Source organism: Salmo salar, chromosome 09 (assembly GCF_965601325.2).
Source record: "Salmo salar chromosome 09, fSalSal1, whole genome shotgun sequence".
Taxonomy (NCBI): domain Eukaryota; kingdom Metazoa; phylum Chordata; class Actinopteri; order Salmoniformes; family Salmonidae; genus Salmo; species Salmo salar.
Window position 1 is genome coordinate 65,612,583 of NC_138299.1, and position 72,089 is coordinate 65,684,671.

The 72,089-nt window shown below is 40.8% G+C and overlaps 1 protein-coding gene across 1 annotated transcript; it reads right to left on the minus strand.

Annotated features, from left to right (window-relative positions):
* Window positions 1-5,111: 5,111 nt before the first annotated feature.
* Window positions 5,112-37,560, minus strand: rxfp1 (relaxin family peptide receptor 1). The gene is made up of 13 exons (XM_082955504.1): window positions 37,527-37,560; window positions 37,104-37,209; window positions 23,340-23,408; window positions 23,180-23,251; window positions 22,866-22,937; window positions 22,571-22,583; window positions 21,421-21,506; window positions 21,165-21,236; window positions 17,132-17,203; window positions 11,990-12,219; window positions 7,986-8,396; window positions 6,330-6,548; window positions 5,112-5,727 (listed from the first exon to the last, which is right to left on the minus strand). The coding sequence occupies exons 1-13, from the start codon at window positions 37,558-37,560 to the stop codon at window positions 5,423-5,425; spliced, it is 1,761 nt and encodes a 586-aa protein (XP_082811630.1). The 3' UTR covers window positions 5,112-5,422.
* Between the last annotated feature and the right edge of the window lie 34,529 nt (window positions 37,561-72,089).

The window sequence follows — 72,089 nt, forward strand, 5'->3', positions numbered from 1 at the left end:
AGTGAAAAAAACATCATGCTATTGTTTGAGGAGAGAGCTCAACACATTTTTTAATCACGGCAACTGGTTTGGTACATTCACCTCTGAAGGTAAATCATGTACTTACATTCAGTAATCTTGCTCTGATTTGTCATCCTGAGGGTCCCAGAGATAAAATGTAGCATAGTTTTGTTTGATAAAATACATGTTTATATTCAAATATAGGTACTGGGTTCTACAGTTTGAACCCCTGCTGTCTCTGTCTCCACACCCACCCCGCCTGGCCATCTAGATCTGTGAAAATTAGTGTATAAGCTAATGATCCATCATGTATGACATTTCTGGGAGTGTGTAAACTAAAATGTTGTATTACCATATACATGTTGTATGTTCTCTATAGTTATATACTTGAAAATGTATCAACTGACCAATTCGTGCACATTTGGGCAGACTTGATAATAAATATTGTCCTGTATTGCAATGCTTCACTGGATCAATCTGAAACTTTGTACACACTGATGCCATCTAGTGGCCAAAATCTAAGTTGCGCCTAAACTGCAATATTATCTTATGGCCTTTCTCTTGCATTTCAAAGATTTTTTTTTTTGTTCATTATCCTATATCAGATCTAATGTGTTATGTTGTCCTACATTAATTTCACATTTCCACAAACTTTAAAGTCTTTCCTTTCAAATGGTATCAAGAATATGCATATCTTTGCTTCAGGTCCTGAGCTACAGGCAGTTAGATTTGGGTATGTCATTTTAGGCGAAAATTGGGGAAAAAATGGTCAGATCCTTATTAAGACATGAAGGTCAGTCAATCCGGAAAATGCCAAGAACTTTCTTCAAGTGCAGTTGCAAAAACCATCAAGCGCTATGATGAAACTGGCTCTCATGAAGACCACCACAGGAAAAGAAGACCCAGAGTTACCTATGCTGCAGAGGATAAGTTCACAGTTACCAGTCTCAGAAATTGCAGCCCAAATAAATGCTTCAAAGTTCAAGTAACGGACACATCTCAACATCAAGGAGACAGCGTGAAATCAGGCCTTCATGGTTGAATTGCTGCAAAGAAACCACTACTAAAGGATACCAATAAGAATATGAGACTTGCTTGGGCCAAGAAACACGAGCAATGGACATTAGACCATTGTAAATCTGTCCTTTGGTCTGATGAGTCCAGATTTTAGATTTTTGGTTTCAAATGCTGTAACGGCTTTCGTCGGAAGGAGTGGACCAAAGCGCAGCGTGGTAAGTGTTCATGATTTTATTGTCAAAAAACACTCAAACAAAATAACATACGGGAAAAACGAAAGCGTACAGTTCTGTCAGGTACAGATAACAAAACAGAAAACAACTACCCACAAAACACAGGTGGGAAAATGCTGCCTAAGTATGATTCCCAATCAGAGACAACGATAGACAGCTGCCTCTGATTGGGAACCCTACTCGGCCAACACAAAGAAATAGATAACATAGAATGCCCACCCCACATCACACCATGACCTAACCAAAAGAGAAATAAAACGGCTCTCTAAGGTCAGGGCGTGACAAATGCCATGTCTTTGTGAGACGCAGAGTAGATGAATGGATGATCGCTGCATGTGTGGTTCCCAACATGAAGCATGGAGGATGAGTTGTGGAGGAGGAGTTGTGATGGTGCTTTGCTGGTGATACTGTCTGTTATTTATTTAGAATTCAAGACACTTAACCAACATGGCTACCACAGCATTCTGCAGCGATACGCCATCCAATCTGGTTTGCGCTTATTGGGACTATCATTTGTTTTTCAACAGAACAATGACCCAACACACCTCCAGGCTGTGTTTAGGCTATTTGACCAAGGAGAGTGATGGAGTGCTGCATCAGATGACCTGGCATTCACAATCACCTGACCTCAACCCAATTGAGATGGTTTGGGATTTGTTGGACCGCAGAGTGAAGGAAAAGCAGCCAACTAGTGCTCCGCATATGTGGGAACTCGTTCAGAACTGTTGGAAAAGCATTCCAGGTGAAGCTGGTTGAGAGAATGCCAAGAGTGTACAAAGCTGTCATCAAGGCAAAAGGTGGCTACTTTGAAGAATCTCAAATATAAAATATTTATTTGTTTAACACTTTCTTGCTTACTACATGATTCCATGTGTTATTTAGTTTTTATGACTTCACTATTATTCTACAATGTAGAAAATATTAAAAAAAATGTAAAAACCTTGAATGAGTATGTTTCCAAACTTTTGACTGGTACTATACTTGTGAAAATAGCACCAAAGAGTAACAAAAAAAAAGTTAGTTTTGCTATCATGTCATTTAGTTCATGAAAATACATCCTCAGCAAGAATCAAACAATATGTCTGCAAAAGAATAGCCACAAAATCAATACATCAGAAATATTTTAAGACCACTCAACTCTGGCATCAGTTGATTTTATTACATATAATTACTACAAATAAAATATCGAATGATAACACAAATATTGTAAAGTGTGGGAGAGACAGTGAAAATATTACGATAGCTCATCCTTCCTTACAAAGAATGAATGACACAATAGCACTGTTATCAGCAACTGTAAATTGAGACCTTTGAACATCCTGTCATTTCTTGCCTCCTGTGGTCATCAAAGATGGTCAGAAACCCAAGATCAACCGTCCTTGGAACAAGAGATATCTTTTGTGTTGCAATGGCAAATACAACTCACCTCTGCAGTCTGCATAGCCTGTACCTTAAAATGAGAAACATAAATTCTTCAGCAGTTCACTGCTCCTCTCATAGATGATTTCATCATTACAGTGCATTCGGAAAGTATTCAGACCCCTTGACTTTTCCCCAATTTTTTTTTACATTACAGCCTTATTCTAAAATGGATTAAATAGTTGGAAGGTGAACCTAGGGCTGTTGCGGTGACCGTATTACCGCCACACCGGCGGTCACGAGTCATGAAGGCAGTCAAATTCCACATGACCGTTTTAGTCACGGTCATTAGGCTTCTCCAAGCTCTGATGCTGCTGCTGGTCACTAGTAGCCTACCAAACTTGCTAACTGCCTAGTACTCCACATTCTATTGTCTCTCTAATCACTCTGACATCAATGCAAATGTATTCTAAAAAAATAGAATCAAACACTACATGAAAGCCCATGAGCTCATGTTGCGCAATATTTCTATAGGCTATGCAATTGTAGGAGAAAACCGAGTGATGGCCGCTAATTAAAAGAGGATCCCTTCAGCTTTCTATAGGCTTACTATATTTATTTGTCAACTTTCCTAATACTAAGCACATTGCTTATCTTTACAACAGGAGTATAGTCTACCTGGCTGGCATGAAAATTAACCACGGGGAAAAGTGTCCTCCATTCGCTATTTAAGTGCATAGATGACATGTATTCTTTCCCGCTGCCCGTTTTGATACAGATGCATGATGATGGTCCATTCTAAATCAAAGCAAATGTTTCACATATTATTTAGTATATGTAAAGACAATACTAAATCAAGTATAGTCTGATGGGTGACAATATTAGCCTATCACATGTGAATTATATGTGATGCCCAGCAAAAGAAACTGCCTTTTTTTGCGACTTTTTCTAATCATAGTCGCACACCTTATGTAGCCTAGCCGTTAGGCCTATATGTTTTGATAAGATTTGTATCCCAACTATAGTGGCCAAATAACTTCTTAAAATTAAGCACATTAATCCGATTACAAGCAGTGGGTGAGTTTCAAGTTTAGGGAAGAACATTTTCACCATAGAAATTCACCTTTTATAATAAAAGCATTACATGCATAATTGCATTTGCAGTCACTTTTGATAATGGTGTTTCCCGCTAGTGGAACATTCACGCTTATAGCTTACAATGTGTGTGCATTGCTGCGCTTATAATGTGAAGAAATCGCCTAATAGTTTATCAACATTTTGAGCTAAACGTTCTGATCTGTTGTGTCAGCCACATTGCATAAAAAAGGTTTTTTGATGCTAGTGGTTGTATTAATTTGGGATCTATCGCATCCCACAACTGTCCCAGACTGTTTGGAATATTTATTTCTCGCACAGAATGGATTAGGTCAACTTTTGTACTATGGGGGATAGTAGATTGACATATGCTAGTGCTTTTGCTGTTCGTTAGGCCTAGTCATCTTGTTGGCTGACAAAGTAAATGTGGACATCCAATATCTTCAATATGCGCCTTGGAATTGGATAAGTTGTTGCGTCCTCGATGTGTTTCTTACTTGTAGCCTGTGAGAAAGACCCGATCACGTGACGGAGAGCTGTGTACACGCAGGGAGAAGGGCATAAAACAGCACTCCGGGCCGCAAAGGGCATAGATTTTTTTTAGGGTGCATACGGCCACAAAGGGGATGCCGCTGTGAAATTCGAGGCATTATCAAGTGCTTGTCAAATTGTGAATGAGAGACCATTGGCTTGTGTACAGCCTGCGTAAAAACAAAGCAGAGCTCATGCCTTTCAAGTGACTTTCATCATGCGGCCTTACAATGTATTAAAAATCCAAACATATAGCCCAACGTTTGTAGAACAACTAAAGTTACATTAATAACTCTAAATGAAGCATATAGGAGTACTTATTTCTTTGTTAACCGCTCAACACAGAATAGCCGCATGTGCTCACTCCCTCAAATAATTTGGAGAAAATATTTATATTTTATTCAGTTGTATTCTTCATACTATAGTCTGCTAAATTAACTAGTGTAGCCCACAGCCATTTGGCATAGCCACATCAGGACAACTCAAAGTATGCTATTTTCTTCTGAAAAAGACTAGATTTTCTTCATATCATGTTTCTTTAGACCTGTCTAAAATAAATACATAAATAGATTTTTTGTGAAGTGTAGGCTATATTACATGGATTTATTACTCATTTTAAAATGGCTTGTAGGCTATGTGTGGAAGCCAGAGTGTGCAAAGCTGTCATCAAGACTACTTTGAAGAATCTAAAATATATTTTGATTTAACACTTTTTTTTTTAGACTACATGATTCCATATGTGTTATTTCATAGTTTTGATGTCTTCACTATTATTCCACAATGTAGGAAATTGTAAAAATAAAAACCCTTGAATGAGTAGGTGTCCAAACTTTTGACTGGTACTGTACATGACCAATCCCAGTCCAGAACAGAGAATGACAGTGATTGCTTTATTCTATAACAATACTGTTCACAGTCTGTAGGCTCCAGTACATCAGGAGCAATCTACTATACAGAAATGAATGTTTTTAGGAACAAGTATGTTAATAATCACATCAAACTGAAGGCATTCACAAAGCCAAAGTCTAAGCGTCAGCAGAGTAGAATTGCACATAGTCCAACGTGTACAATGAGATCCTTTGTCTGTACAAATCACAGTGCAAAATGTTAATCGACTCTACAACTGTCAACATGCTGTAAACGTACCATTCACATGAACCCACATGAATTGTTGAAACCGAAGGGCATTATACACCATTTGTTCTTTCCACGGGCAGTAGCTGAGACGTGCAGGATATTTTTGAGGGATTTGCCAGGTAGTCGCCAGGCAAAGTCAGGGTCTGGCTGTTTTCTTGGAGAGGCCACATCTCCTGCAATGTGAATGAGGGTTGGTGGGCTGTGTGGTTGCTCATCAGAGGTCTCCTCTGCCTGTAGTTGGCCCAGACCTGGAGGATGGTCTCTTTGAATGGCCGTGTGGTCAGGGTGTACAGGATGGGGTTGAGGGCGCTGTTGATGGGCAGAATGAAGATCACCACCCAGGAGCTGATGGTTCCTATTCGGGAAGAAGATTACATTATTGTCAATTTACTACATGAGCAACGCAAATGTGTTTTTTGTAATACCATTCTCCCTGTAGACAATATGCATAACATACAGGCAGGGATGGAAATTAAGCTAGAACTAGCCCATCAGGCCAGTGAAATGGTGTCTTTTCAGATATTACATGGCAACAAATGTGTACCCTAATGTTACTCAGGCTAGTTGAAATCATTTTCTACTAGCCCTCAAAAGTTCCATTACTGTATACAGTACATACATAGGAAGTAGGGGTGAGGTGGGTTGGTGGGCTGAAAGAGAAGATGATGGATGTTCTGTGATGCTGGTCCATTTGTAAACATGCAAACACCCATCCGCCTGGAAGTTTGCTATTCAATTTACAACCAGAAAATAGGATTGATTATGGAACTAATCTGAATGATGCAAATATAATATCTGTAAAAGAGACTAATTGAAATTATTATATGTTGATGTAAGATGGCACTGCATAGTAGCTTACATAAGTTTAATAGGCAACAAATTGAGCCTGTCTAGTTTTCCCAAAAAATGTATGAAATTATAAAAATTGTCAGATTGTGACAGTACTGAAACTCCTACCTGGAATTTCCACCTGCAACAGTGATAGAATCTTGAGGACAAATATGGGTATCCAGCAAAGAGAGTCGGTGATGACGATGGAAAAGAACCTCTTGGCTATGGTCACCTCCTTTTTGATGTGGTTACTATATTTTGTTGTCTGTGTCCCTGTCCTCTGGATGTTGTAGAACATACTCCCGTAGGACAGTACGATTATAAGGAACGCAACCAGGTTCAGGCCTGTTGAGGAAAATAAATGAATCAGCTCCATGGAATTTATTCAATTGTAGATGATGGTAGGTCCATTATCATACAAAGTAAAACATGAAATTGCTTTTACAACACAATTAAAATAATTACTGCAGTTTTACACACATGGAATAAAAGCCAGTGTGGCATCTTTAATGAGACCAAAGCGATGCGTCTGTTTTAGGGGCCTAACGTGGTACTTCCTTTGTAACAGATAACAAGATAGATAATTGAAACATTTTCGATAATGGAAAATTGTCTTCTCCACCAACCCCTTATTGAAAGGCTGATAGTGGAACACTACCACCTACAGTGTAGTAACCCTGAAGCAAATTGCTCAATGGTACAATGGAAGTATACACTGAATGTACAAACATTAGGAACACCTGCTCCTTCATGACAGACTGATCAAGTGAATCCAGGTGAAAGCTATGCTCCCTTATTTATGTCACCTGTTAAATCCACTTCAATCCGTGTAGAAGAAGGGGAAGAGACAGGTTAAAGAAAGATTTTTAAGCCTTGAGACAATTGAGACATGGATTGTGTATGTGTGCCATTTAGAGGTTGAACGGGCAAGACAAAAGAGCCTTTGAACGGGGTATAGTACATTTACATTTTAGTCATTTAGCAGACGCTAGTACATTTCATACATTTTTTCTCTGTACTGGTCCCCCGTGGGAATCGAACACACAACCCTGGCGTTGCAAACACCATGCTCTACCAACTGAGCCACACGAGCCACACGAGAGTAGTAGCAGAGGAGGCTGATGGGAGGAGCTATAGGAGGACAGGCTCATTGTAAAGGCTGGAATGGAATTAATGGAACGGTATCAAACGTATGGAAACCATGTTTGACTCAGTTCCATTGATTTCATTCCAGCCATTAGAATGAGCCAGTCCTCTATAGCTCCTCCCACCAGCTTCCTCGGGGTAGTAGGTGCCAGGCGCATGGGTTTGAGTGTGTGAAGAACTACAAAGCTGCTGAGTTTTTCACGCTCAACAGTTTCCTGTGTGTTTCAAGAATTGTCTACCACCCAAAGGACATCCAGCCAACTTGACACAACTGTGGGACGCATTGGAGTCAACATGGGCCACCATCCCTGTGAAATGCTTTTGACACCTTGTAGTCCATGCTCTGACAAATTGAGGCTGTTCTGAGGGCAAAAGGCAGTGCAACTCAATATTAGGAAGGTGTTCCTAATGTTTTGTACACTCAGTTTATACGGTAGTTCAGATTCTGACAACAGCTTTCTTGTTGTCAGTTCAGTTGCAAGGCTTTGGAGTTGAACCAGGCAGCAACCCTCCGGCTACTGGCATAAAATGTAGGCTACATCTAATAAAAGCAGCAGAGAGCCATTGGAACAATTGTCATTTCAGAATGACATTGGAAATAGACTCATTTGACCTTGAATTAGATAAGACACCCACCCAGGAAGATGACGATGGAGTACACCTGCGCCCCCGTTGTCTCAGGCTGCTCTGAGTGTAACGGAAAACACACTCCATTGGTACCATAGAAGTTCCTGAACAATCCTTTGAATACCAGGGGAAGGAAGGCGATGATGAAGCCAATAAACCAGATGCTCAGAAGGATCGAGACAGTGCGCCGGCAGCCAGGGGTTAAATACCGGAAGGGGTAGACGATACAGATGTACTTCTCCAGGGTGAGGTAGGTGAGAAGGAGGACAGAGACCTCGGTGGAGAGCATGGCGAGGGAGCCGATCACCTGACACTGGACGCTGTCCATCCAGGCCTGGGCGTGGCGGTTGTACTCACCGCGGAACTTGAGGTCGTAGGCACCAATCATGAAGAGGTAAACGCCCATCAGTCCGTCGGCACCTGGGTGGTGGAAGTGAGTTGCTAGAGTAATTACTATTACCAAATTGAACTCAGTATATGCATTAATACTATCTGCTCAACTATTTACAATGAAACGTCATACATCGGTTAACGTTCATTTCTCTTCAATCTAACTCCTTGGTTACTATGGACTTACTCCATAGTCAATTAATTCTACATTCATTTGAGAGTCATAAAGTGCAGAAAAGAGAAACTGTAGACTTGGAGCAATGCAAACTTCAGTAATGTAATGGGCCAAGCTTTTAGTTTCAGTAGTAGGCCTTCAGAGCATCTACAAGTGGAATAAGTACAGCTCAACTTCGACACTTCTGAGGTGTAAATTTGAAGGACAAATTGATTTCAGAGTGAACAATCCATTCAGGGTTAATTGTCATGTACAAACTTTGTAATATAACCAGTGCTTAATTTGAGCCGCATCCTGCCAGGACAGGATCTGGCACCTCTCCATTTTGAACTGTTTTGTTCTGGAACCTATTTGACCAGATCCGGTACCTCTCGTGCCTTGAACAATTATTTTCACCTTTTGCAATGTAAAAATTCTAACAAAACCATCAAAGTTCATTCGAGTTGCCTCTTCATTAATTATCCTGCCCCACAAAAAAAACAATGTGAAAAAGTTGATTTTCAGCCCAGGTCTAATATTCTAAGAGTTGATTCGGTTTGGGCTGGCCCAGGTTTGCGCAACATTGTAACCTACGTTTGAGACCAACGCGTGGCCATGGCTGTGTGAGAAGCGCGCCAGTATCTCTTACATAACTAGAATGAGATTCACTTCATATGATCTATCTGCTCTGATAGACATGAACCTGCAACTCATCTCTCCAGCGTTGCACTATATAATTTATTTCCTTATAGAATCGCGCAAAGGATTCTGAAGGAACTGCAGCACCACTGATGGATTTAAATACATTTGCGAAAGTTCTGCTGTCTGTTCAGAAATAAATTAAATCATTCAGAATTGACTACTTCACCATGAGAATGCCTATAATTTAGCCACAGAGGATCAATAGCTTCTTTTTTAAAATAGCTCAGCTGTGGATTGTAGCCAAATGACAATGAATAGCCTACAGTCGAGAATGCGTGGCATATGTCAGTGAAAAAACAAAATTGGAAAACACAGGTTGGATAGCAAATGGCTCCTGTTGTAGGCTACCAAAATATTTAATCAACTTCGAAATATTGTTTTACTAAAAACAAGAGAGAGAGAGAGGCTTTTGGCACAAGCGCATCAGCCATCACCAGCGAGTGAGCTGCACATTATTGGGTTTTTTAGGACCATAATTTCCTCCTCATATTGTAGCCTACAATATTTGTCTCCACACACCTAGGCCTGGGCTATTGATGGATTCAAGACAATGTCGTTTTTATTGATCTCATATTCTCAGTTTGTCAGTGTCAAAGTAACCTGCCCATTTCGATCATTTGTGCGGTATTAAAAAAGGTTTTGCCAAAGTCTCCAGTTATGTAAAATGATGTGGAATTGCATGAATGGTGTTTATAAAAGGCCCAATTTTTCCTGGACCCTAGGATACTAAAAATATTCCCCTTGTGTGTAACTTCTGTAAGTGCCTCTACTCTTCTACTGCTCTATGCCACTTTTTTGTCATGCGTTCCTGTTACCTCCCTCTCACGCTCACTTTTTGTATCCCAAGTTACAAATTATGCACTGAATATAACTGATGTTATGAGCAGCAATGACAAACTTTTCTGGTAATATATTAACTTTATCTTAAACCTCCATATTTGCAAGTAAGCTTTAGCCAAACTTTGAAGTCTGTTTGACTCCGCTGAGATGTCCCCTTTTTCAGTAAGCCATCAATCAACTTAGAGATGATATATTTGCACAAGGAAATCAAACAGAAATGTCACGTAAATTGAATACATATGACATTTTGGTAGAACACATTCATCTGGCTGGTGTTTGACTGCAGTCATGGTGATGCCAAAACAGACAACATATTTACCGCTCACATGTCCTCTGTATGGCACTAGGCTCTCTGTCTCTCACATGACTCAGTGACTCATTCTATAACATAGCTCTAGACCGTGTCATTGTACTTCCTTTGATGTAGAAAGGTACCAAATGTGCAAATCAAAAAAGCATTTTTCATCTGACACATGCCAACATTACATTGTAAAGGATGGTGGGGGGTATGCCAAACACATTCTGATCTTCACAAGATAAGTCCTAAACACATCAAGAGCTTGGGACTATAGGGTTCTATCTGCATTTTTCCCACAGTTTAATTATTGACAGCCTTGTTCTGTTCAATGTTCTCTACCTATATAGTACTCTTAATACTCCAATTAATGTTGTTAAGTTCAAAAGAGTACAAGATAAAAATTGCTGACATCATTCAAACCAATGAGAGTTCGGAACTTTAAAGCCAATTCATCTTTTTGCAGATAGATCCTTATAGTCCCAAGCTCTCGATATACTGTATACCTAAAGGCTTTTTTTGGGGGGGGGGCAGGGGTGGGGGCTTGGGGGGTAGATCAGCTTTAATATTACCTCAAGCCTTGCATACTGTATATCAAAGCTTAGTTAAATTGAACAGAAAGGTGTGTCTTACATTGCAGGGTACAGATACAGGGAAAATTCGAGAAATATCGCTATCCTGCTGACTTCCAAGGAAGTAAGCCATTAACATGTCTATCTCATTCCCTGCATCACCGTATCTGTGACATAGCTAGTTTAATAGAGCAGTAAGGTGGGCCTGGCTTGTAGCAAAGGCACACAGACATGTTATGTAGCCAGATAATGTAGCTCTCTCTTCGACTCCCACGGTAGTAAGAAATAAATATACTATGTATCAATGGTTTAGTGGTGGCCACTGTGAATGTCGACAGTTCATAAGCTAAGCCTGCACATCAAAGCTAAAGACCCCAATTCATTTGTTTGCTGATAGAAGAAACCTGCAGTGAGGGTTCACTAAGAATGTTCACTCTGAGGTGTTCACCACTTCTTAATCAACACACCCAGAACATTGCCCCTCTCACAGACATCGTCACTGGATATTGACACAAATCCTCACCTTCCCTTACAATAATGTGTTGAAGCTTCAGTGTGGTTTTTCTTTATTTGAAATCAATAAGGGCTGTCCCCGATGAAAAAAATGATTGGTTGACCGAAAGTTGTCGATTCTTTCAACCAATCCTTCAAGACTGTTGGAAAAGCATTTCTCATGAAGCTGGTTGAGAGAATGTCAAAAGTGTGCAAAGCTGTTGTTAAGGCAATGGGTGGCTACCTTGAAAAATCTCAAATATATTTTGATTTGTTAACACTTTTTTGGTTACTACATGATTCCATATGTGTTATTTCTTAGTTTTGAGGTCTTCACTATTATTCTACAATGTATAAAATAATCAAAAATAAAGAAAAAACCTGGAACGAGTAAGTGAGTCCAATCTTTTGACTGGTACTATATTTGTTTATTTATTTATTTGCTACTGCTTGACAAAAAAACATTTGGTCGACCAACAGCCTTTCGACCAAACAGTCAACCAGTCAAATAATTGGGGCAAGCCCTAATTGGGACCTGAGTTGAATTGATATGAAAGGTGTCTCTTACAACATAGGGAGATGATACACATGGCATGGAGCTTGTTCTCAGATCGGATGTAGGAGCGCATGCAGATGACGAAGATGTTGCCGAAGCACGTGGTGGCCGACACCACCCAGACGAAAACCCTCAGGACGATGTTGGCCAGGAGGTCCTCGAAGGATGAGATGCCGTCCGTGTTGGGCTTGCAGCTGCGCACGTGAGGGGCGTAGCCGCAGTACTGGAACTTCTTAAAGTAACTAAACACAAAGAGGAGGGAAATCAATTACCAGGATGAAAGCAGGAGACTCCAGATACCATCCCTAGCCTCTAGGCCAGTGGTCACCAACCTTTTCTGAGTCAAGTTCACTTTGAGTCAAAATGCAAGCCGAGATCTACTGTTAAGAAAACGTAAGCCTATGCAACATTAACCAGTTCAAAACAGTTCTCTAACAATGAGGTTTGTCCAGTAGGTTATAGGCCCAATACATTAGCACTGCATATTGGCTAAGCTTGAATTGCCCTGCCAATGTTGTTCTCAGACCATTTTGAAATTATATTTCAAAATTGTAAATATCCTATTTGATCACACAGGTAATTTATCATTTGTTGTACTACTTGTGAGGCACAGCTGAATGAGCGTAATCATTTGCTTTTTTTTACTGGACTGATGGCCTGCATCTGATGGTCAATCTGAGGGGATGGAGCAGCAGTGAGGCTCCTGCTCACCCAACTCACCGTCCCTGCACTGTGAAAAGGGGACACAGTCTTCCAGCTGACGGTGAATCTTAAGTCGCAGTGCATTATTTTTGCCTCATACATCAATTCATGGTGTTACTCCTATGACCAGAAAAAGTGAAATATTCCTCTATTAAAAAAGACACAAGTCTCAAATAATAATGTAAGTTTATCGAAATAGTTTGCTAAAGGCTACTCATTCATTACAGCTGCAGTGCTGGTAACACACATTTTATGGCTTATAAAACTGTTGACAGTTCTGAATAACAACTTAAACATGAACTTACTCATATAAACAGCAGCTCTTTGCTGTATTCATTGAGTCTCTCTAGTCATGTTTAAAAAATAAAAAAAGGAAATCTCACATTATCAACTGCTGTGCGTTTGAGGCTTCTTTTTACAGACTGGCGCAAGGAAACTGTGCAGACACTGTGATCTGAACTATCTTATTGGTTAGCGGTAGGTCTATAGACAATGTTCTCTCAAATTTGGGGGCACTGAGCAAAATGTAGGTCTTGTGAGTGGAAATTTTGTGCAACTTCCGGTGTGCGTTTACAGTGAACACTGAGGCTGTGCCCTTACAGTTTTAGACAGTAGCCAATTATTATCTTTTTATTTAACTAGGCAAATCAGTTAAGAACAAATTCTTATTTACAATGACGGCCTACACCGGCCAAACCCGGACGACACTGGGCCAATTGTGCACCGCCCTATGGGACTCCCAATTACGGCCAGTTGTGATACAGCCTATATTCAAACCAGCGTGTCTAATGACGCCTCAAGCACTGAGATGCAGTGCCTTAGACCACTGCGCCACTCGGGAAGCTATTTGAGCATAATGTAAGCCTACCACCAAAACCAATGGAGCAAATCCCATAACATTTTCACATGGGAATAGCTTTTGATTTCTATGGCCTACAGTAGCCTACTGTATATGTGGTGTTCAATGCAGGCCTACATTGCTTGAGACTTTTAACGTTTCTACATTATGAAGGGGTTGACATGAATTAATGATTTTCTGTAAAATCATGGGTCAAATAGGTGACTGTAAATTGTATTGTATGATGCAAGAAACCACTTTACAAAATAAAATAAATTATTATTGCCATACAGAGAATTAGACAATGTAGGCTACCCCTTTCCTATTGGCTTAGTTACATATTCAAGCCTGTCTCAAAATCCAACACTGCCTCTTTAATTAATAAGACATAGGCTAAGCTTTTTACTGGACTGGTTTTTCAAAGACAGCTTGAAAATGGCGCCGGAGAGGATGGATGACGTTTTACATCCTCCTAACCAACTGTGCTATTTTGTAAAAAAAAATTGCGTTGTTTGTAACTTATTTTTTAACTTCTTTTGTACACAATGTTGCTGCTACCGTCTCTTATGACCGAAAATAACTCTGGACATCAGAACAGCGATTACTAACCTCGAACTGGTAGAAGCTTTTTCAACTTCTCCCTGACCGAGTCTGTTATAGCTACATGTTTCAAGCAGACCACCATAGTCCCTGTGCCCAAGGAAGCGAAGGTAACCTGCCTAAATGATTACCACCCTGTAGCACTCACGTTGATAGCCATGAAAGGCTGGTCATGGCTCACATCAACAGTATCCTCCCGGATACCCTAGACCCACTCCAATTCGCATACCATCCCAACAGATCCACAGATGACGCAATCTCAATCGCACTCCACACTGCCCTTTCACACCTGGACAAAAGGAACACCTATGTGAGAAAGCTTTTCATTGACTACAACTCAGCATTCAACACCATAGTGCCATTTCTAAACTAAGGACCCTGGGACTAAACACCTCCCTCTGCAACTGGATCTTGGACTTCCTGATGGGCCGCCCCCAGGTGGTAAGGGTAGGCAACAACACGTCTGTTCACCCACGACTGCGTGGCTAAACACAACTCCAACATCATTAAGTTTGCTGACGACACAACAGTGGTAGGCCTGATCACCGACAATGATGTGACAGCCTATAGGGAGGAGATCAGAGACCTGGCAGTGTGGTGCCAGGACAACAACCTCTCCCTCAATGTGAGCAAGACAAAGGAGCTGATCGTGGACAACAGGAAAAGGTGGGCCAAACAGGCCCCCATTAACATCGACAGGGCTGTAGTGGAGCAGGTCGAGGGTTTTTCAAGTTCCTTGGTGTCCACATCACCAACGAACTATCATGGTCCAAACACACCAAGACAGTCGTGAAGCGGGCACGATAACACATTTTTCCCCCCAGGAGACTGAAAAGGTTTGGCATGGGTCCCCAGATCCTCAAAAAGTTATTCAGCTGGTACACTCGGTACCAGTTCCCCCTGTATATAGCCTCGTTATTGTTATTTTATTGTGTTACTTTTTTATTATTTTTTACTTTAGTAAATATTTTCTTAACTCTTCTTGAACTGCACTGTTGGTTAAGGGCTTGTAAGAAAGCATTTCATGGCCTCCCAGGTGGCGCAGTGGTCTAAGGCACTGCATCGCAGTGCTAGCTGTGCCACCAGAGAGTCTGCGTTCGAGTCTAGACTCTGTCGCAGCCGGCCGCAACCGGGAGGCCCATGGGGCGGTGCACAATTGGCCCAGCATTGTCCGGGTTAGGGAGGGTTTGGCCGGCAGGGATATCCTTGTCTCATCGGGCACTAGCGACTCCTGTGGCGGGCCGGGCGCAGTGCACGCTGTCCAGGTCGCCAGGTGTACGATGTTTCCTCCGACACATTGGTGCGGCTGGCTTCCGGGTTGGATGGGCATTGTGTCAAGAAGCAGTGCGGCTTGGTTGGGTTGTGTTTCGGAGGACGCATGGCTCTCGACCTTCGCCTCTCCCGAGGCCATATGGGAGTTGCAGCGATGAGACAAGACTGTAACTACTATCATTTGGATACCACAAAATTGGGGGTAAAAAAAGGGGTAAAATATATATATATATATATATATATATATATATATGCTTTTTCTACACTTGATTTATTCGGTGCATGTGGTGTTTGATTTGATTGTTTGATTTGATTTGAAATGTAGCCTACATGTTTTGTGCTCTTCTAGGAAGCAGTGACTCCCCATTTCCTGACCTATACTTATATAACTGTAACTAATAACTAACTTATATAACTGTAACTAACTTGTATAACTGTAACTAATAACTCGCTAACTAGCAATGAATATCAACAAATGTGCACACGCTTGGCTCTGATCTAAACTGATCTGAAAAGCACATTTACTTGCGGGGATTGAAAGCTTTGCTCGTGGGCTACCGCCTCCAGTAGAATTCCGTCGCACTCTTGCTCTGCCTATAACAAAATCACAGACTCAATCTTGCAAAGTTAAAGTTGTTTTGGTTTGTTGCATTGCAAAGGGCCTGATATAATGTTGATTCGCTCACAGAAAAAACGATCTATATAGTGCAAACTAATCGGGAAAACCCATGGAATTTCAATCTCTTGCGTCTCTGCGCAGCATTGCGTTTATTCCCTGCAGCAGTCCTGGAGGAAGTTCCCACGTGCGCAGTTTAGAGGGAACATTGCCTATAGGTGCACTTGATTTGCTCTCTGGGCCTGCCAGGTAGGTAGAGTTATATCTTCAGACACATGAAACCGATCATAATCTGAAAACTTTTTGACTTCCGGCACTGGGGGCTGCTGAATTAAGTGCACCTACAGGCAACACTGCGAAACAAATAAAATAAATAGGAATGCAAGGCATTGGGTTTTTTACAGAAATGTTTGGTGATCGAGGAGGAATGGCTTGGAGATCGACCTGTCGATCGGATTCGACCGGTTGGTGACCACTTCTCTAGACAGTTCATGATCTGAAGCAATATGTGAGTAAGCTCTACCCTGCGCTCTGATAGGCTAGGTGGTATTTCTGCCATATTGCTTACATCCATTATGTCCTTTCAGATCTACACCAGTCCCTAGCGTGTAGGGGTAAGGAATTGTTTCAGGGCACTTATCTGGATAGGGTGCACATCCAAAGGTTGCATAGAAGCGAGATACAAAGTTGTGCAGCATATAGTCAGAGGACAAGTATTTGGTTTTCAATTCATCTCATCATGGACCAACAGTGATTTGGGATGACCTTACTCACAGTCATATCAATTATGTATTGCACAGCTAGTGATCACACAGTTGAGAGTGAACATCTTGAAGCTTCAGATAAGGACCTGGGGCCAGATTGACTAGGAATTTTTTACAATAGTGGTGGAAAAGTTTGCAACTGCAATGGTTTGAAAGATAAAAGGAAGAGCAAAAGTTAAAGTAAATATTGGGATGAGGGATAAGAACTAAGAGGTGTAAATGCTTTTTAAATAACTTATGAAATCATTAAACTCAAATCATTTTTTGGCCAGATTAAAATGTGCAAAGGATTTTGTTCAAAGTGTAATTTCGTGTTTGATCACCAAATTAAGTTGATAAAACAAAATGAACAAACTACTCACATGTGGGTCAGTTGTTTGAGTGGTTCAAACATCCTTCGTTGTATGTTCCCAATCTCGATTCCCTCTATGCTCCTAAAAAAACACAAACAAAAGTTGTTCCCCTTAGGAGGTCACATAGAAAAACAAACTAAACTAAATATTTGAATTTCAGAGACCCGCTTTGCCACACTCTTTCCCCAAAATTGTTGGTCTTTTACACCTTTTTTGGGGGGGAAAGCTTTGATGTATGACCTAAAATGCTATTTGTTTTCTTTCCTGGTATGTGTGAATTAGGGAATTCCTCATGTGTGGGCCAGTGAGTGCACTCTGTTCCAATAGGATAACACATAAAACACATTGCATGTTATGTAGCCACATAATTGTATTGTATGATAAAAGGGTGCACATTGGAAGGTCACGTTCCTTTTGGTCTGGGCATGATGCAAGCTATGATTATTTGTGAAATTGCATGGAATAGATCATGGGTTTCTCGGAAGTCTGAAAGGGCCACAGAAATGGATCTATAGAGAAGATGTACTAACTCTACACAACTTATATTGGGATGGAAACTCAAAATGTAACAATATTTCAACTCTATATCTGACATGGTACAGGTGTCTTCTTTATTTAAGTCCATAACCATACTTTTTTTTAAAGTACATTTGTTTAAAACTACCAAGAAACTGTGTGACCCTGATTTAGCCCACTGCAGTAAAAGTTAAGAAAATATATTGAGCATTTTATTCCAAAAACAGCCACACTGTTGTAATAGTATGATGTGTGACTATGCTGAGTGAAGTGCTAACATGAGTAGAATTGCATTTTTAAGTTTGGCAATGCTAGTCCCTGTGTATTTTGATTTGTAGGTATCCAATGTTAGCTAACTAGCTAGCTGTGATAATGTTACTATTGTTGTAGAAAACCCTTGTTGATACTATCCAGACAAAGGAACAATTTAATTCACTCTTCATAATCCCATATAATTATATATTTTTGTATTATTTGCTAGCTTGCACAACATCTTTTCTCCTTTTTGTTGTGACTCCTGTCAGCTCCCCCATTTTGAGATTCATGCTCTCTGATTAGCTTTAAGTATAGTTGTCGGCCACTGAGGAGCATTGCCATTTCATGGTTTAGAGCAGTCCATAGACTGCTTAAGAGGTAAGGAAAAAAACACACTACATCACCAAAAGTATGTGGACACCTGCTCGTCAAACATCTCATTCCAAAATCATGGGCATTAATATGGAGTTGGTCCCCCTTTTGCTGCTATAACTGCCTCCACTCTTCTGGGAAGGCTTTCCACAAGATGTTGGAACATTGCTGCGGGGACTTGCTTCCATTTAGCCACAAGCATTAGTGAGGTCGGGCACAGATTTTGGGCGATTAGGCCTGGCTCGCAGTCAGCGTTCCAATTCATCCCAAAGGTGTTCGATGGGGTTGAGTTCAGGGTTCTGTGCAGGCCAGTCAAGTTCTTCCACACCGATCTCGACCAACCAATTCTGTATGGCCCTAGCTTTGTGCACGGAGGCCTTGTCATGCCTTCCCCAAACTGTTCCCACAAAGTTCCCTTCAATGGAACTAAGGGGCCTAGCCCGAATCATGAAAAACAGCCCCAGACCATTGTTCCTCCTTCACCAAACTTTACAGTTAGCACTATGCTTTCGGTATGGTAGCATTCTCCTGGCATCTACCAAACCCAGATTTGTCCATCGGACTGCCAGATGGTGAAGCGTGATTCATCACTCCAGAGAACGCGTTTCCACTGCCCCAGAGTCCAATGGTGGTGAGCTTTACTCCACTCCAGTTGTCGCTTAGCATTGCGCATGGTGATCTTAGGCTTGTGTGCGGCTGCTCGGCCATAGAAACCCATTTCATGAAGCTCCCAACGAACAATTCTTGTGCTGACTTTGCTTCCAGATGCAGTTTGGAACTCTCGGTAATGAGTGTTGTGATCGGGGCAGCTCTAGCAGGGAAGAAGTCTACATACTTTTGTATATACAGTTGAAGTTGGAAGTTTACAAACACCTTAGCCAAATACATTTAAACTCAGTTTTTCACAATTCCTGACATTTAATCCTCGTAAAAAATCCCTGTCTTAGGTCAGTTAGGATCACCACTTTATTTTAAGAATGTGAAATGTCAGAATAATAGTAGATGGAATTATTTATTTCTGCTTTTATTTCTTTCATCACATTCCCAGTGGGTCAGAAGTTTACATACACTCAATTAGTATTTGGTAGCATTGCCTTTAAATAGTTTAACTTGGATCAAATGTTTCGGGTATCCTTCCACAAGCTTCCCACAATAAGTTGTGAAAATAAATGTTGACCCAATCCTCCTGACAGAGCTGGTGTAACTGAGCCAGGTTTATAGGCCTCCTTGCTCGCACATGCTTTTTCAGTTCTGCCCACAAATGTTCTATGGGATTGAGGTCAGGGGTTTGTGGCCATTCCAATACCTTGACTTTGTTGTCCTTAAGCCATTTTGTGACAACTTTGGAAGTATGCTTGGGGTCATTGTCCATTTGGAAGACCCATTTGCGACCAAGCTTTAACTTTCTGACTGATGTCTTGAGATGTTGCTTCAATATATCCACATAATTTTCCTGCCTCATGATGCCATCTATTTTGTGAAGTGCACCAGTCCCTCCTGCAGCAAAGCACTCCCACAACATGATGCTGCCACCCCCGTGCTTCACGGTTGGGATGATGTTCTTTGGCTTGCAAGCCTCCCCCTTTTTCCTCCAAACATACCGATGGTCATTATGGCCAAACAGTTCTATTTTTGTTTTATCAGACCAGAGGACATTTCTCCAAAAAGTATGATCTTTGTCCCCATGTGCAGTTGCAAACCGTAGTCTGGCTTTTTTTATGGCACTTTTGGAGCAGTGGCTTCTTCCTTGCTGAGCGGCCTCTCAGGTTATATTGATATAGGACTCGTTTTACTGTGGATATAGATACTTTTGTATCTGTTTCCTCCAGCATTTTCATAAGGTCCTTTGCTGTTGTTCTGGGATTGATTTGCACTTTTCGCACCAAAGTACGTTAATCTCTAGAGACAGAACGCGTCTCCTTCCTGAGCGGTATGAAAGCTGTGTGGTCCCAAGGTGTTTATACTTGCGTACTATTGTTTGTACTGATGAACATGGTACCTTCAGGTGTTTGGAAATTGCTCCCAAGGATGAACCAGACTTGTGGAGGTCTACAATTTTTTTTTCAGAGGCCTTGGCTGATTTCTTTTGATTTTCCCATGATGTCAAGCAAAGAGGCACTGAGTTTAAAGGTAGGCCTTGAAATACATCCACAGGTACACCTCCAATTGACTCAAATGATGTCAATTAGCCTATCAGAATCTTCTAAGGCCATGACATAATTTTCTGGAATTTTCCAAGCTGTTTAAAGGCACAGTCAACTTAGTGTATGTAAACTTCTGACCCACTGGAATTGTGATACAGTGAATTACAAGTCAAATAATCTGTCTGTAAACAATTATTGGAAAAATTACTTGTGTCATGCACAAAGTAGATGTCCTAACCGACTTACCAAAACTATAGTTTGTTAACAAGAAATTTGTGGAGTGGTTGAAAAACGAGTTGTAATGACTCCAACCTAAGTGTGTAAACTTCCAACTTCGACTGTATATTATGCAATGCGTGTTTATGGGCTAATAGCAGTAAGGCCAAATTCAATGTTTCATCAAATACACATTTTTGTAATATATATATCTATATTTGTATATATCTATATCTTTTTTTTTGTTAAATACCTACAGGGATCCTAAAATTAACAATATGATCCTTGGTAAGATAATCTTAAAACAATTTCATATGTTAGCTTAGTGGAAATCCAGTCCGGGCACTATGAATGATCTCTCAAATTATTATTACATACTTTAAAAGTGTTTTATAAATGTGTGAATAACTAGCTTACTAACATTAACAGTGGGAGTAATGATTCATAAATGATAAACAAACTACCCTAATGATGCTTTTCCGTTTCAAGTGTAACATGCATGCACAAAGTGAGCAGTAAAACAAACAATGGCTACTTACAATGATTTCAATTTATGCAAGTTATCAAAGTGGTCAACTTGGAGATCCACGATAGGGTTACACGAGATGTTCCTAAAAAACATGTACAAGTATTGACCTCAGAGCTCCAGTTACAGCATCAATTATAAGACATAATATTCAACGATAACTATAGCACCATAGCTGTATAACTATGTCTTTCATCGTTAGAGCAACAAAAACATATAAAATATTCTACGAATGTTTGTGCATAGATCCGAGTGTGGATCTAACTCACAGCTGTAGTAAATCTCCCAGATGAACAAAGAGATTGGGAGGGATTGCCACGAGTCTGTTGCTGGACAGATCTCTGTGGAGACAAAGCTATTTATTGGAAACAAACTACAAGAACCAATATACCACAGCATTGTTGAATACTCATTCATGACTGGCCAGAAAACATTCTAGAATGAGCATTAAAACCAGATAACGGGACAGTTGGAAAAGATATCGGGACACCTTGCAATCATGACGCAATATAAGCCTACACACGCAGACCATACTTGCTACAAAGTTACAGAAAGCTAAACCAACAACTACACAAACTAAAATTGGATACATTGTAAACGCAGGTCCAACGACAAACATAGCCAGCTAGACATGTTTTTTGGAGCGTCTGATGACCTAACATGGTGAGTGATGAACATACATTTCTCCGGTCCCTGCTGTTTCAGACATGATGCAAGTAGCGCTACGCTGTCAAATCCTCCAGCGTTTCTAGTGGACCAGCTGTTTTCAACAACAGTTTTTTTTAAATTCAGTTGTCTTATTGGCAGCTAATAACAAACTATTTAGCTAGCTTCTAGCCTAGTGTTTGATATGCAATGCGATCTCCTCGTAATGAACAGTGTCGACGAGTGTCCTGACGAGAAGGCAAACTTTTCTAGCTATGCCAGGCAAAATTGGGCATCATCAGATCATTGTTATGGATGTTATGGGAAACAGCTTATTAAACAAACGCATATGCAGCCACTTTGCTGTTATTCTGGCTGCCGGGGTCGTGACTGTGTTAGCAATAGCTAGTTGGCTAGCTAGCAAGCAAGGAATAAGAACGTTGCCAGCGAGCATGGCAACAGAACATATAGAACGAGCAACTTCGTCGCGTCCATAAATATAGAACTAATCAAACGACTGGGTCGAGTCTCTAGCAACCAAAAGATGATAAAGTATGAATTTGCTTCTAAAAATATAAACAAAAAAAAGTTATTTCTACCGGTAAATGTGTGCTTTAGTATTGTGTTCTTTGGCAACTGTTGTATAAGCAGGATAGACACCTCCATTCTGTACATTACCTTTGAAATAATGGAGTCCATTTTTCAAAGGTAATGTACAGAACGGAGGCATTTATCCATTACATATACAGTGTATGAAACTTACACAAGGTTTACATGACCACCTGTTCTGCAAATCCAGAAACAAGTGTAAATGCATGTCAGAATAATTGTTTGGATTCACCAAAACTCATAAAATATAAATCATAATCAACATCTTGGCCTGGGAAGATGTTGTATATTTATAGTGCAGTCTGTACTGATTTATATGGTATTATCTGAATTCTTAAAAAAGTCAGTGGAATAGGTGAAGATATCACTGTGTCTGGGACTCAAAATTAACTGTGTCTGGGTATGACAGAGGAAAATGTCATGCAATTTCATGTCTTGAGGCATACAAAAAATAACTTACAATTCCCCAAGTTTCTTTAGAAATGAGAACGCTTGTTCATGTATGCGACTGATTCTGTTCTTCTGTAGGACACTGGAAAGAGTTAAGGAAAGACTGTCAAACAAGAATTATAAAACAGACATACATTTTCTCACTTTATTATCTTCTCTGTTGGTTCTAAAAGCAAGATTGTTGTTTTGGGGTCCACTATTTAGAATCCCTTAGGGAAACAAATAGATGTTGATATTTGGAATTGTAATAGTTATAGCCTAGTGAGAAAGCCAAGGACACAACAATAAAAATGAGGAAAACTAAACTAATTAAGTCACACTTACAGCACAGTCATCATGTTGCACGACCAGAATGTTACGTTTCCGACACTTTCAATTTGATTTCCCTCCATGTCCCTGGAGACACACAAGCGCACAAAAACATTTTTAAAAGTAATATCATGCTGATAACAAAGCTCTTTGATTTGTTGACTTCCAAACTTACAGCCAGTTTAGTCTTGGCATTTCCAGGCAGATGTCATCCAGGTTTGTCAGTGCGTTGTTCAACAAAACCCTGCGAACAAAAACAAAACAAGAGCGGTCTGATTTTTGTGCCATTCAAAGAAAACAACACTCACTGCCAAAATACTTTAGCATATCACATTGGCCCTTTAATAATACCGGGGCACTTCAATAAAGTTCATATGAAAGCATAGACGTGGGAAGTAGTTTGGGGGTGGGGGTGCTGCAATACTACAGCAGTAGTAAAGGTCCAGTGCAATACTTTTGTGAATAATGTTTTTCTTAAAAAAAGAAAAATACAAATAATAATATTATTTTTATTCTGATTTTTCAGTGGGTGCTGCAACACCCTCAGCACACCTACTTCCCACTGCTATGTATGAAGTAACTTATTCGATGGAAAAAGCAAAACAAGCCAAACTCAAGAAGGCAAAGGTAGAAATGAAACTCACAGGAGTACCAAGGAACGCAAGCCTGAAAAGGTCATGGGGGATATCTGATGGATACTGTTGTTTTCAAGGATCCTACAACCAAAGGGTAGAGTTTATTTTCAGCTCTCTTATTAAATTAAGTATTTGGTTGAACATTGGTTTAAAGGAAACTACAGCGATACAAGCTTTGTGCGAGAGTTCTGAAGTCTGTCTAAAAATGTAGTCTTTGTACCCATTGTGTTAGCAGTATGTCTATATATGCAAACAGGATATACAGAATGTGTCAGTAAGGATAACCTACAACCACTCCAGCTTGTGTAGATCTTGGAACACCCCGGGCATCAGGATGGATATCTTGTTATAGCTTAAATATCTGAAGCAGAAAATTCAGATTTTAAATATACACATTGAATTATTTACCATTTATTTCAAACATAAACAACTTGATAAGGGAAACTTAAATCAACAACATTCAAGGTAAAAATCTGTCGTTCTGCCCCTGACCAAGGCAGTTAACCCACTGTTCCCCGGGTGCCGAAGACGTGGATGTCGATTAAGGCAGCCCTCCTCACCTCTCTGATTCAGAGGGGTTGGGTTAAATGCGAAAGACACATTTCAGTTGAAGGCATTCAGTTCTACAACTGACTTTTTATCCCCCTTTTCCTTTTCATTATAAAGTCCAACATAACACTGTCAAGTGCACGCATCGATGTATGAATATTATGAACTTACAGTCTTGTTAGATTGTATAGTCCTCTGAATGCGTTAGGACTCACAGCTCGAATTCTGTTATGTTGTAGATATCTGAAAAATAGTATGTTAGAAGTATGTTAAAAAATATCTTGTTTAATTTAACACTTACTAAAACTACACATTGTGTACTAATAGTACATTGTGTTCAAAATACTATTTTTTGTCTTAAATTAATTTGTGTGTTCAGGAGAACAATTGCCACGATGACTAACAAGTGAAAATTAGTTACAACAAGTATAGAAGCCTCACGGGTCCCTGTAGAACAAAATACAAATACCAATTGGTAGATACTTTTATAGTATGTGGTTTGATAGTTTTTTAGAAGAAGAAAATTACCCAAACAATACTGCATAGCTGACTTTATTCAAAAGATAGTTCTTGCCAGTCAATGAGGCATGTTTTTAGTCTCCTCATCTTGCTACTACTTCCATGCTGCCAATATGTTTCAAGGCCAATGTGATCCAGACTACTGCATTTGGGTCCCCGGGGCACCTACCTCCAGAGCCACCCCCCCCCCTTCGAGTTAACCTCGTGCTATTGTTCACATTTTGCCATGAGGATAAGAGTACATTTTGCAGTTAATTTCCTGCTATTCTACACATTTTGTACAAAATGCCCTGAAACCCAAGGCAGAAAATATATAATAAGACTATTGGAATTATCTCGTGTGAACAACTTAGTATCTCGTTCGAATGACTTAAATCGTTCAAACAAGATACTAAGTAATTTGAATGACTCGTTATCTTGGTTGAACGGCTTAAATGTTATTTTGTCTAGTTATGCCTCATTTTTTTTATGCAGCTTGTCAGACCATATAATGGTTGCTGCAGCCATTCATTCACTGATTCCATCCATTGATATGATTTTTCATTGTCAGTTCTTTGATAGCCTAATGCAGGGCTGTTTTTAGGGCCAGGACGATACCAGTATTGCCATTGTCCAGGTTTGGCCGGGTAGGCCGTCAGTGTAAATAAGAATTTGTTCTTAACTAACTTGCGTAGTTAAATAAATTTGAAGGACCTTGTGAAGATGCTGGAGTAAACAGGTACAAAAGTATCTATATCCACAGTAAAACGAGTCCTATATCGACATAACCTGAAAGGCTGCTCAGCAAGGAAGAAGCCACTGCTCCAAAACCAACATAAAAAATCCAGACTACGGTTTGCAACTGCACATGAGGACAAAGATCGTACTTTTTGTAGAAATGTCCTCTGGTCTGATGAAACAAAAATAGAACTGTTTGGTCATAATAACCATCGTTATGTTTGGAGGAAAAAGGGGGAGGCTTGCAAGCCGAAGAACACCATCCCAACTGTGAAGCACGGGGGTCGCAGCATCATGTTGTGGGGGTGCTTTGCTGCAGGAGGGATTGGTGCACTTCACAAAGTAGATGGCATCATGAGGGAGGAAAATTACGTGGATATATTGAAGCAACATCTCAAGACATCAGTTAGGAAGTTAAAGCTTGGTCGCAAATGGGTCTTCCAAATGGACAATGACCCAAAGCATACTTTCAAAGTTGTGGCAAAATGGCTTAAGGACAACAAAGTCAAGGTATTGGAGTGGCCATCACAAAGCTCTGACCTCAGTCCTATAGAACATTTGTGGGCAGAACTTAAAAAGCATGTGCGAGCAAGGAGGCCTACAAACCTGACTCCGTTACACCAGCTCTGTCAGGAGGAATGGGCCAAAATTCACCCAACTTATTGTGGGAAGCTTGTGGAAGGCTACCTGAAACGTTTGACCCAAGTTAAACAATTTAAAGGCAATGCTACCAAATACTAATTGAGTGTATGTAAACTTCTGACCCACTGGGAATGTGATGAAAGAAATGAAAGTAGAAATAAATCATTCTCTCTACTATTATTCAGACATTTCACATTCTTAAAATAAAGTGGTGTTCCTAACTGACCTAAGACAGGGATTTTTTGCTAGGATTAAATGTCAAGAATTGTGAAAAACTGAGTTTAAATGTATTTGGCTAAGGTGTATGTAAACTTCCGACTTCAACTGTACATGTAGGAATATTAGTGGGAATATAGCCATAATATAAACAAGAGAAAGGAGAATGGAATATATTTGAAAAGCCTAACATTTTAAAATAGATTGTGATGAAGCCGCCCCGTATGCTATTTAAAAAATATATACACTACCGTTCAAAAGTTTGTGGTCACTTAGACATTTCCTTGTTTTTGAAAGAAAACCACAGTTTTTGTACTTTGAAATAACATCAAATTGATCATAAATACAGTGTAGACAATGTTAATGTTGTAAATGACTATTGTAGCTGGAAATGGCAGATTTTTTATGGAATATCTACATAGGCGTACAGAGGCCCATTATCAGCAACCATCACTCCTGTGTTCCAATGGCACGTTGTGTTAGCTAATCTAAGTTTATAATTTTAAAAGGCTAATTGTTCATTAGAAAAACTTTTGCAATTATGTTAGCACAGCTGAAAACTGTTGTCCTGATTAAAGAAGCCATAAAACTGGCCTTCTTTAGAGTAGTTGAGTATTTGGAGCATCAGCATTTGTGGGTTCGATTACCAGCTCAAAATGGCCAGAATCAAATAACTTTCTTCTGAAACTCGTCAGTCTATTCTTGTTCTGAGAAGTGAAGCTATTCCATGCAAGAAATTGCCAAAAAACTGAAGATCTCGTACAATGTTGTGTGCTACTCCCTTCACAGAACAGCACAAACGGCTGGAGTGGGAGGCCCCGGTGTACAACTGAGCAAGAAGACAAGCACATTAGAGTGTCTAGTTTGAGAAACAGACGCCTCACAAGTCCTCAACTGGCAGCTTCATTAAATAGTACCCGCAGAAGGCCAGCATCCCGGACTCGCCTCTTCACTGTTGACGTTGAGACTGGTGTTTTAGTCATTGAGGGCATGCGCAATGGTGATATCACCAAAAGAGGACAGCATATTGGTGCGTGAAATCAAATCCACGCTGGTAACCTTAAGCCCTTAAAGTACTAATTAATTATCTAAATCCCCAAAGGGACAAATCGTCTTTGTGATATCAGACAAGGTGTGGCAGAAGGCATGAAGATCACTGCTCGACTTCAAATGCCCTGATTGATAAAAATGCCGCTATGTATTGTGACAATTTTGTTTACCAAAGAACACCCAATTAGGCATTAGTTAAACTTCTTCCTGCGAATAAAAATGACTTCCCACAACATTATTGTCCAAATAATCAGTGTACACTTCAGACATGTTTTGCCCAGTTGGTGGCTTTTGACTCCTGGTAGCTTGAAGTGTTTGAAATAGCTTAATCGGTCTACGTCAGCCTGTGCAGAATAGTAAGGTTGCAATTGATTATCATTATTATTATTACTGCCATTAATGCATGAGACTATAACACTGCAACAGGAAGTTGATCCCTGCAATGCAAAGATTGATTTTTTTCTGCAACCCGTCCGCCAAATCTATCCATCACGCAAGGTTCTCCCTCTGAAGTACTCCATTTCAGGATGCTTTCAAAACAATACTTTTTCTTTGCCTTATCATCAAATTAAAAGATTGTTGTCATCGGTGCGATTGAAAATCGTATGGCTTACTTATGTTTCCCGTAAACCATTAGCCAACACTTCAAAGAGTAAACTTTTATAATGACACTGTTTAATATCTCTTCATTTTATTTCAGTAATTAAATGTATTTTTTCCTGTTACCTTTCAAGTGAAGGCCTATCACAAACCTCTTTTTGTAGGTGATTCTGGTAGGCTAATAAAAGCATGTTGTTCACAGCATAAACCAGCCTATTATTTCTGAAGTTCATTCATTTATTAGTGATGGATACTTTAACTGTGCGTTTAGGTTACTGTTAAAGCGCTCACATGGGCTACTTCTCTTCCAGATTGCGTGAGATAACGAGTCTTATCGATAAGTGTGGTCTAAGCAATCCCCTTATGATATGTTAACTCCCTACATTGATTGCGCATGTAACGCAGGTCGACTAATGTTGAATACTTATCGTTACTAGTGAGATTCCAGTAACCAATCATATTATACTATATTGCTAGTGATATGTTTAAATTGACAGCTATTACAAATCAGCTGTCAGAAGCTGCATGACGAGCAGTTTATTTTGAGCCAATCAAAACTCAATATTCTCAGTCCCTCTCCTAACCTCACGTTATAAACCAGATGGCGCCAACATGCTGAAAAAATAAAAATAGAACGGAACATGAAGAGCTGCCATCATTACATGGAAGAAAAACTGTTTCAAATTGTTGAGGAGTTGTATAAAACTGAACTAAAAAGAGAGAACTGGATATTAACACTTACTTATCTATACGAACGTGCTGTGAAGGGATTGGGGGAAAAATTGACGCCAGGATTTTGTGAGTTTTCGTATGGAGAATGAGCTGCTAGCATTTTGTGCGTGTTCATACTGAACCAAGCGTACTCACAAGCCATTAACATTTAGGCTAGCTCAGCTATCGATCAATTGAAATAGCAAACATTAGTGATCATGCTAATCATGCATGGCAAACTGTTTTAGTTTTCATACTTTTATAAAATGTGAATAGTATCACAATCCATTTTGGTACACTGTTATGTTTTTGATGACTTTATAAGAAATGACGTGTAGGGGTAAGCACAAGTACTTTTCATTTGCCCGGGCTAGTCTATTGTTCAGTCCACGTGAGCCTGGTGCTGTATTTGTGTAAAGTCCTTTGCATTGCCCAGGCTAGTTATTGCCAAGTGCTGTAGTTAAAGTGTAAAGCATTTTGACTAAAGTTTTATTTTCTTATTCCTGTAAGAGATTAAAGCTAAGCACTATATTAATGTTTATATGAAAAGGTACTCGTGGTATATATATTAGAGGTCGACCGATTATGATTTTTCGATGCCGATTATTGGAGGACCAAAAACCCCGATACCAATTTAATCGGCCGATTTTAATAAAAAAAAACATTACTATTTGTAATAATAACAATTACAACAATACTGAATGAACACTGATTTTAACTTAATATAATACATCAATAAAATCAATTTAGCCTCAAATAAATAATGAAACATGTTCAATTTGGTTTAAATAATACAAAAACAAAGTGTTGGAGAAGAAAGTAAAAGTGCAATATGTGCCATGTAAGAAAGCTAACGTTTAAGTGCCTTGCTCAGAACATGAGAACATATGAAAGCTGGTGGTTCCTTTTAACATGAGTCTTCAATATTCCCAGGTAAGAAGTTTTAGGTTGAAGTTATTATAGGAATTATAGGACTATTTCTCTCTATACGATTTGTATTTCATATACCTTTGACTATTGGATGTTATTATAGGCACTTTAGTATTGCCAGTGTAACAGTATAGCTTCCGTCCCTCTCCTCGCTCTTACCTGGGCTCAAACCAGGAACACATCGACAACAGCCACCCTCGAAGCAGCGTTACCCATGCAGAGCAAGGGGAACAACTACTCCAAGTCTCAGAGCGAGTGACGTTTTAAACGCTATTAGCGCGCACCCCGCTAACTAGCTAGCCATTTCACATCGGTTACACCAGCCTAATCTTGGGAGTTGATAGGCTTGAAGTCATAAACAGCGCAATGCTTGAAGCATTGCGAAGAGCTGCTGGCAAAACTCACGAAAGTGCTGTTTGAATGAATGCTTACGAGCCTGCTGGTGCCTACCACCGCTCAGTCAGACTGCTCTATCAAATCATAGACTTAATTATAATTTAATAAACACACAGAAATACGAGCCTTAGGTCATTAATATGGTCGAATCCGGAAACTATCATCTCGAAAACAAAACGTTTTTTCTTTCAGTGAAATACTGAACCGTTCTGTATTTTATCTAACGGGTGGCATCACTAAGTCTAAATATTCCTGTTACATTGCACAACCTTCAATGTTATGCCAAAATTCTGGCAAATTAGTTCGCAACGAGCCAGGCGGCCCAAACTGTTGCATATACCCTGACTCTGCGTGCAATGAACGCAAGAGAAGTGACACAATTTCACCTGGTTAATATTGCCTGCTAACCTGGATTTCTTTTAGCTAAATATGCAGGTTTAAAAATATATACTTGTGTATTGATTTTAAGAAAGACATTGATGTTTATGGTTAGACACACGTTGGAGCAATGACAGTCCTTTTTCGCGAATGTGCACCGCATCGATTATATGCAACACAGGACAGGCTAGATAAACTAGTAATATCATCAACCATGTGTAGTTAACTAGTGATTATGATTGATTGCTTTTTATAAGATAAGTTTAATGCTAGCTAGCAACTTACCTTGGCTTCTTACTGCATTCGCGTAACAGGCAGGCTCCTCGTGGAGTGCAATGTAAAACAGGTGGTTAGAGCGTTGGACTAGTTAACCGTAAGGTTGCAAGATTGAATCCCCGAGCTGACAAGGTAAGGTCATTCTGCCCCTGAACAAGGCAGTTAACCCACCGTTCCTAGGCCGTCATTGAAAATAAGAATGTGTTCTTAACTGACTTGCCTAGTTAAATAAAGGTGTAAAAAAAAAGAAAAGATTGGCAAATCGGTGTCCAAATATACCGATTACCGATTGTTATGAAAACTTGAAATCGGCCCTAATTAATCGGCCATTCCGATTAATCGGTCGACCTCTAATATATATTGTGTGATCCTGTTTGTTAAACAGTTCAGTTCAGGAGTATGGATTCAGTTCCACCAAGGATGGCGAGCCGCCCAAACCCAGGACATGGATAAGAAGATTTGCATGCAAATATTTATTTTCCTTGGAGGTCACTGAATTTGCACTGCCATACTACGGTGTGGTAGGATTTTTCTTGCAAGACATCATTGCATCATACATTTCAGTGGGTTTGTTTTAAGCACATGCTACATGTAAACACCTTAAATCAAATCAAAGTTTATTTGTCACGTGCGCCGAATACAACAGGTGTAGTAGACCTTACAGTGAAATGCTTACTTACAGGCTCTAACCAATAGTGCAAAAAGGTATTAGGTGAACAATAGGTAGGTAAAGAAATAGAACAACAGTAAAAAGACAGGCTATATACAGTAGCGAGGCTACATACAGACACCGGTTAGTCAGGCTGATTGAGGTAGTATGTACATATAGATATGGTTAAAGTGACTATGCATATATGTGTTTAGTGTTTATTGATAAGCACAGTCACTCACATTTGATTCCATCTCATAGTGGTTAATGCCAGTATTTGTGAATTGGTTTGTGTTTTCTGTGGATTCATGTTTATCGTATTGCTATTGAACTTTGAACATATCAATATTTACTGAAGGTGATTCATTTTTTTGAAAGTATTTTTATTTACAAAATACAAGCCGGCATTCTTTTCCTAAATGATTCAGTTGTGTAGTTTTCATTTCTCCTTACTGCTCCAGTGGTGAACTGCTCCAATGGAGTTTAAGCTTAAAAATACAATAGCCCATAGTGTTAAGCAATTGTTACACACACATTTCATTCTAGCTCACAATTGAGAACGGCTGTGTATTCCTGCCAGCATTGGTGACGTGTAGGCCTATGTCTATGTAGCCTTGTGACACTGTCCAACTGGACTCTGCCGGTCCCTACTTAAACGTAATAGATTTTTGAGAAATAGCATTCACACATGGGGAGGCTTTATTTCAATGCATTTTTCAATTTTAGGCTTTTTAAACACATTCCATTCTCCTTTCTCTTGTTCATATTATGGCTATAATGCCACTAATATTTCTTTGTAATTTAGCTTTTACATGTGTACCTTTCTGTTTTTATAATAATATTTAATTTGTAGAGCGCTTTTCCCACACTCAATGCACATGTGAAGCTTGTTGGTGCTTGCATCTGCGCACAAATCACTGGACTCCTGCAGTTTGAGATTATTTATTTATTTTTATTTATGAAATGAAGCTGACTGTAACGGTCGTCGTATATACTGGACCAAGGCGCAGCGGGTTGAGTGCTCATTTTAACTTTTATTGAACACTAAATAAACAAACAAGAAAAAACGAACGAACGCACAATATTACAGGCTAAACACAGCAGTGCAAAAACAACTTCCCACAAAGGACAGGTGAAAACAGGGCTACCTAAGTATGACTCCCAATCAGCAACAACGATGTACAGCTGTTCCTGATTGAGAGCCATACCAGGCCAACACAAAGAAATACACAACATAGAGCATAGAAATACCAACATAGAACATAACCAAAAACCCTGGAATACTCTAAACAAACACCCCTCTACATAAACACATATACCAACAAACCCAAACCACATAAAACAAACACCCCCCTGCCACATCCTGACCAAACTACAATAACAAATAACCTCTTTACTGGTCAGGATGTGACACTGACACTCACCTTTTATTATTTACGATTTGTTCCTGATGTTTTAGCCTTATGAAATATATTTAAATTATGGGGTTTCTATTCCAAGAAAAACAAAAATACATATGTCTTGCCTACCTAAAACATCCATTAATAAATTTGAAGACCTTCAAAATAAACAACATATCCTAATGTTAGAAAGTAAAAAATACACTAGATACAGTGCATTCGGAAAGTATTTTGTTACGTTACAGCCTTATTATAAAATGTATTACATTGCTTTTTCCTCATAAATCTACAAACAATAATGTCAAATGACAAAGCAAAAACAGGTTTTTAGAAATGTTTGCAAATCGATAAAAAAATACAAAACCGAAATATCAAATTTAAATAAGTATTCAGACCCTTCACTCAGTAATTTGTTGAAGCACCTTTGGCAGGGACTACAGCCTCAAGTATTCTTGGGTATGGCGCTACAAGCTTGGCACACCTGTATTTGGGGTGTTTCTCCCATTCCACTCTGCAGATCCTCACAAGCTCTGTCAGAAGGGGAGCGTCACTGCACAGCTTTTTACAGATCTCTCCAGAGATGTTCGATCGGGTTCAAGTCCGGGCTCTGGTTGGGCTACTCAAGGACATTCAGAGACTTGTCCCGAAGCCACTCCAGCTTTGTTTTGACTGTGTGCTTAGGGTTGTTGTCTTGTTGGAAGGTGAACCTTTGCTCCAGGCCGAGTTCCTGAGCGCTCTGGAACAGGTTTTAATCAAGGATCTCTCTGTGCTTTACTCAGTTCATCTTTCCCTCGATCCTGACTAGTCTTCCAGTCCCTGCCGCTGAGAAACATCCCCACAGCATGATGCTGCCACCACCATTCTTCACCGTAGGGATGGTGCCAAGTTTCCTCCAGACGTGACGCTTGGCATTCAGGCCAAAGAGTTCAATCTTGGTTTCATCAGACCAGAGAATATTGTTTCTCATGGTCTGAGAGTCATTAGGTGCCTTTTGGTAGACTCCAAGCGGACTGTCATATGCCTTTTACTAAGGAGTGGCCACTACCATAAAGGCTTGATTGGTGGAGTGCTGCAGAGATGGTTGTCCTTTCGGAAGTTTCTCCCATCTCCACAGAAGAACTCTGGAGCTCTTTCAGAGTGACCATCGGGTTCTTGGTCACCTCCCTGACCAAGGCACTTCTCCCCCAATTGCTCAGTTTGGCCGGGTGGCCTGCTTTAGGAAGAGTCTTGATGGTTCCAAGCTTCTTCCATTTAAGAATGATGGAGGCCACTGTGTTCTTGGGGACCTTGAATGCTGAAGAAATGTTTTGGTACCCTTCCCCAGATCTGTGCCTTGACACAATCTTGTCTCTATGGACAATTCCTTCAATCTCATGGCTTGGTTTTTGCTCTGACACTCACTGTCAACTGTGGGACCTTTTATATAGATAGGTGTGTGCCTTTCCAAATCATGTGCAATCAATTGGATTTACCACAGATGGACTCCAATCAAGTTGTAGAAACATCTCAAGGATGATCAATGGAAACAGGATGCACCTGAGCTCAATTTCGAGTCTCATAGCAAAGGGTCTGAATACTTATGTAAATAAGGTATTTCAGATTTTTTATTTTAAGACATTTGCAAACATTTCTAAAAACCTGATTTCCGCTTTATAATTATGGGGTATTGTATGTAGTTTGATAAGGGGAAAAGAAACAATTTAATCAATTTTAGAATAAGGATGCAACATAACAAAATGTGGAAAAGTAAAGGGGTCTGAATACTTTCCGAATGCACTGTATAGGCTACTGTGGGTGGGGTAGGCTAAATAATTACTACAGAATAGGCCTAATTAAAAGAATTATGATACAGGAAATAAAAAATGCTAGGCATAGCGTGGCTGAGCAGTACCAGAGTGGGAGAGAAGGCAGACAATTCTTTAAATCTGCTCGTATTAAACTCTGCTCCTTGCTCCACACTCACACACTTACATTCTCTGGAATTCAAAAGCAGCCCTGCTTTATATATTATTTTTACCCCCTTTTTCCTCCCCAATTTTGATCTTGTTACATCGCTGCAACTCTCCAACGGGCTCAGGAGGTGAAGGTTGAGTCATGCGTCCTCTGAAACATTACCCGCCAAACTGCGCTTCTTAACACCCGCCCGCTTATCCCGGAAGCCAGCCGCACCAATATGTTGGAGGAAACACCGTTCACCTGATGACCGAGGTCAGCCTGCAGGTGCCCGGCCCACCACAAGGAGCTGCTAGAGCGCGATTAGCCAAGTAAAGCCTCCCCGGGCAAACCCTCTTCTAAACCGGATGATGCTGGGCCAATTGTGAGCCACCCCATGGGACTCCTGATCACGGCCGGTTGTGATACAGCCCGGGATCGAACTCTGGTCTGTAGTGATGCCTCTAGCACCGCGATGCAGTGCCTTAGACCGCTGATCCACTCAGGAAGCCCCTATATCAAAGATCTTTCAATGAACAATCATATTGATGATGGAATCAATGAATGAATGGCTGCAGCAACCATTACACGGTCTGACAAGCTGCATAACAAATGAGGCCTAATTTGACAACATAACAATTATGTCCTTAGTATCACTTTTGAATGACTTAGCTACATTTTTTGGCCAAATGTATTGTTTTAAAGCAAATTCGCTGCAATTCTACACATTTTGCCATTGCTTATGACATGTTCATATGTTATCGGTGTGGCCCCCTACCAAAAAAAAGAATCATCCGGTAATCTGGCCTCAAATGTGATTGCACAACAAGACTGAATGATGTGCTGAACAATCTTGAAAGTCTGTTTTTCCTCACAACTATCATCTGAAGGTAAGTCTTGCTGAATGAATGTTAAACACAGCCAATTTAAGCTTGTTTTGGCCATCAAAAGCATCAAAAGGGGACAGGAAATGCTTTGATATTGTCTGGCAGTCACAGAGGCCTTGAGTGGTTAGTCTATCAGAGAGTGTTTTTGAAGTGCTATCAAAATATTTACTTGCCGACTACAACTTAATCAAGTGACTTCTCTCGCCTGAAGACATTTTTAAAATACAATCAATAATTCAACGACAACTTACAGTTTCTGAAGACTCTGGTACTTATAGAATATGTCACCGTTCAATATCTGAAGCCGGTTCCTTTGAAGGGACCTATGGGATGTGATTAGTTCATAAGATCGACCAGATAATTAAAAAACAACAAACACAACATTGTGCCACCAAACAATACTGTGTGAATTAAAAATGATGAAAACCTTTTCATTTTAATCACTAGGTTCTCGGCTCATTGTCTGTTTGAGGTTGGAACTAATCACATTTCTATGTGACCACATTGTGTGTATTCGGGACAATCTTCCAATTACATTTGAAATAGAATTGGTGATAGAACATATCATTATTCCAAACAGAAGGAGCATCTTTCTTTATAGTGTGACGGAATGCATCATTTTGCCATTTTAGTCATTATCTAAACTCATTCCACCTCGATTACCACGGTGGCCATGTTACCCGAGGTTATGGAGATCAGCTTTGAATTAGTGAAGAAAGTATTTTAATTGAAAGTTAACAATGCGGAGCGTGCCGCAGCAGTCTACAGGACCTTAATGAAAGACGAGCCAATTGGGGAAAGAGGAGGCGGCAATGATATGCAATTGACACTATTAAATGACCCCATCTGCAAATTGGGCTTTCGAGGTTTACCCATCGAGCAAATTAATAGTCAAGTGGAACTGGATGTCCGCAATGGGCACAGATCATAAATATATGGCCCAAATGTTCCATTATCTAAACAATGTGTGGACAATATGACAGTGAGACAAAATATTGTGAGACCAAGAAAGGGCGAGCTCTATGTGATAGTTTATAGTCATTGTCATTATTTTGCATAATGTATGGATTGAAATGATAATGTATATTATATATCCTACTGTTTATGAATTACTTTTGTCATAATGATTTCCTTCTGTTAAAGTTTTTCTCACATTACAGCAGGCTTCAGTAAAGAGGTTCATGCCTCTTTTAACTCTTCCAATTGAGAAAAATAATGTTCCAGTACAGGAGAGAACAGCCCTAAGACTTAAACCAACCTTCAAAAACAAAATTCCATCGAGACACTCATTAGCTAAGTGCGAGAGACACTTGGATAACTGCAAGAGACACTTTGTTTAAATATTTTTTCTCTTCCAATTCATAGGAGAAACAGGAAAAAGTATCTGCACACTTCCAGTCAGATGCAAATGTATGTATGCGAATGCGTGGTTGTGTGTGTGTGGCAACTCACATCATGGTGACGTTAACGGACACGGCTGGGACATAGTGAAACTGTGCACCGTCACAGTCCAGCTCCAGATCTCTGCACTGACACAGCTCTGGAACAGCCTCCAGCACTGGATGAGGAAGAGAAAGGACAGAGGGAAGAAAGATATTAATGACTGACGCAGATCCACATAGGAGCTGGACAAAAAAAAATAACAATGAAAATAAATGTCAACAAGGTCTTTGGACAACACTGTTGTTTTAGAACTAGCTTTACCTAAGATTACATGGAGACATGGGAGAGTGTCGGGGACCAACCTTAATCACTGCATATGTACAGTAGAGCCACACGTGACGGATGTGACTGCTTGCTTTGCAGTTTCGCTTTCTTCCCAGTCTCGGGCACAATGTCCTTGCAAAGGCTCCAGCTACCCTCTGCTTCGCAAACACGTTACCGCCCGCTTGACAACGTCTTTGCCCATTACGACACCGAAAGTTAACATTTCGTTAGCACGAGTGGAGACATTTCAAGATGTGGAATGAGGTTACTGCACAATCTCAACACCGTTACACACGGCCACAGAGAATTTAATTGAAGCAGCAATCGATTGAATTGGGGCCTCATGCCAGAGGAAAAGACAATTATTTTTTCAAATTCAATAAGTCCAGGTTCCGACAGGAAATGTGTAAAAGGATAATAGCATTCAGTAAAGTGGGTATCAGAAATAATTCCTTTATACTGTGTCTGAGGGGATTTATAATCAGGCATAAAGGAAATGATTAGACTCCATGGAAATACTAAAATATCAATGGTATTCAAAGTTCTGTAGTGTTGATTTCCTTTTTCCTTGCAAGTTAATTGATCATCGAGTACACTTATTGGGTCCTGACTAAATTAGTCTCTGATTAAAGGGGAAGAATGGAAATCAGCAATCTGGGGGTCCGCATATTTTTCCCCCAATGTTTTTATGAATGTCGCTAAATTACATACCCACAGTCGAAGAGAGGAGAGTATCTTCTTTCTAATAATGTCAATTTTAATTATCAACTAATATTGAGCCAATTACACTCACTGTAGTAGCTGACATACAGTGCATTCCGAAAGTATTCAGACCCCTCCCCATTTTAATGTTATAGCCTTATTCTAAAATTGATTGGGTTTTTTGCACCCTCATCAATCTACACACAATTCTCCATAACATCAAAGCAAAAGCAGGTTTTTAAAAATGTTTGCAAATGTAAAACAAATAACATTTACATAAGACCCTTTACTCTGTACTTTGTTGAAGCACCTTTAGCAGCGATCACATACTTTAGTCTTCTTGGGTATGACGCTACAAGTTTGGCACAACTGTTTTTGGGGAGTATTCTCTGCAGATCCTCTCAAGCTCTGTCAGGTTGGATGGGGAGCGTTGCTGCACAGCTATTTTCAGGTCTCTCCAGAGATGTTCGATCGGATTCAAGTCTGGGCAAATGAGGACATTCAGAGACTTGTCCAGAAGCCATTCCTGCGTTGTCATGGCTGTGTGCTTAGGGCCAGTTGTATCCAATTGGTACTTAGTCTTGTCTCATCGCTGCAACTCCTGTACGGACTCGAGAGAGGCGAAGGTCGAGAGCCGTGCATCCTCTGAAACCCAACCAAGCCGCACTGCTTCTTGACACAATGCCAGCTGCACTAATGTGTCGTAGGAAATATCGTACACCTGGCAACCGTGTCAGCATGCACTGTGCCCGGCCCGCCACAGAAGTTGCTAGTGCACGATAGGACAAGGATATCCCTGCCGGCCAAACCCTCCTCTCACCCGAACGATGCTGGGCCAATTGTGCGCTGCCCCATGGGTCTCCTGGTCACGGCTGGCTGCGACAGAGCCTGGACTCGAACCCAGTATCTCTAGTGGCACAGCTAGCACTGCGATGCAGGGCCTTAGACCACTGTGCCACTTGAGAGGCCTGAAAGTGAACCTTCGCCCCAGTCTGAGGTCCTGAGCGCTCTGGAGCAGGTTTTCATCAAGAATCTCTCTGTACTTTGCTCCGTTCATCTTTCCCTCGATCCTGATTAGTCTCCCAGTCCCTGCCGCTGAAAAACATCCCCACAGCATGATGCTGCTCCCACCACCATGCTTCACGGTAGGGATGGTGCCAGTTTTTCTGTAGATGTGATGCTTGGCATTCGGGCCAAAGAGTTCAATCTTGGATTCATCACACCAGAGAATCTTGTTTCTCATGATCTGAGAGCCCTTTACTGTAGGCGGCGTTTGGCAAACTCCAAGTGGGCTATCATGTGCCTTTTTACTGATTTAGTGGCTTCCGTCTGGCCACTCTACCATAAAGGCCTGATTGGTGGAGTGCTGCAGAGATGGTTGTCCTTCTGGAAGGTTCTCGCATTTCCACAGAAGAACTCTGGAGCTCCGTCAGAGTGACCATCGGGTTCTTGGTCACCTCCCTGACCAAGACCCTTGTCTCCCGATTGCTCAGTTTGGCCAGGTGGCCAGCTCTAGGAAGAGTCTTAGTGGTTCCAAGCTTTTTCCATTTAAGAATGATGGAGTCCACTGTGTTCTTGTGGATCTTCAATGCTGCAGAATTTTCCCGGACAATTCCTTTGACCTCATGGCTTGGTTTTTGCTCTGCCATGCACTGTCAATTGTGTGACCTTATACGTATAAACTGGTGTGTGCCTTTCCAAATCATGTCCAATCAATTGAATTTACCACAGGTAGACTCCAATCAAGTTGTAGAAACATCTCAAGGATGAGCAATGGAAACAGGATTCACCTGAGCTCAATTTTGAGTCTCATAGCAAAGGGTCTGAATACTTACATTTCTAGTTAAAGTTTGGACACACCTACTCATTCAAGGGGTTTTCTTTATTTTTACTATTTTCTATAGTGTAGAATAATAGTGAAGACAAACTATGAAATAAGGAACCACACATGCGGAGATCATCCGTTCACCTACTCTGCGTCTCATAAAGACAGCGGTTGGAACCATAAATCTCAAATTTGGACTCATCAGACTAAAGGACAGATTTCCACCGGTCTAATGTCCATTGCTCGCGTTTCTTGGCCCAAACAAGTCTCTTCTTCTTATTGGTGTTCTTTAGTGGTGGTTTCTTTGCTGCAATTCAACCATGAAGGCCTGATTTCACGCAGTCTCCCCTGAACAGTTGATGTTGAGATCTGTCTGTTACTTGAACTCTGTGAAGCATTTATTTGGGCCGCTAACTCTATTGAATTTATCCTCTGCAGCAGAGGTAACTTTGGGTCTTTCTTTCCTATGGCGGTCCTCATGAGAGCCAGTTTCATCATAGCGCTTGACGGTTTCTGCGACTGCACTTGAAGAAACTTTCAAAGTTCTTGACATTTTCCGGATTGACTGACCTTCATGTCTTTAAAGTAATGATAGAAGGTTTTTTCTCTTTGCTTATTTGAGCTGTTCTTGCCATAATATGGAATTGGTCTTTTACCAAATAGGGCTATCTTCTGTATACCACCCTTAACTTGTCACAACACAACTGATTGGCTCAAATGCATTAAGAAAAATAAATTCCACAAATGAACTTTTAACAAGGCACACCTGTTAATTAAAATGCATTCCGGGTGACTACCTCATGAAGCTGGTTGAGAGATTGCCAAGAGTGTGCAATGCTTTCATCAAGGCAAAGGGTGGCTACTTTGAAGAATCTCAAATATAACATATATTTAGATTTGTTTAACACTTCTTTGGTTAGTACATTATTCCATATGTGTTATTTCCTGCTGTTGATGTCTTCACTATTATTATACAATGTAGAAAATAGTAAAAAATAAAGAAACCCTGGAATGATTAGGTGTGTCCAAACGTTTGACTGGTACTGTATGTAAGTAAGGTATTTCTGTTTTGTAATTTAAATAAATTAGCAAAAAAATGTAAACAGTTTTTGCTTTGTCATTATTGGGTATTGTGTGCAGATTAAGGGGATTTAAAAAAAAATCCATTTTAGAATAAGGCTGTAACGTAACAAAAAAGTCAAGAGGTCTGAATACTTCCCGACTGCACTGTAGGCTTTGAAAAAGCACCCATGAATAGACAAGCACTGGCTTGGACATACATTTTTGCCAACACATGGCTAACCTTTGTTTAACCAGCTAATCAGCTGCTCTTAGTGAAAATGGAGTCACCTTTCTAGCTAATAGGCTATGTAAGAGTTTACACTTCCTCTAACAAATTCTAATGTAGGGAAGTAAAAATACCTATCTACCAAATCTATTCATTTTTAAATGTTGATTACTTCTCCTTGCCATTATCATTCACCTGATAAGACGTTCTTTTTTTTGGCTAATTTATGATGGAGGACCCTGGGTCACCAGTTTGCCTGGGAGGGGGCCCCTGGGCAAGGAAATGTTGAAGACCTCTGATCCACAGGTATAGTGTGGCCATCTTAGAATGCATCAACATTAATTTCTCAAACTCTTTAGGGACTATTGTGATGAGTCCAAAGACCACATTTGTAGTGAATCTGACTATTAGTTTATGAGAAGATTTTTTTTAATGATTATTTTAAGCATTAGTGTTACATAGAGAAAAATGTGAATTGTTCATAATTTCCTTATTTTTAAGATATCAATGCCAAACTCAACAAGGTTCATCATGGTGGCCCAAAGAGTTAAGTCATAGGCCATTGATGAGTGGATTTACAAAGGATTTAAGCAGAGATGTAAAATCTGATTTCTTAATAACTCAACCATCTCTTAACCAATCCCGTAGCTTTTCTCAAACGAATTTAAGATATATACAATGGGCCAACATACCGAATTGTCTTGTGAGAATATGTTTTTCAAAGGTTTTCCCAAATTTCCAAGACAGGGGAAAATGTATCCTGACAGATCTGATGGGTCCCTGAGGCAAATTTTGTTCAGCATTAGGAAAGACACAGACATACAACGTTTCAAGTCTCTAGGTCAAATGGGGCAACTGATATGAGGGTTTAAGTGAGACTGCTTATAACAGCGCCCCTTTAGGCCAATCAGTACTATTTTTGACAAGTTACTCATGGCCTCTAATTTCTGTGTTCCGAATTAGAAAAAAAGTGACCAATCTATGCTTGGGTTATTTGACCATGTCAAGAAAAACAAATCTAAGAATAACAATAGGTTTCACAGCTTTGATGTGAAGCCCCTAAGAAACAAAAGCATCTGAATGTTTGATTTGGAGATTAGAGTGGCGGAGTGGTCTAAGGCACTGCATCGCAGTGCTACAGGCATCACTACAGATCCGGGTTCAATCCCGGGCTGTGACGCAACCGGGAGACACATGAGACGGCGCACAATATGCCCAGCATTGTCCGGGTTAGGGGAGGGTTTGGCCAGCTGTGATGTCCTTGTCCCATCACGCTCTAGTGACTCCTTGTGGGGCTGGGCGCATGCACACTGACTTCTGTCGCCAGCTGTACGGTGTTTCTTCCGACACATTGGTGTGGCTGGCTTCCGGGTTAAGCGAGCAGTGTGTCAAGAAGCAGTGCGGCTTGGCAGGGTCGTGTTTCGGAGGACGCATGGCTCTCAACCTTCGCCTGTCCCGAGTCCGTATGGGAGTTGCAGTGATGTGACAAGACCGTAACCACCAATTTGGATATCACGAAAAAATAAGTTAGTATAGTTGTTCTTTCACATTACAAAACACAATAAGGGTTCAAACAACTAACTTACACATTTGGGAGGAACATAGGGTCTGTTGAAGGGTCAGCTACAATGCAGTGGCTCGGAAGATGTTTAGCTCCAGAGCACATACTGGTACCTTGGATCTCTGGACAACTACAATTGCTTCATAAATCTGTGACGCACTGCTTAATAAATCTACACGTTAATGTGGAGATAGCAAATGGACTGGGATTGTGTTTTTGGGTCCATTACTTTTGAAGAGTACCAATTGTGCATAGGCACGACCCACATCCTACACAGAGTGCTATATGGACATCCGATGAAAGGCCTAATACTCCAAGTCGATATTCATGTAATAACAAGGAATTCCCCTCGACCACGCTCACAAATTAGGGAAAACAAACATTCTTTCCTATTGAACCCCATTGTAAAAGAGCAAATTTCGTAAATTTTTGTTATACAGAAATAATGAAATATTGCCAGAAAAGCTGATGTTGTTCAATGTACATGTAACCAGGTAAAAACTCCCGACCCACAGTTTCTCAATGCTCCCACGAAAGGAAATAGAGCATGCAAGAAGAGCCCTGTGGCTTCAGGCTATTCGGCATGAGAGAGTGTGAAATGTGTGTCCAAGTAGGCTACACGTAGCTATGTGTGTGGAAAACATTTAATCACAGATAAGACATTTAACTTGTTTAGTATAGTCCGTTTGTAACTCCACTCACTACTTGTAGCTACTGTATATAGTCAGTTTGTTTGTGTTGTTGGTCTTGGCTTGCTTAATGTTCCGGTCAGTAGCTAGCTAGCACTCATTCACGTGGCTGCCAGCACTGTCATGAGAAGGGCCATGAGAGAAGCCCTACAATATTATGTTTTTCGAAGTAGTGAGAACGCTCAGGAGCAGGCAATGTTGAAAACTAATCTTTAGATGTGTACTTTTCTTAAATGTAGTTTTGTAACTGAGTAAAAAAAGAAGTCAACAAAAATATTGTTTGAAAAAAGTCAGTATTTGCTTTTGAGCCACAGGCAGGCGGGCCGCAGCATTCTACAATGCCTTCAGAAAGTATTCAAACCTCTCGACTTTTTCCACATTTTGGTGTTACAGTGTGAATTTAAAGTGATTACCTTTTGATTTTGTGTTAATTCCACCCCATAATGTGGAATTAATGTTTTTAGGAATTTTTACGATTTAAGAAAAAATTAAAAGCTGTCTTGAATTAATAAGTATTCATCCCCTTTGTTATGGCAAACCTAAATAAGTTAATGAGTAAAAATGTGTTTAACAAGTCACAAGTTACATGGACTCACTCTGTGTGCAATAATAGTGTTTAACATGATTTTCGAATAACTACCTCATCTCTGTACCCAACACATACAATTATCTGTAAGGTCCCTCGGTCGATCAGTACATTTCAAACACAGATTCAACCACAAAGACCAGGGAGGTTTTCCAAAGCCTTGCAAAGAAGGGCACTTATTGGTAGATGGGTAAAAAAAAAAAAAGCAGACATTGAATATCCCTTTCAGCGTAGTGAAGCTTGTAATTACACTTCGGATGACTTTAAAACAGTTTGAGTTTAATGTCTGTGATAGGAGAGGATGGATCAACAACATTTTAGTTGCTCCACAATACTAGCCTAAATGATAGAGTGAAAAGAAGGAAGCCTGTACAGAATAAAAATATTCCAAAACATACATCCTGTTTGCATTAAGGCATTAAGTAAAACTGAAAAAAAGCTGAATATAAAGCATTATGTTTGGGGCAAATCCAACACACGCCAAGTTCTACGTCATATTTTCAAGCATGGTGGTGGCTGCATCATGTTCTGGGTATGCTTGTCATCGGCAAGGACTAGGGAGTATTTTAGGATAATTAAATGGACTAGAGCTAAGCACAGGCAAAAACCTGGTTTATTCTGCAGTGGAAGACAAATTCATCTTTCAGTAGAACAATAACTTAAAACACAAGGCCAAATATACAGTTGCTTACCAAGACGACATTGAATGTTCCCCATTGGCCGAGTTCGTTTTGTCTTACATTTGCTTGAAAATCTATGGCAAGACTTGAAAATGGCTGTCTAGCAATGATCAACAAACAACTTGACAGAGCTTGAGTAATTTTCTATAAGAATAATGTGCAAATATTGTATAATCCAGGTGTGCTAACCTTTTAGAGACTTACCCAGGAAGATTCACTGCCAAAGGTGATTCTAACATGTATTGACTCAGTGGTGTGAATACTTATGTAAATTAGATATTTATGCGTTACATTTTCAATAGATTTGCAAACATTTCTAAAAACATATTTTCACTTTATCATTATAGGGTATTATGTGTAGATGCGTGAGAGAAAAAACGATTTAATCAATTTTAAATTCAGGCTGTCACACAAGAAAATGTGGAATAAGTCCCCTTGACTATGAATACTTTCTGAAGGCACTGTATCTAATACCGACTGGGACTATATGAATGTGATACTCTAATTGTCCATTTGATTCCATGGTTGCCATGGCACCTTTGTAGGGCAGAATAAGCCTAGGCTGCCATAAAGGGAAAACGCAGTATTACCTAATTTTCTTTAAAGCAAAATCTGACTTCAAAGTCTTTTTCTGTCTAGACAGACAGCATTTTCTGATACTCTATGATATATTCTTATCACCTGGCTTGTTCTAGTGTCAGGAATACCACATTAATCAGATAATATACCTGGCCATTAGAACAGATGAAATACTTTTAACCAAATTAGTAGTTACTGTGTTTTGCCTTTGTAGGGCAGTATTGTGCTGCTATTTAGTTGCAATTTAGTGTTGTTTTTAAAATGTGCATTTTTCTTGAATAACCTTTTTTGTTTTTGAGTAGCTAATCAAGTACTGATCATTTTAATCTAGTAATTATGAACCTCAATGTTAAAATCAGTTAAGCATTTGGACTTTCCTGCCACCAACAAAGTATATATTTTTTTGTTTTATTTTTAATACCTGCATTGAAGTGTCTCACCTACTATCTCCTGAGGACTATAAAGTACAGAAATGGGGGACACTCTCATATTTTACTCAAGAGGATTAAACAAACCCTGAGTAAGTAGGAAAAAATGGACTTTTTCAATTTATATAGTACAGAAAAAGCTCACAGGCGGTACGAATTCCATTCATAACACAAAACAGTCCACACAGAACTGTATGTCTCCCTTTCTTCCCCCTCTATACAGCGCAGATTCTGACTCTCTGCGGCCTGTTAACCTCTTGGGGCTAGGTGGGACGCTAGCGTGCCACCCGTGGTGCACTCCATCAACAGCAGGTGCATTTCAAGAGCGGCAAATTTGAATCCAAATAAATGTCAAAATTCAAATTTTTCAAAAATACAACTATGTTACACCATTTGAAAGATAAACATCTCCTTAATCTAACCACGTTTTACGATTTCAAAAAGGTTTTACGGCGAAAGCATAAATTTAGAGTATGTTAGGACAGTACATTTACAAGAGTTGTGTGTAATGTTTTGTCAAGTCAAAGACAGGGTCACCAAAACCATAAAACCAGCTAAAATGATGCACTAACCTTTTACAATCTCCATCAGATGACACTCCTAGGACATTATGTTAGACAATGCATGCATTTTTAGTTCTATGAAGTTCATATTTATATCCAAAAACAGCGTTTTACTATGGCATTGATGTTGAGGAAATCGTTTCCCTCCAATAACCGGCAGTCAAGTCAGCGTCACAAATTAAATAATTAAAATTAGAAAACATTGGTAAAATATTATATTGTCATTTAAAGAATTATAGATTTACATCTTTTGAACGCAATCAACTTGCCAGATTTAAAAATAACCTTACTGGGAAATCACACTTTGCAATAATCTGAGCACTGCGCCCAGAAAAATACGCGTTGCGATACAGACTAGACGTCATGTTGGGGAGATCTAAAATCGAAAATACTATGTAAATAATCCATTACCTTTGATTCTCTTCATCAGATGTCACTTCCAGGTATCACAGGTCCATAACGAATGTAGTTTTGTTCAAAAAAGCTCATCATTTATGTCCAAAAATCTCCGTCTCGTTAGCACATGATGTAAGCCAGCCGGACTTCTCGTCATGAACGAGGGGAAAAAATATATTTCCGTTCGTTCAAACATGTCAAACGTTGTATAGCATAAATCATTAGGGCCTTTTTTAACCAGAACATGAATAATATTCAAGGTGGACGAATGCATACTCTTTTATAACGTATTGGAACGAGGGTACCCAACATCAACTCGCGCGCAAGGTGTCTAATGGGCCATCATCGTTCCATGGCTCTTGTTCGGTCAGATCTCCCTCCAGAAGACTCAAAACACTTTGTAAAGGCTGGTGACATCTAGTGGAAGCAATAGGAAGTGCCAAAATATTCCTAAACCCCTGTGTTTTTCAATGGGATAGGTTTAAAGTCAATACAACACATCAGGTATCCACTTCCTGTCAGAAAATGTCTCAGGGTTTTGCCTGCCAAATGAGTTCTGTTATACTCACAGACACCATTCAAACAGTTTTGGAAACTTTAGAGTGTTTTCTATCCATATATAATAAGTATATGCATATTGTAGTTACTGGGTAGGATTAGTAACCAGATTAAATCGGGTACATTTTTTTTATCCAGACGTGCAAATGCTGCCCCCTAGACCCAACAGGTTAAAACCTCTTGGGGCTATGTGGGACGCTAGCGTGCCACCCGTGGTGCACCCTATCAACAGCAGGTGCATTTCAAGAGCGGCAAATTTGAAACCAAATAAATGTAAAAATTCTAATTTTTCAAACATACAACTATCTTACACCCTTTGAAAGATAAACATCTCCTTAATCTAACCACGTTGTCCGATTTCAAAAAGGTTTTACGGCGAAAGCATAAAGTTAGATTATGTTAGGAGAGTACATTGACAATAGCTGTGTGTAATGTTTTGTCAATTCAAAGACAGGCGTCACCAAAACCATAAAACCAGCTAAAATGATGCACTAACCTTTGACAATCTCCATCAGATGACACTCCTAGGACATTATGTTAGACAATGCATGCATTTTTAGTTCTATCAAGTTCATATTTATATCCAAAAACAGCGTTTTACTATGGCGTTGATGTTCAGGAAATCGTTTCCCTTCAATAACCGGCAGTCAAGTCAGCACCACAAATTAAATAATTAAAATTAGAAAACATTGGTAAAATATTATATTGTCATTTAAAGAATTATAGATTTACATCTCTTGAACGCAATCGACTTGCCAGATTTAAAAATAACCTTACTGGGAAATCACACTTTGCAATAATCTGAGCACTGCGCCCAGAAAAATACGCTTTGCGATACAGACAAACGGCCATGTTGGAGAGATCTAAAATCGAAAATACTATGTAAATAATCCATTACCTTTGACTCTCTTCATCAGATGTCACTTCCAGGAATCCCAGGTCCATAACGAATGTAGTTTTGTTCAAAAAAGCTCATCATTTATGTCCAAAAAGCTCCGTGTTGTTAGCACATGATCTAAGCCCGCCGGACTTCACTTCATGAACGAGGGGAAAAAATATATTTACGTTCGTTCAAACATGTCAAACGTTGTATAGCATAAATCATTAGTGCCTTTTTTAACCAGAACATGAATAATATTCAAGGTGGACGAATGCATTCTCTTTTAAAACGTATTGGAACGAGGGTACCCAACATGACCTCGCGCGCCAGATTCTAATCGGCCATCACCGTTCCAAGGCTCTTGTTCGGTCAGATCTCATAGTAGAAGATTCAAAACACTTTGTAAAGGCTGGTGACATCTAGTGGAAGCAATAGGAAGTGCCAAAACATTAATCAGCCCCTGTGTGTTTCAATGGCATAGGCTTAAAGGTAATTCAACACATCAGGTATCCACTTCCTGTCAGAAAATGTCTCAGGGTTTTGCCTGCCAAATGAGTTCTGTTATACTCACAGACACCATTCAAACAGTTTTAGAAACTTTAGGGTGTTTTCTATCCATATATAATAAGTATATGCATATTCTAGTTACTGGGTAGGATTAGTAACCAGATTAAATCGGGTAAGTTTTTTTATCCAGCCGTGAAAATACTGCCCCCTAGCCCCAACAGGTTAACCTGTTATGGCTAGGGGGCAGTATTTTCACGGCTGGATAAAAAACGTACCCCATATAATCTGGTTACTACTCCTGCCCAGTAACTAGAATATGCATATAATTATTGGCTTTGGATCGAAAACACCCTAAAGTTTCTAAAACTGTTTGAATGGTGTCTGTGAGTATAACAGAACTCATATGGCAGGCAAAAACCTGAGAAGATTTCATGCAGGAAGTGGCCTGTCTGACAAGGTGTCGTTCTTCTTGTCTCTGTTTATTGAAGAGTGAGGATCTTAGCTGTCCCGTGACACTTCCTACGGCTGCCATAGGTTCTCAGAAGGCGGCAAAACGCTGAATCGTGGCTTTGCAGGCTCTGGTTGAAACAAAGTAGCGCGTTTGGGTAGTGGCTGGTTACAGTACTGTGAGACTCAGGCTCGTGCCCGCGTCGACCGAAAGCTTTGTTTTCTTTCCTCTGTTTAGCTAAATGGACATTCCCGGTCGGAATATTATCGCTTTTTTACGAGAAAAATGGCATAAAAATGGATTTTAAACAGCGGTTGACATGCTTCGAAGTACGGTAATGGAATATTTAGATTTTTTTTGTCACGAATTGCGCCATGCGCGCGACCCTTCTTTACCATTCGGATAGTGTCTGGGACGCACGAACAAAACGCCGCTATTCGGATATAACGATGGATTATTTTGGACCAAACCAACATTTGTTATTGAAGTAGCAGTCCTGGGAGTGCATTCTGACGAAGACAACAAAAGGTAATCAAACTTTTATAATAGTAAATCTGATATTGGTGAGTGCTAAACTTGCCGGGTGTCTAAATAGCTAGCCCGTGATGCCTGGGCTATGTACTTAGAATATTGCAAAATGTGCTTTCACCAAAAAGCTATTTTAAAATCGGACATATCGAGTGCATAGAGGAGTTCTGTATCTATAATTCTTAAAATAATTGTTATGCTTTTTGTGAACGTTTATCGTGAGTATTTTAGTAAATTGTTAGCAAATTCCCCGGAAGTATGCTAGTTCTGAACGTCACATGCTAATGTAAAAAGCTGTTTTTTGATATAAATATGAACTTGATTGAACAAAACATGCATGTATTGTATAACATAATGTCCTAGGGTTGTCATCTGATGAAGATCATCAAAGGTTAGTGCTGCATTTAGCTGTCTTCTGGGTTTTTGTGACATTATATGCTAGCTTGAAAAATGGGTGTCTGATTATTTCTGGCTTGGTACTCTGCTGACATAATCTAATGTTTTGCTTTCGCTGTAAAGCCTTTTTGAAATCGGACAGTGTGGTTAGATAAAGGAGAGTCTTGTCTTTAAAATGCTGTGAAATAGTCATATGTTTGAAAAATTGAAGTTTTTGTATTTTTGAGGAATTTGTAATTCGCGCCACGCCTATCATTGGATATTGGAGCAGGTGTTCCGCTAGCGGAACGTCTAGATGTAAGAGGTTAAAAAAGTCCATGTACCACCTCTATCTTAGGCCCCTTTAAGACTAGGCACTGTTGAATGTTTAGTCTAACAAATAAGTCTCTACTAGTACAATAGTTTATCACTGACAATGACCTGGGACTAATATGTTTGACGGAAACATGGCACAGAAATGGTCATTTATACCTACTCAATGAAACTAAATATCTGGAAAAGGCTCGTGCCCATGGCAGGGGTGGTGATCTTGGTGTTTTCCACAGACTGTTTTGACCTGAAAATGTTGCTGTCTTATCATTTGAGTACATGGCTTTTAGAATGTTGCTGTCTTATCATTTGAGTACACGGCTTTTAGAATGAAGTCTCCCAGTCCTCTCACTGTGATACTTTTTTGGAGAGGTGAAAGATAAGTATCTTGTAATTGAGTTTTCTGAGCTGATCACCTCTGTGTGCTTCCCTATCCAATGTTGTAATCCTAGGTGATTTCAACGTTCACATTGATTCAACAAAATGTTCCTCTGCTACTGACTTCCTGAACGTGTTTGACTGTCAACTTGGTACAGCATGTCAATGTCCCCACACACAATCATGGTTATGTTGGGGTTCGTTCCTTGTTCTTTGTCAGTCATTGGCTCATTGGTGAAATTAGCATTGACAATATCTTTAATTAAATCAATCAAAACCTTTATTAATGCAATTGCAGACAGAAGTTGACAACAGGAACATAGCACGCATGTTTCCGAGTAAGTTCTGGAAAATAGTAAAGGGTCCAAGGTATTTTATTAAGCCCGAAGTCCAGCCATAGTGATGTCACTGCCTACGTCATTACCTTCTACTCATGAGACCAAGCCCATGCTTACACAGCTATACAAACAATAGTTTCAGTGTTATCTAAAGGCTCAGCAGTAAATGTCCACTCCCCAAGTTGATTTATAGTGGAATGTCTGACTAGTCTGTTTTCTCTTTCACTCCCCTGCAGGGTTCTTTCTTCACAGACACCCTGTATTGACTGCCATAATTCACACATCCCTCAGACCATTTCTTTATAAGAAGAAGAGACTGGAAAATAACTGTGGAACAATATTAAACCTTATAATGAATATATATATAGTTAATCTGTAGTCTAGGACCCTATACATTTAAAGAGGGAGGGGTCTTATAACTCTCCCCCTTCTATTAATACAACATGATCATAATCAATTATTATAATACATAAACATTTGGTACCGCCCCTATCATGACCCCAAGGTGAACCCAACAGTTGTACAACTAAACCTGACCACTGGAGAAGTCCTGGATGTACATGAGCTAGGTGTATCTGACCAAAGGGCCGTGACGATGTCTGTGAGTACTCCTTCACTTCAGCTCCGCCCCAAGCACAATATTAAAGTCCCTTGACACATCCCTCTTCCAGGAGACTGTTCACTCTGCCCTACAGGCTGACTGACTGCCTTGACTCCACCCCTGACGAAATGGTCTATCTATATAATAGCACTCAAAGCAACTGCCTTGCCCCTGAAAAAACATGTAAAGTATCCTTCCAACGGTCCTCCCCATGGTTCCCAGAGGAGCTGCGCAGCATGAAGACCCATGGCCTCAGTTTAGAGCATCTGTTGAGAAGTACTGGCCTAACTGTCCACCTACTGGCCTATAATGACCACCAAGCATGCTATTTCCTGTGTGGCTCAGTTGGTAGAGCATCACACTTGCAATGACAGGATTGTGGGTTTGATTCCCACAGGGGATCAGTACGAATATGTATGCACTCACTACTGTAAGTTGCTCTGGATAAGGGTGTCTGCTAAATGAGAAAACATGTAATTTATTTCAAATCACTAAAAGAAGACCACTCTGCCATTAGAGACTTACGACCGAGGAAATCCCAGGACCTTGTTTTCTACCATCAGTCGCCTCCTACACCCTACAGACTCTGGCCCTCCCAGAACAACTACCGAACTATGCAACCGATTTGCTAAGTTCTTCAAGGCTAAAATCAACGCAATCCGCCAGAACATTGTATCCTCCAACCCCACGGCTTCACTTGCACCTCAGTGCTAACAAGCTTTATGAGGCTCTCCCATCTGGCTTTACACCCATGTTCAGTACAGAGACAACCCTGGTGAAGGTTGTAAATGATATGCTCAATGCTGCAGATACAGGATCCTCCACCATCTTGATTATTCTGGACCTCAAGGCTTTTGACACAGTAGATCACACCATTCTACTACAGCGCATCAGAGAGCACACTGCCATTTGTGGGACTGCACTTAACTGGTTCACCTCCTACCTCTCTAACCGCAAGCAGTACATCACCCTCGGTGAGGCAAGATCAGAGGAGTCCACCTTAACCTGCAGTGTCCCACAAGGGGTCGGTGTTGGGACCTGTCCTCTTCCTGCTTTACTTGCTCCCACTTATCCAGATCTTCAGACAGCACAGTGTCCAATTCCACTGCTATGCAGACGACACACAGGTGTACTTTAAAACAAAGCCTGACACAACATCTGCTCTGTCAACATTGTCCAACTGTCTGGAAGAAGTAAAACATTGGATGCAGAACAACTTCCTCCAACTCAACAGCAGCAAGACAGAGGCTGATAGGCACCCCTCCCAGCAGATCACCAACTCCTGCAGCATCCGCCCTGTCATGGATGGCTGTAGGGCAGCCCCCAAAGTGACTCTTCTTATCAACACTTATGAAAAAGGTTTTATTTTCTTCTCAGGAATTCAGCCTTCTCTGTATTATCTCTCCAACCCCCAATCTGTCGCACCTCTGATAAGCAGAGGCTCTGTTGTCTTTAGAGGTCTGTAGGTCTGATATCTGATTGGAGTTTAACTTTACAGTAATACTATTGGTCAACAAATCAGATTTTGTATCCAAACAACTCAGATGTTATAGAGGGTCTTAGATTCATTGTCTCTTTCACTTCTGTTCCTGACCTGCGCTGGTGAGGTACCTACACTCTTTCTCTCTCCCTCTCCTATGAGCTATGGGCCATGGCACAAGCCATGGTTTCTTTCTCTTCTTCTCTGATAAAGCTTACAACAATGCCTTGTAAGGCTTGTTAATGATTTCTAACTTAAGCTTCATGCTTTGTATGTGAATCCATATATTTTACAAAGTAATTAAATACACTTGTATTTAGAATTCCATTCTTAGACATTTATTTCCCTATTACTGTAACAATTATAGTCTTGCATATTACTAAATCATACCTCATTTAATAGACTTTGTTAACATTAATTGCATAGTCTTATTACGAGTCGCATGTGAGGTGTATATAATATGCATATATGATAATTATTACCCCACTACATGGACACATCATCCCCCTCTCCTCAGCCATCACTAATTTGGGTATGACATTTGACCCCACGCTCTATTTCAATACCCACAGTAGTCACGTCTGTAAAACGTCATTCTTTCACTTGAAGAACATCTCCCACCTAAAACTCTCACCACATCTGATGCAGAAATGCTAATCCATGCATTCATTTTCTGCAGAATTATGGGAACACAGTACTTGGAGGCCTGCCTGCAAATTCAATTCATAAACTACAGCTCATCCAAAACAGTGCCTCTTGGATTCTGACACAAACAAAAAAGTCTGCTCACATCACCCCCATCCTTGCTGTTCTCCATTGGCTACCTGTTCCTCAAAGAATTTACTATAAAATGATCCTCCTTGTCTATAAAGCCCTAAATGGCGTCAGACCCGCCTACCTGTCAGACCTACTCTCCCCCTATGAACCTCCACGCACCCTACGTTCAAGCCACGCAAAACTGTTCCATGCCCCCAGGAACAGGCTCCGAATAATGGGGGACCGTGCCTTTTCCTACCACGCCTATGGAACTTATTTCCTGATAAACTCAGGGCTATTCAGGCTGCTATTAAAACTGGCCTTAAGACAAATCTCTATCGGCTGGCCTACCTTTTATGGCCTTCCTCCTAGACTACCAAGACGACATTGAATGTTCCTGAGTGGCCGAGTTAGTTGTGTCTTAAATCGGCTTTAAATCTATGGAAAAACTTGAAAATAGCTGTCTACCAATGATCAACAACCAACTTGACAGAGCTCGAAGAATTTTTTAAATAATAAGGTGCAAATATTGGGGCTGCAGGTAGCCTAGTGGTTAGAGCGTTGGGCCAGTAACCGAAAGGTTGCTAGATTGAATCCCCGACCTGACAAGGTAAAAAAAATCTGTCGTTCTGCCCCTGAACAAGGCAGTTAACCCACTGTTCCTAGGCTGTCATTGTAAATAAGAATTTGTTCTTAACTGACTTGCCTAGTTAAATAAAGATAAAAAATTCAAATAATATTGTACAATCCAGATCTGCAAATCTCTTAGAGACTTACCCAGAAAGACGTAAAGCTGTAATCGCTGTCAAAGTTGATTCTAACATTTGGAAAGTATTCAGATCCCTTTACTTATTCCACATTTTGTAACATTTTGTTAGCCTTATTCTAAAATTGATTTAATTACATTTTTTCCTAATTAATCTACACCACATAACGACAAAGTGAAACAGGTTTTGAGAAATGTTTGCAAATTAAAAAATAAAAACAGAAATAACTTATTTACATAAGTATTTAGACTCTTTGCTATGAGACTTGAAATTGAGCTCAGGTGCATCCTGTTTCTTTCATTTTTTTTATTTCACCTTTATAACCAGGTAGGCCAGTTGAGAACAAGTTCTCATTTACAACTGCGACCTGGCCAAGATAAAGCAAAGCAGTGCGACAAAAACAACACAGAGGTACACGTGGGATAAACAGATGTACAGTCAATAAGGCAATAGAAAAATCTATATACAGTGTGTGAAAATATAGTAAGATTAAGGAGGTAAGGAGATAAATAGGCCATAGTGGCGAAATAATTACAATTTAGCGTTAACACTGGAGTGATAGATGTGCAGATGATGATGTGCAAGTAGAGATACTGGGGTGCAAAAGAGCAACAAAAAAAAACAATATGGGGATAAGGTAGTTGGGTGGGCTATTTACAGATGGGCTGTGTACAGGTGCAATGATCGGTAAGCTGCTCTGACAGCTGATGCTTGAAGTTATTGAGGGAGAAATAAGTCTCCAGCTTCAGTGACTTTCGCAATTCATTCCAGTCATTGGCAGCAAAGAACTGGAAGGAAAGGCGGCCAAAGAAGGTGATGGCTTTGGGGATGACCAGTGAAATATACCTGCTGGAGCGCGTGCTGCGGGTGGGTGTTGCTATGGTGACCAGTGAGCTGAGATAAGGTGGGGCTTTACCTAGCAAAGACTTATAGATGACCTGGAGCCAGTGAGTTTGTCGATGGATATGTAGCGAGGGCCAGCCAACGAGAGCATACAGGTCGCAGTGGTGGGTAGTATATGGGGCTTCAGTGACAAAACGGATGGCACTGTGAAAGACTACATCCAATTTGCTGAGTAGAGTGTTGGAGGCTATTTTGTAAATGACATTGCCGAAGTCAAGGACGGTAGGATGGTCAGTTTTACGAGGGTATGTTTGGCAGCATGAGTGAAGGAGGCTTTGTTGCGAAATAGGAAGCCGATTCTAGACTTCATTTTGGATTGGAGATGCTTAATGTGAGTCTGGAAGGAGAGTTTACAGTCTAACCAGACACCTAAGTATTTGTAGTTGTCCACATATTCTAAGTAAGAACTGTCCAGAGTAGTGATGTAGTCAGGCGGGCGGGTGCGGGCAGCGATCGGTTGAAGAGCATGCATTTAGTTTTACTAGTATTTAAGAGCAGTTGGAGGCCACGGAAAGAGTGTTGTATGGCATTGAAGCTAGTTTGGAGGTTTGTATGTTTCCATTGATCATTCTTGAGATGTTTCTGCAACTTGATTGGAGTCCAACGGTGGTAAGTTCAATTAATTGGACATGATTTGGAAAGGCACACACCTATATAAGGTCCAACAGTTGATTGTACATGTCAGAGCAATAACCAAGCATTGAGAGGATTCGGTCGAGGCACATGTCTGTGAAAGGGTACCAAAACATTTCTGCAGCATTGAAGGTCCCCAAGAACACAGTGGCCTCCATCATTCTTAAATTGAAGAAGTTTGGAACCACCAACATTCTTCCTAGAGCTGGCTGCCTGGCCAAATTGAGCAATCAGGGGAGAAGGGCCTTGGACAGGGAGGTGACCAAGAACCCGATGATTATTCTGACAGAGCTCCAGAGTTCCTCCGTAGAGATGGCAGAACCGTCCAGAAGGACAACCATCTCTGCAGCTATCCACCAATCAGGCCTTTACGGTAGAGTGGCCAGACGGAAGTCACTCCTCAGTAAAATGCACATGATAGCCCGCTTGGAGTTTGCCAAAAGACACCTAAAGGACTCTCAGATCATGAGAAACAAGATTCTCTGGTCTGATGAAACCATGATTGAACTCTTTGACCTGAATGCCATGCGTGATGTTGGGAGGAAACGTGCCACCGTCCCTACGGTTAAGCATGGTGGTGGCAGCTTCATGTTGTGGGGATGTTTTTCAGAAGCAGGGACTGGAGACTAGTCAAGATCGCGTGAAAGATGAACGGAGCAAAGTACAGCGAGATCCTTGATGAAAACCTGCTCCAGAGTGCTCAGGACCTCCGACTGGGGTGAATATTCACCTTCTAACAGGACAACGACCCAAAGCACAGCCAAGACAACGCAGGACTGGCTTCGGGACAAGTCTCTGAATGTCCTTGAGTGGCCCAGCCAGAGCCCGGACTTGAAACCGATTGAAATTTCTGGAGAGACCTAAAAATAGTTGTGCAGCAACGCTCCCCATCCAACCTCACAGTGCTTAAGTGGAACGGCAGAGAAGAATGGGGGAAACTCCCAAATACGGGTGTGCCAAGCTTTTAGCGTCATACCCACGAAGACTCTAGGTTGTAATCGCTGCCGAAGGTGCTTCAACAAAGTTCTGAGTAAAAGGTCTGAATACTTACGTAAATGTCATATGATTTTTTTTTTTGTATACATTTGCTACAATTTCATTATGTGGTATTGTGTGTAGATTGACGAGTGAAAAATCTGATTTAATACATTTTAGAATAAGGCTGTTGTCACGATCCCTACGGAACTTTCATCACGCACACCTGTCCCCTATTCCCACTGATTAGTATTTCTATATATGTGCCCTTTGTTTTCCATTGGGCTGTCCATTATTGTTACTATGTCTGTTGGTGCGTGTGAGTACTTGTGCTATGTGTTTTGGCTTTCGTGCCATTGTAGATTGCGCAGATATGATTGCGGGTCTCGTCCCGTGTGTTAATCATTGTACGCATGTGTTATTTATTTGAGGTACTCCTCGCTCTTTTGCTTGGGTTTCAACTCTATGTTTTTTGTATAGTGTTTGAATGGGCTTCGTCCCTGTGCCTTTACACGGCACACTGTAATTTGGGTAAGAAATAAAAACCCTATTACTCATTCCTGCGCCTGTCGCACTGTATTTGATTGGTAGTATTTCTCTCAAGAAGACTTGAAGAAATGTTCCTCTATACTGCTTGTGAGTTGTGAAGTTATAAAACTGCCAAAAAGGATGGATGAAAAAATAAACAATTCAAAGCACTGATCCAGTAGGCAGATAGGTTGTCGTTCTGCACTAATGCACTTGCTTATTGGTTCTTTGAAAACATTTGACTCAACTTACCTGTCATAAACATATTGGTTATTGGAGAAAGGGATGACAGTACATTTATGAAATTTCATATACAGTACTTACAACATTTATCGGACTTGGTTCCGATGTCGATGTTGGGCATCCCAAAATACTTGTCAAAAAGATGGGGCCATCCATTGTTATCGCCTAGAAAACAAAGTATAAACACATTATTTTACTGGTCAGAAATAGTACATCCTTATGTCCATCTTCCACAGAGCAAACATCAACATTGTATCATACTTTATTAATAATTTAGATACATGCCAAGGTGTCAAGTAATACCTTCTACAACACAGCAGGAACAATCTACTTTTTGCCTGACATCAGCTTGACATCCATTAATCAGCCAGTAGGCCTCAAGTTTTGACACTGCAGAGTCTCACTCAAGAAGTCTAGGGCTTAGACGAGGTGCCAATCGGTTTCTGCTCTCTTGCCAACTCCTTAAGGAATTATCATGTTTGGCTTGACAATAACAGCAATGGAGTTGGCAGGAGCACTACGAGATATGGGACCAGGCTTTCTAGGGCTCATTCATTGAACCATGAAAAGATAAATAGATTGCCTATTTCGGTAAATCAATCTGGAGTTAAGTTTGGGTTTGCCAATATACACTGAACAAAAATAGAAACGCAACATGTAAAGTGTAGGTCCCATGTTTCATGAGCTGAAATAAAAAATCCCATACATTTTCCATACGCACAAAAAGCTTATTTCTCAAACATGTTGTGCACAAATGTATTTTCATTCCTGTTAGTGAGCATTTCTCCTTTGCCAAGATAATCCATCCACCTAACAGGTGTGGCATATCAAGAAGATAATTAAACAGCATGATCATTACACAGGTGAACCTTGTGCTGGGGACAAAATGCCCCTCTAAAATGAGCAGTTTTGTCACACAACACAATGCCACAGATGTCTCAAGTTTTGAGGGAGTGTGGAATTGGCATGCGGACTGTAGGAATGTCCTCCAGAGCTGTTGCCAGAGGACTGAATGTTCATTTCTCTACCATAAGCCGCTTCCAACGTCATTTTAGACAATATGGCAGTATGTCCAAATGGCCTCACAACCGCAGACCACATGTATGGCGTCGTGTGGGCGAGCAGTTTGCTGATGTCAACATTGTAAACAGAGTGCCCCATGGTGGCGGTGGGGTTATGGTATGGGCAGGCATAAACTACGCACAATGAGCACAATTGCATTTTATCGGTGGCAATTTGAATGCACAGAGAATCCATGACGAGAACCTAAGGCATATTGTCGTGCCATTCATCCGCCGCCATCACCTCAGGTTTCAGCATGATAATGCACAACCCCTTGTCGCAAGGATATGTACACAATTCCTGGAAGCTGAAAATGTCCCAGTTCTCCCATGACCTGCATAATCAGCAGACATGTCACCTATTGAGCATGTTTGGGATGCTCTGGATCAACGTGTACGACAGCGTGTTCCAGTTCCCGCCCAATATCCAGAAACTTTGCACAGCCATTGAAGAGGAGTGGGACAAAATTCCACAGGCCACAATCAACAGCGTAATCAACTCTATGTGAAGGAGATGTGTTGAAGCTGCATTAGGCAAATGGTGGTCGCATCAAATACTGACTGGTTTTCTGATCCACGCCCCTACCTTTTCTTTTTATGGTATCTGTGACCAACAGATGCATATCTGTATTCCCAGTCATGTGAAACCCATAGACTAGGGCCTAATTTATTTATTTCCATTGACTGATTTCCTTATATGAACTGTAACTCTGTAAAATCTTTGAAATTGTTGAGTTTATATCTTTGTTCAGTATAAATACTACAAGCTTTTAGGACAAACCATCTCAATAGATCCATATTTATTTTTACTTTTTACTTCCTTAGACACAGAAAGAAGTCATTATGTTAACAAGGAATAATTTGTCCTTTTTAACAGCTCCCCCATTAACAGTGCAAATGGTTATGCTGTTTGTGCTGCCCTTCAACCTACTGCAGCATCATCAATCACGACTGTCACATATTTGAAAAGTTCAGCATTGATGTGGGATTGTAATTTGAGCCAGTTTGCTACAGCAGGAAAAGAATCGTTCAAGAACAGGAAATGTGAATTATTATGTGCATTATAATGAATGGACATTTTTGTAGGGGTTGATACATTTTCAGTAAATTTAGTCTGACATTTCAAAGTGGAAATTATAAACTTCAGAAGCCTTTTTAAACCTCAAATACATTACAAGTAAAACATTTCCAACAGGGTGATCAAAGATCCTACTTCTGTACAAGTTCGGGCCTTTAACACCATATACAGCAAACACACATACTCACAGCCCCAGGCACATACCCAAACATACATGCACCAAAACAGACAGTATACGTTTGTTTTACTATCCCTGTGCAGACCTGATTTATTCCTATTCAAAGTCCTATTTTCCCTAACCCCTATCCTTAACCCCTAACTCTAATTGTAACTCTTAACCTAACCTCTAAGCCTCTTAGCCTTATGCAGACCGGCGAAATGTACCCGCTTGTCCAAATGTTCCTTGTTTTATCATCCTTGTGAGGACTTCTGGTCCCCACAAGGAAAGTAAGACCAAGCACACACGCACGGACACTCATCTTCACAGTCACTTTCAACTTGTTCTTGTCCCAGTCTAATCCCCACTAGAGTTCTCATTTTCAGCCCAACACAATTCTGTGAATTGATTCGCGCAGGGCGGGACACGGGCTTGCCGTGCTGTCTGAATAAAAAATGAACTATGTGTCTGCGTACCTTTTTAGCCTACTACGGCTCTCTCTCTGCTTGATTTTATTTAAAACCTGTTGGGGCTAGGGGGCAGTATTTGCACGGCCGGATAAAAAACGTACCCGATTTAATCTGGTTACTACACCTGCCCAGTAACTAGAATATGCATATAATTAGTAGATTTGGATAGAAACCCTCTAAAGTTTCTAAAACTGTTTGAATGGTGTCTGTTAGTATAACAGAACTCATATGGCAGGCCAAAACCTGAGAAGATTCCATGCAGGAAGTGGAAATCTGATTTGTGGAATAACCTTCAACACTTTGCCTATGAAACACACCGTGAGTTAGGATTCATTTAGCACTTCCTAAGGCTTTCACTAGATGTCAACAGTCTTTACAAAGGGATTTGAGTCTTCCCCGGTAGAAACTGACCGAACGAGAGGCCTGGAAAGTTGGTCATAGGGGGAGGGCCATTACTACTATGACGCGGGTGCCCATGGGTACCCTTTTGTTCCGAAATGTTTAGTAAGACAATGCAATCGTCCCCCTTGAATATTATTGAAGCTCTGATTGAGAAAGGCCCTAAAGATTTATGTTATACAACGTTTGACATGTTTGAACGAACATAAATATATTTTTTTTGCACATTTGTGACGACAAGTCCGGCGCACCTCGTACATTATGAGTAGCCTTCGGAACGCGCTAACAAGAAGGAGCTATTGGGACATAAATTATTAACTTTTTCGAACAAAACTACATTTGTTGTGGACCTGGGAAGTGGAAGTGCCTTCTGATGAAGATAATCAAAGGTAAGGGAATATTTACAATAGCATATTTGATTTTAGATGGTTCCAAGATGGCGCTAACCTGTATCGCCTAGCCTATTTTTCTGAGCATAGCACCTCGTTTATTGCAAAGTGTGATTTCCCAGTAAAGTTATTTTTAAATCTGGCAATGCGGTTGCATTTACGAGATGTTAATCTATAATTCTTTGAATGACAATATTACATTTTAAAAATGTTTTCGAATAGTAAATTGTAGCGCTGATTCACCGGAAGCATTTGAGGGAAAATATTTTCTGAACGTCACGCGCCGATGTAGATTGCTGTTTTTATATATAAATATGAACTTTATCGAACAAAAAATGCATGTATTGTGTAACATGATGTCCTAGGAGTGTCATCTGATGAAGATTGTCAAAGGTTAGTGCTGCATTTAGCTGTGTTTTGGGTATTTGTGTTGCATGCTAGTTGCTTTGAAAATGGCAGTGTGATTATTTTTGGCTGGGTACTCTCCTAACATAATCTAATGTTTTGCTTTTGCTGTAAAGCCTTTTTGAAATCGGACAACGTGGTTCGATTCAGGAGAGGTGTATCTATAAAATGGTGTAAAATAGTCATATGTTTGAGAAATTGAAGTTATAGCATTTATGAGGTATTTGTATTTCGCGCGACGCGATTCCACTGCCTGTTGACTAGGTTCCCAGACAGGTTAAAGAATGAATGAATGACTGTTTGATTCTATTAAAGTAGGCAAAGTTACGTTAAGAAAGATAAAACAGGACACACACTCACAGCTTGATGATGGTTAGATTGTATTAGGCAAGTAGAGTCCAGAGCAAGATAATACACTTGATTTAGGCTACATTATTGCCTGCTAAATGTTTCTGGTCAGTGATAGATGAGCACACAAATAAATGAGCTACCACCTCCATTTGCCCAGCCAGAGATCAATTAACCAAATACACAGACCGATTTAGTGAAAGAAAATCACATTGATTCAGACATGTCACAGGCTTTTGGTCAGGAGTAGGACAGGCTACTGTGTGAGTGAAGAGCAAAATTCAGTTGTTAAGCTAGCAAAATATTCTGATCGGCTAATATATGAGTAAACTACAATCTTTTTTTATTTAACTCGGCAAGTCAGTTAAGAACAAATTCTTATTTACAATGAAAGCCTACCCCGGCCAAACCCAGATGACGCTGGGCCAATTGTGCGCTGCCCTATGGGACTCCCAAGTACGGCTGGATGTGATGCAGCCTGGATTCAAACCAGGAACTGCAGTGACACCCCTTGCACTGAGATGCAGTGCCTTAGACTGCTGCGCCACTAGGGAATAAAGATGATCATGAGCACTCACTTTAACTTAGCCTAATTGTTTCCAAATATCCAAACGGAAATTCAGTGAAAACTAAAATCGGACATCGATTGTCTCAAAGCTGTGCGATGGCGCTGTCCCAATCTAATGGTGCTGAAATTTTTATCTAGGTGACCACACACTACTATTGCTTTAAATTTGTATAATAGTTTGATATGACTTTGGGGACTCTATTTAAGGCGATGCTAGTGTCAAACGCACGTTAGTTTGCAATCTTGTCACATAAAAACTGTCGCACTGGCAATTTCCAGCCCTAATGCCATGTTCGGCTATGTCTAAAATCAGCAAGCTTGCGCTCAGATGGGAGAGGTGGAAATATTTGAGGCGTGTACTTAAAAACATGATCCAAAGTGCTAATGTTAGGCAGCGCTGGTAGGGATATTTAAGACCAACCAATAGCTGGTTTTAGCGGTAAAGAAGTTGGTTATGGCATGAATTTAGACAGCGGAAACGCAGCCTATGTGTAGGCTACCCGTGTCGCACACCGCCCATATTCACATGGAACAAGATGGGATTTGGTGCCTGTATACGTAGTATTAAGAAACATAAAACATGAATGTTTTTTCCCCAATTTCGTTTTATTTGATTAAAAACCAAGCATAGCCTCCCCTTCTCTCAATGAAGTCTTTCTTTTTGTCCTGCCCAATGTAATCAAGTAGGCTAGTCAAGACAGTTGATAAAGTGTTTGGGTCATGAGACCGGACGGAAATAAATCTTAATCACCCAAGCTATATTAAAATATAAAGTTTGAGAGGAGCAAAACAGTGAGCTGACATTCCTTTTTTATCTACGTATTGTAGGCAGGCCTACATTATTTTAGCCATGCCTTGGACATGCGTAAAACCCCTCCATGATGTAGGCTAAATGTGTCCATGCCCATCATGAAACGAGAGATGAGAACCTCGGTGAATACCGGTAAACCTCATATTCTCCTGTAACAATTGTTTGTTTTCCGTTTCATATTTTTAAAACCCAAACCCTCTGTAGGCTACTCTTACGCTAGGCCTACTATAATGAAGGCAATGCATTGTCTTTTTTTATGCTGGCAATTTTATTATATCATTACATTTGACATGTATTTATTGTTAAAAAAAACAGTGCTTGTTTTTCATTTAATTTTATTAAAAACAAATTTACTAGAATGATTCACTGTCCTGGTTTTGTGGTGAGAACATCCATGGCACGCATACAATGCAACTTCTGGAGAAGTGTGAATGCGATCTGTAAGATGGTTTCCCCCTATTTCGTGATATCCAATCGGTAGTTAGTCTTGTCCCATCACTGCAACTCCCATATGGACTCGGAGGGGGAAAGGTCGAGAGCCACACGTCCTCCAAAACACGACCCTGCCAAGCCACACTGCTTCGACACATTGCTTGCTTAACCTTTAAGCCAGCTGCACCAATGTGTCAGGTGAAACACCATACAACTGGCAACCGGAGTCAGCGTGCATGCGCCTGGCCCACCACAAGGAGTCGCTAGAGCGTGATGGGACAAGGACACCCCGGCCAGCCAAACCCTCCCCTAACCCGGACAATGCTGGGCCAATTGTGCACCGCCTCATGGGTCTCCCGATCGCGACTGGCTGTGACAGCCTGGGATCGAACCCGGGACTGTAGTGACGCCTCTAGCACTGCAGTGCCTTAGACCGCCATTCGGGAGGCCATTGAGTGAACATTCTCCCTTTTTTTATATTAGATCTTTGTCCAGCTACTGTGAAAAGTTTGGATGTGTGTAAGACTCTCCATAATCTGCGTTGTTTTAATATTATATGCCCACGGGAAGCAATTATGGCCGCAATGGAGAGGTTCAAAAGCTTCAAGTTCCTCTGTGTCGTGAAGAAAGCATGGCAGCGCCTCTTCTCCCTCAGGAAGCGGAAACCATTTGACATGGCCGCTCAGATTCTCAGGAACTTTTACAGATACACCATTGAGAGCATCCTGACTGGATGTATCAACGTCTGGTATGGCAACTGCACCGCACTCGCTCAGAAGACACTACAAAGGGTGGTGAGGACAGCCCAGCATATCACTGGGGGTGAGCTTCCAGCCATCCAAGATGCATGCCAGGCAGTGTCTGAGAAAGGCCAAAGTATTTGCAGAAGACTCTATCCCCTGGCCATAAGACTGTTAAATGGCTAACAACTACTGTTCTACCTCTCCCACAGACTATCCACACTGACTATGCCCATCCAAACACAACTACGCTGCTGCTAAAATTATTATTGTTTAGATGTATTACTACCACTGCAATGCTGTTAAATTATTATTGATTTCCATTACTATGAGTATCCATCTATTTGTCACTATTACTCCTGTTTACATGCATATGCATATTTTATCATTAGTATATTACCATGAGTATTTATACATTCCTGCAGCAGGAATCCTGCTACCAGTTCCATTATTATTAATCCTGCTACCAGTCACTTTCTCCTTATCCCTGCCTACATGTAAATACAGTTGAAGTCAGAAGTTTACATATACGTTAGCGAAATACATTTTAACTCAGCTTTTCACAATTCCTGACATTTAATCCTAGTAAAATGTCCCTGTCTTAGGTCAGTTAGGATCACCACTTTATTGAAAAATTTGAAATAGTAGAGAATGATTTATTTCAGCTTTTATTTATTTCATCACATTCCCAGTGGGTCAGAAGTTTACATACACTCAATTAGTATTTCGTAGCATTGCCTTTAAATTGTTTAACTTGGATCAAATGTTTCGGGTGGCCTTCATCAAGCTTCCCACAATAAGTTGGGTGAATTTTGGCCCATTCCTCCATGACAGAGCTGGTGTAACTCAGTCAGGTTTGTAGGCCTCCTTGCTCGCACACGCTTTTTCAGTTCTGCCCACAAATGTTCTATGAGATTGAGGTTAGGGCTTTGTGATGGCCACTTCAATACCTCGACTTTGTTGTCCTTAAGCCATTTTTCCACATTTACATTTACATTTACATTTTACATTTACATTTACAACTTTGGAAGTATGCTTGGTGTCGTTGTCCATTTGGAAGACCCAAGCTTTAACTTCCTGACTGATGTCTTGAGATGTTGCTTCAATATATCCACATAATTTTCCTCCTCATGATGCCATCTATTTTGTAAAGTGCACCAGTCCCTCCTGCAGCAAAGCACCCCCACAACATGATGCTGCCACCCCCGTGCTTGACGGTTGGGATGGTGTTCTTCGGCTTGCAAGCCTCCCCCTTTTTCCTCCAAACATAAGTATGGTCATTATGGCCAGTTCTATTTTTGTTTCATCAGACCAGAGGACATTTCTCCAAAAAGTACGATCTTTGTCCCCATGTGCAGTTGCAAACCGTAGTCAAGCTTTTTTTATGGCCGTTTTGGAGCAGTGGCTTCTTCCGTGCTGAGCGGCCTTTCAGGTTATGTCGATATAGGACTTGTTTTACTGTGGATATAGATTATTTTGTACCTGTTTCCTCCAGCATCTTCACAAGGTCCTTTGCTGTTGTTCTTGAAATGATTTGCACTTTTCGCACCAAAGTACGTTCATCTCTAGGAGACAGAACGCGTCTCCTTCCTGAGTGGTATGATGGCTGCGTGGTCCCATGGTGTTTATACTTGCGTACTATTGTTTGTACAGATGAATGTGGTACCTTCAGACATTTGGAAATTGCTTCCAAGGATGAACCAGACTTGTGGAGGTCTACAATTTGTTTTCTGATGTCTTGGATGATTTCTTTTGATTTTCCCATGATGCCAAGCAAAGAGGCTCTGAGTTTGAAGGTAGGCCTTGAAATACATCCACAGGTACACTTCCAATTGGCTCAAATGATGTCAATTAGCCTATCAGAAGCTTCTAAAGCCATGACATTTTCTGGAATTTTCCAAGCTGTTTAAAGGCACAGTCAACTTAGTGTATTTAAACTTCTGACCCACTGGAATTGTGAAGCAGTGAATTATAATTGAAATAATCTGTCAACAATTGTTGGAAAAATACTTGTGTCATGCACAAAGTAGGTGTCCTAACCTACTTGCCAAAACTATAGTTTGTTAACAAGAAATTTGTGGAGTGGTTGCAAAACGAGTTTTAATGACTAACTAACTCCAACATAAGTGTATGTAAACTTCCGACTTCAGCTGTATCTACCTCATCTACTGCTCCAGTAGTTGAAACCGCTTCTGTATCTTTCCAATATAAGCTGCATAGACATAATATATAATTACATGATGAAATCTTGTATTCACAAACCGAAAATAAAAGACACCCTACCGTTCAAAAGTTTGGGGTCACTTAGAAATGTCCTTGTTTTTGAAAGAAAAGCTAATTTTTTGTGCATTAAAATAACATCAAATTGATCAGAAATACAGTGTAGACATTGTTAATGTTGTAAATGACTTTTGGAGCTGTCAACGGCTGTTTTTTGTTATTTTAATTTAATTTTTTTATGGAATGTCTACATAGGTGTACAGAGGCCCGTTATCAGCAACCATCACTCCTGTGTTCCAATGGCACATTGTGTTAGCTAATTCAAGTTTATCATTTTAAAAGGGTAATTGATCATTAGATAACCCTTCTGCAATTATGTTAGCGCAGCTGAAAACTGTTATTTTGAGTTAAAGAAGCAATACAACTGGCCTCTTCTTTAGACTTGTTGAGTGTCTTGAGCATCAGCCTTTGTGGGTTCGATTACAGGCTCAAAATGGCCAGAAACAAAGAACTTTCTTCTGAAACTCGTCAGTCTATTCTTGTTCTGAGAAATGAAGGCTATTACATGCGAGAAATTGCCAAGAAACTGAAGATCTCGTACAACACTGTGTACTACTCCCTTCACAGAACAACGCAAACTGGCCCTAACCAGAATAGAAAGAGGAGTGGGAGGCCCCAGTGTACAACTGAGCAAGAGGACAAGTACATTAGAGTGTCTAGTTTGAGAAACAGACGCCTCACAAGTCCTCAACTGGCAGCTTCATTAAATAGCACCCGTAAAACACCAGTCTCAACATCAACAGTGAAGAGACGACTCCGGGATGCTGGCCTTCTAGGAGGAGTTGCAAAGAAAAAGCCATATCGCAGACTGGCCAATAAAAATAAAAGATTAAGCTGGGCAATAGAACACAGACACTGGACAGAGGAACTCTGCCTAGATAGCCAGCATCCCGGATTTGCCTCTTCGTTGTACGAGATCTTCAGTTTCTTGGCATGTTCTCGCATGGAATAGCCTTCATTTCTCAGAACGAGTAGACTCTTGAGTTTCTATACATTTTTGAGCCTGTAATCGAACCCACAAATGCTGATGCTCCAGATTCTCAACTAGTCTACAGAAGGCCAGTTTTATTGCTTCTTTAATCAGAACAACAGTTTCCATCTGTGCTAACATAATTGCAAATGTAACGTTCGTCGTAAGAAGGAGAAGTGGACCAAGGCGCAGCGTGGTAAGTGTTCATGATACTTTATTTCAAGAACACACTCAAACGAAATAACAAAAGGCGAAAAAACGAAAGCGCACAGTTCTGTCAGGCACAGAATGCTAAACGGAAAATAACCTCCCACAAACACAGGAAGAAAACAGGCTGCCTAAGTATGATTCCCAGTCAGAGACAACGATAGACAGCTGCCTCTGATTGGGAACCACACTCGGCCCAAAAACAAAGAAACAAAAAACATAGATTTTCCCACCCGGGTCACACCCTGACCTAACCAAACATAGAGAATAATAAGGATCTCTACGGTCAGGGCGTGACAGTACCCCCCCCCCCCCCAAAGGTGCGGACTCCGGCCGCAAACCTGAACCTATAGGAGAGGGTCCAGGTGGGTATCTCCTCTTGGTGGAGGCTCCGGTGCGGGACGCAGATCCCTCTCCGCTTTGGGCCCCCCCACTTTCGTGGAACCGGACTGCCGACCGTCGCCGGAGGCTCCGGACTGGGGACCGTCGCCGGAGGCTCCGGACTGGGGACGGTCGCCGCAGGCTCCGGACTGGGGACGGTCGCCGCAGGCTCCGGACTGGGGACGGTCGCCGCAGGCTCCGGACTGGGGACCGTCGCCGGAGGCTCCACGCCATGAAACGTCGCCGGAGGCTCCGGGCCATGGATCGTCACTGGAGGCTTCGTGCCATGGATCATCACTGGAGGCTTCGTACGTGGAGCCGGAACAGGTCTAACCGGACTGAGGAGACGTACTGGCAGCCTGGTGCGTGGAGCTGCCACAGGGCTTACCAGGCTGGAGAGACACACTGGAGGCCTGGTACGTGGAGTCGGAACAGGTCTCACCGGACTGGGGAGACGCACTGATGGCCGGGTGCGTGGAGCAGGCACAGGGCGTACCGTGCTGGGGAGACGCACTGGAGACCGGGTGCGCGGAGCTGGCACAGGATATACTGGGCCGAGGAGGCACACTGGAGGTCTGGAGCATAGGGCTGGCACAACCCATCCTGGCTGGATGCTCACTTTAGCCCGGCAAGTGCGGGGCACTGGCACAGGACGCACTGGGCTGTGAAGTTGCACTGGCTACACAGTGCGTAGAGCTGGCGCAGGATATCCTGGACCGAGGAGGCATACTGGAGACCAGGAGCGCTGAGCTGGCACAACCCGTCCTGGCTGAATGCTCACTTTAGCCCTGCAAATGCGGGGCGCAGGCAACGAGCGCACCGGGCTGTGAATGCGCAGTGGAGACACAGTGCGCATCACCGCATAACACGGTGACTGACTGGTCACACGCTCCCCACGGTAAGCACGGGGAGTTGGCCCAGGTCTACACCCTGACTCTCCCCTTGTGCCCCCCACAATTTTGGGGGGGAGCTGCCTCTCGGGCTTCTGTCGTTGCCGTGACTCCCGATCTCGTCACCGTTCCTCCCTCGCTGCTTCCACCTGTTCCCATGGGAGGTGATCCCATCCGGCCTTGATCTCCGCCCACGTCCAGGATCCTTTGCCGTCCAGGATGTCCTCCCATGTCCACTCCTCCTGGCCACGCTGCTTGGTACGTTTTTGGTGGGAGGTTCTGTAACGCTCGTCGTAAGTGGTAGTTGAAGTGGACCAAGGCGCAGCGTGGTAAGTGTTCATGATACTTTATTTCAAGGACACACCCAAACAAAATAACAAAAGCCTAAAAAACGAAAGCGCACAGTTCTGTCAGGCACAGAATGCTAAACCGAAAATAACCTCCCTCAAACACAGGAATAAAACAGGTTGCCTAAGTATGATTCCCAATCAGAGACAACGATAGACAGCTGCCTCTGATTGGGAACCACACTGGCCCAAAAACAAAGAAACAGAAAAGATAGATTTTCCCACCCGAGTCACACCCTGACCTAACCAAACATCAGGGCGTGACAGCAAAAGGGTTTTCCAATGATAAATTAACCTTTTAAAATGATAAACTTGGATTAGCTAACACAACGTGCCATTGGAACAAAGGAGTGATGGTTGCTAATGATGGGCCTCTGTACGCCTATGTAGATATTCCATAAAGAATCTGTAATTTACAACATTAACAATGTCTACGCTGTATTTCTAATCAATTTGATGTTATTTTAATGGACAAAAAATGTGCTTTTCTTTCAAAAACAAGGACATTTCTAAGTGACCCCAAACTTTTGAACGGTAGTTTATATATTAAGAGCACAACCAATGGCCCCAAGAAGAGTTTGCGGGTAATTCTCTTGGTCATTTCAAAGTTTTATCTGCATTCTGTTTTGGGTGAAATATTAATGTGACTCATATCTTGGATGCACAGATACACACAAGTTGTTTTTGTCCTTACTTGTTAGGACATTTGGGTGAATTGTTAGGACATTGGGGTCCTGATAAGGTAGGAAAACAATTACACACACACACACACACACACACACTTCCTTTGCTCAGACTAGGCTATTACAATGCTCCTAGGAGCTGTTTATGAGTAAAATACAGTACATTAACTACAGGCAGACACTGAGGAACCCAACCCGATCCAAAATGAGTTGGTTTGGGTCCTCTTTCATTTCGTCAAAACAGTAGTTGGCTACATCTGGCCCACTTAAAATAGGCCACAAACTTCCCAACGTTTTTCCAGAATGAATGGTGACAGGAGAGTGTCATCACAAATGTACATTCCAATGACAGAATGGTACATTCAGGATTAGTAATTAACAGATTTTTTTTAAACACAGTGTGAATTTTCACCAACTATAAGTCTGACAATAGCAAAGATGAGCACATTTTGTTCTCCTGACATTCTCCTGTATGGTGCCAGGCAAAACTATTGAACATATTAGCATGCAGAGCATGTGTTTCTTGAAATAATCAATTGACAAGGTAATGACATTCACTTTTGCAGAACGCTTTAATGGCAGGCAAAGGCCACCATTCAATAACTGTTATATAGTACTGTTTCATTTATTCCTGTAAAAATCCACTTTTTTATGCTCTTCTCTTTTGAAAATCGAGATTATCCCGGTTGCTTTGATGTTGTCTAGAGGAGTGTCAAGTTGTGCTCTTTTGCATATAATAAAATCCACGACAAAAAACGCAGTCCAATGTTTTTCAGACTTTCCAATTCTCCACAAATTTGTAACCAAAGTATCTATTATCAAGTAAATATTTGTAGTTGCTACCCACAGGTTATGAATCATTTGACTGATGGGAGTAGTATGTTTACTTATTTTTCACATTGCATACTGTAGTTGTTTACGCTTAAGCACTCAGAGTCATTAGTAACAGAGGTCATGGAAATTCATATCTCAAAAGGACTGCACCTGATTGACGAGTCAATGGTATGCTAAACAATGAATTGATGCAGATACTCATGATATTCTATCAGGTAGGCATAGACTACTTTGTAGTTAACATTTAATTGAGAAGGTTTTTAGGAATCTATCAGAAGATGGTTGTTATTAGCATCATCGCTACGGGCTACACAACTTGGTAGGAATGCGCTTCCACAGACAGGGGCATTCCTGTGCCATTGCTTCTTCAGAAAGTTGAAGGAAAATACAAATCACTGATCCATTTTGTTCATGTCATGTTTATCTTGGGCACGTTTATAAATATTCCAATAAGTTCAATACATTTAGTTGATTTCCTACAAAGTTCAAAACATTTTTTTATATTGTTGAATTCCGTTTGAATGTCTGGATTCCGTGATTCCATCCGTGCTCTCCGTATCGCAGATTTTATAGGGCCCTACAAACAGTGACTGTATTATTGTGTTCTATTAAGTGTGCAGAGAGAGTGAGAGCGCTAAGTCCAGTGAAAGATATTTATGTAGAACCCCCCCGCCGCTTAGATAGGGCTTAGATTCTAGAGGGTTAATGGCCCCTTTAACCTGTTATGGATAGGGGGCAGTATTTTCACGGCCGGAT

What these genes read in the sequence shown, in the direction of transcription:
- rxfp1 (XM_082955504.1), bottom strand. Translation starts at nt 37,560, where the DNA reads ATGGGCAAAGACGTTGTCAAGCGGGCGGTAACGT. An exon ending in ATGCCAAGACTAAACTGGCT is followed by an intron (nt 23,252 to 23,339) that starts GTAAGTTTGGAA and finishes GTGTGTCTCCAG; the next exon opens with GGACATGGAGGGAAATCAAA. An exon ending in CTCAAACAACTGACCCACAT is followed by an intron (nt 12,220 to 17,131) that starts GTGAGTAGTTTG and finishes CTTTGTGTTTAG; the next exon opens with TTACTTTAAGAAGTTCCAGT.